Genomic DNA, 72,089 nt, shown 5'->3' on the forward strand with positions numbered 1-72,089 from the left:
CCTTTTGGAATATATAACCGCTCTTCAAAGTATAAAAGATCTCCCTCCACCTTGAACTTGTCGTCATTGGCACGCTGCTTAATATCAATGGCTACTGAATCTTCAATGGTTACGGCATGTACCTAATTCAGGAAGTCAGCATCAATTGGCATAATAGTAGCGCAAAGCTGAAATTACTCTGGCTTCAACAATGTCGTACATTGTTGATCAAACGTTGCTTCTCCAGCCTTTGGTACAAGATATGATCTTTTCGATAAGGCATCAGATAGTCCTTGCTGCTTTCCAGGTCGATAAGTGATAATAAAATCAAACCTAGATAGTAACATACTCCATCGAGCTTGACGTCGATTTAGAACTCGAGCCGACATGAAATACTCCAAATTCTTGTGATCTGTGTATACGATCACTGGATGTGTAGCTCTTTCAAGAAAGTGATGCCATTCTTGGAAAGAATCCACTATAGCAAGAAGTTCCTTATCGTGGATCTCATAATTGATTTTAGTTGCAGAGAACTTTCGAGAATAGAATGCAACTGGATGGAGCTTCTTGTCTTCTCCCATTTGTGAAAGTACAACTCCCAAAGCAAAATCCGAAGCATCAGTTTCTAAATAGAAGGCCTTTGTAAAGTCTGGATGTACCAAGATTGGAGCTGTATTAAATGCGGTCTTCAGGTTTTGAAACGCCTTCTCTGCTAGAGGTCCCCATTCCAGCTTATCCTTGCATATCAACCGAGTGAGAAGAGCAGCAAATTGAGAGTAATTCTTGATAAAGATCCGATAGAAGTTGGCAAAATCAAGAAAGCATTGTATGTCTCTAACCGTCTTCGGAACCTCCCAGGACACGATTGCTTCCACCTTCTTGGGATCCATCTTCAAGCCTTCCGTAGTCGCAACGAACCCCAGAAACTCCATCTCTATTTGGTGAAATAAACACTTCTCCAACTTGGCATATAGTCCTCGCTCGTGTAGTTTCTCCAATACCAAACGAACGTGTTTTTCATGTTCTTCTTCATTTTTGGAGAATATCAAAATATCATCCAAATAGATGACAACAAAATCGTCAAGGTACTCTCCGAAAATGTCATTCATCATATGTTGAAAGACCGCTGGAGCATTGGTAAGACCAAAGGGCATGACATTATATTCAAAATAGCCATACCTTGTACAGAACGCTGTCTTCCACTCATCTCCTTCCTTGATTCGTACGAGGTTGTAAGCTCCCCTTAGATCAATTTTTGTAAAGATCCTTGCACGTCCAAGTTGTTCTAATATACCAGAAATCAAAGGTAACGGGTAACGATTCTTCTTTGTTACCTTGTTGAGGCCTCGATAGTCCACGCATATCCGCAACGAGCCATCTTTCTTCTTCACAAATAAGATGGGTGCTCCAGTTGACGATTTTGAATGACGGATGAAATTCTTAGCTAGATTTTCATCGATGTACTTCCGCAACTCCGCCAACTCCATCTGCGATAGATTGTAGATTGAGCCAAAAGGCGGTTGTGTTTCTTCCTGTAAGTCTATGGCGCAATCATATGATCTGTGTTCCGGTAGCATGTCGGCATTTTTCTTTTGAAACACGTCTTTAAAATCCTTATATTGCTCCAATATACTTGCTGTCGAGATCTTCTCCCCGGTAGTTGGAGCCGCATAAATGACAAACGGTGTGCCTCCCTTGGACAATCTTATAAACGCTCTTGCTCCAATAAATAAGGATTTCTCTATTCGGGGTTTTCTACTAGGCTTGCTCTTAGGTGGTTTTGTGGGAAAGGTCATCTTCAGCAACTTCCAATCTATGGATGGATTATGCTTTTCCAACCAGGAAAGACCAAGAATAACAGGATTTGATAGGGTTCTAATAATATTGAAAATAATATGACTACTATTGTCTTTAAACGTCACTTCTATAGGTTCTGATTCATGGGTGACACTACCAGACAATAAAGGTCGTCCATCTATGACCTCAATGTGAACAAGTTTGAATTTTTGTACTAAAGGGATCTTATGACGCTTTGCAAATTCTTCGTCTAAGAAACAAGCAAATGCTCCTGAATCTAATAATGCTAAGGTTCTCAGTTTCTGAGGGCCAATAAGCAAAGGGATTGTAAAACAAAGGGCAGGTTGAGCGGAAAGCAAGGAACCTGGTTGTTGTTGCGATATTTCACTGTCCAGCCGCACGGTTCCTATTGTGGCTGGGCATCCTCGTTTTCCTGAATAAACGCACCCCTAGTCTTGATAATACGTCAAATTTGCTTCTTGGGGCAGTTTCCAACTTTGTGGTCTTCTTCACCGCAATACAAGCATAGACCTTCCTCCATACGCCGCTTTTTTTCTTCTAGAGTAAGAGATTTGACACGTACCGCTTCAATTTGCATGTCTTCTACCTCTGAATGTGAATTCACACTACTTGCCGACATAGTTGGGGTGTGGCAAATCGTCTGTTGTCTTGAACGTTGGTCTTGGCGACGTTAAAATAGGCGGTTATCGCACTTCACAGCTTGGCTAATAGCTTCGTTGAGCGTTTGCGGATCAGAAAGAGTTAACAGCAAATCCTTCACATCATCCCTTAAACCCCAATAGAATTGACTCATCAACGCTTCTTTGTCCCAATTGATGTCGCATGCTAATTGCCTGAAGTCCGATGCATAGACTGATGTAGAACGCATCCTTTGTCGTAGTGACCGGATCTTTGTTGTAGCCCATCGAACCTTGTCGTGTTCACCAAATGCTTCCGCAAATGCCTCCAAAAAGGTTTCAAAGTTGTTTAGTATGCACGATCGTTTCTCAAACAAAAGAGCAAACCATGATAGAGCTTGTCCTGTAAGTAAGGTTCCAACAAGCCCAACACGTGACTCCTCCGTTGGATAGCGTTCGGGCTGTAAAACTGTTATCAACCTGATTTGGTTGACGAATCCTCGAAACTTGGAACATGTACCATCGAACTTGTCCGGAAGGCTAACTCGGGGTTCTTTATGTTGTAGAACCAGCGATGCTTGTCGAACCTGAGGTAAAGTTGCTTCTCTAAGTATAGAAGTTTGAGGCTGGTGCAACCTAGATTGTGCCATCCCAGATGCTCCATCATTATGAAGCCTTGCCACGACTCCTTCAATCTCTGCAATTCTTTGCGATAACGTAGCGAGGGCATTCATGATAGCATCTAACTTGGACTCTGAACTTTCCATCATACTAATGTCTTGGCCCCCGACCATTCTAAGAGAAGGACAGAAATGACTCTACAAAAAGACAATATTGGTTTAGAGGAAGGTATTCCGCAACCTCTAAAATGCCTTAAGAGCTTCAAGGAAAGGGGTAATCCACTTTCTCCAAGAAGAATAAGACTCCAATATTGTAACAAAAGAAGTATCAGTTTAGAGGAGGGTAATCCGCAACCTCTAAAGTGCTAGTACACTTCCAAGCAAAGGAGTAATCCATACTCTAACAAAGAAGAAACTAGCTCTGATATCTGAGGTGAATGAAGTCTTAACAAACTGTCATGGACATAGAATACAGACTTGATATCTACCAAGAAGTTCAAGAAGAATTGGCAAGAACTAGATTAATCAAATGAATACAAGAACAACACCAGAGAGGTGAGCTAGAGCTCCAAGAGATGTGTTGTCGAGGCTGAAGAACTCTTCAGCCTCGATTCCAATATATACTCCTATTTAGGAAGCTTCTCAAGCAACTTCTACCAACTAGGAAGCTTCTAGAAGGTTCTAGAGACTTGTTTTTAGAAGGTTCTAGAAACTTATCTCTAGAAGGTTCTAAGGACTATGTCTCTAACATCTTCTACCAACTAAGAAGCTTCTAGAAGGTTCTCGAGACTTGCTTCTAGAAGGTTCTAGAAGCTTGTCTCTAGAGGGTTCTAGAAACTTGTTTCTAGAAGGTTCTAAGGACTATGTCCCTAACATGAGTGGCTTTTAAAATAAAAAACAAGAATCCAATTGTCACAATTTACAACAAATTCAATTGATGAACTTAATGCTTGAAGATTATGTAAGTTCACCATCAATTTCTTTACCTTATAATGTAATCTATAGAAAAATTAACTAATAAATGGACCATTATTTCTACTTGATATTAATTGCAAGTTATTAAATATTTTAAGTATATAGTGATACTAAATGATTGCATTAAAAAAAATATAAATCTTATTGATTACAACAAAGATTGTATCATATTTTTTATACATGAATTAAAGCTATGCTATAAAAGCCTCCAAATTATCTAATATTATATCATGTTAATAAAAAGATGAAAATCATGATAAAATTGAGTTTGAAAGTAGTTTTTTAATAAACATAACTTGTAATCCTAGAATTAGTTAATTTTGATGTTGAAACTCAATCAAGAATTGCATTTAATTGATGAATCTTCAAAACTTTGATCTTATACCATCAAACTTTTCAAGCAAGGCAATTCTTGGTTTTTTAATATCTAAGCATTGTTCTACTACAAAAGAATAATATGATTTGATGTAGATGATAAAGCAATTCCAATCATTTCTATATCTTTACTTTCAACTAATCTTATTATTTTTTCTAGTGGTGCATTGATTTGATGTAATAAAAATATTAATTCTTTCATTTTTTTTTGTGCATTTGTGTTATTACATCATTCATTTTAATAAATGTTTTTTATAATAAGAAATTTTTTAAATTTTTTAAATAAAATATCTAATATTACTTGAGACAAGTTCAAAATGAGAGTTAAGAACAAAAAAAAATTTAAGAATAATAACATTTTAGAAGTGGATAATCTATAACTTCTAAAATCTTTATGTCTTATTAAGAAAAACAATAATCTACTCTTAATCAAGAAAAGATAAAGCTCAAATATTGTAAATATACTCTTGTCAAATTATCAAGAATAAGAATTCAAAGAATGTAAATAAATAAGTGAGTTTATTTTTTTTAAAGAAAGATGAAAAAAAAAAAAAAAAAAAAAAAAAAAAACTTAAATAGCTATCACCAAAGACAAAAATATTGTAAATTCTTAAAATTGAACTTAAAGTAAGAAAAGAGTTGACAAGAGTGATGAAGGCTCCATTCTTATATATATATACATATATAAACTAAGAGCTATGTGGTAATATTCTATAGGACCTTTAATACATGTCTAACTTACAAAACACATGTTTAATTTGCAAGATAAGTTTCTAGAATATATATATATATATATATATATATATATATATATATATTTGTATATATATTTGTGTACCATAGGACCAACTTGTATTATAAGTGGCCAACATGTGCAACACATGGCTAACTTTTTAACCTATCAATCACCTATAAATACATATAAAGTCAAATCAATGTCTATGAAGCTTTTTAAAAGTTTCTCCATAAGATATTATATATATTGTTTATTTTTACTTATTTCTATATAACTTCTCTTATTTAAATAAGTACTGCTTTTATTATATTTGTGAAAATTTAATATATAAATATTTTTCTAACAATCTCCATTATAATTTCTCTTACAAATCTATATCATTGAAAATACCAAAAAAAATTGATAAAATAATAAAATTATAAACATACAATTATTATTTAAAATTTTATAATTTTAAAATAAAATATAATATAATTAAATATTATTATTATAAAATTCACTTACATATTAAAAATTATAAAAATAAATATAAAATAATTATATTAAAATTTTTTAAAATATATTTTTAATTTAGTAGGATTTAGTATAAATTATATTAAAAATGATATATTTATTTTCATTATCATTTAAATAAATAATTTTAATATACATTAAAAAATGTATTGATAAAGATATATATAGATATATATATTTATATTTATATTTATATAATTGACCATGGATAAATATTAAAATTCAAAATTCTATATCTATATTTTTATAATTTCTTTAAATATTAATTAATGCCATTTTATTTGTAAGTTTCTTAAGAAATTGTAATTATTGTAACTTAAAAAAAAAATTCTAACATTAGAAACAATTTTTGGAAGAAAGTTTGATTGTCTCTTATGATTTAGAATTATTAGTATTGCTTCAATTACATAACTTGTAAGCCTTGTAACAAATAAGCAAGAACCATTGCAAAGACCTTAACCTAGAGCAATATTTTTTAATAATATAATAAAATAACTAATTTTTAATTCTAATTATGATTGATCTTTTTTATTGATCTTCAATAATATGAGATTTTGGTTTTTGAATTCGGATTCCTGTTATTTGTTTTATCTCTTAATACAATTTTATTTAAAATAAATATAAATTTTATATATTTTTTAAATATTAAAATCACTCCTTTATTAATATCAAGAATATGATTCTTTTTTATTGATAAAATTGACCAATTTGGTTAATATTTATTGATAGATACTTCTTTAACTTTCAACTTAAAATAAATTAATTCAATCAAATATTTTGTACTTAAATCCATAATTATATAACTTTTAAGACAATCATATTATTCTAATGAGCTATTTCTAATTTCTAACCACATAAAAGTTTAAAGTTATTATTATTATATATAAAAAAATAGATATTAGTTTTTGACTAAATAAATTAAGTTTTATATCTTTAAAATATCTATTTCAAATTATTGATGTTTTTTTATTTGAGAATCTAAATGAATATTTTTTTAAAAAATAAACTTTTTAACATATTATAAAAATATTGGTAATTAAATAGAAGTATTGATAACATCTAATTTTCTTTTTTATAAATATAAAGATAATTTTTTTAGTTTCTATACCAAAGATAATTGTAATATCACCAATATATATATATATATATATATATATATATATATATATATATATATATATATATATATATATATATATATATATATATATATATATATATATATGATTTAAATATATAATAAAAAAATTAGATATTTATAATATTTTATTGATATTTTATTTCAAATTATAAGAATAATATTTTTTGAAATATCTTCAAATGCATAGTTTTTTGATATAATATATATATATATTAAATTTATACATATTTTAGAGTTCTAAACTTAAAATATGTTGTATATCTTTTACTAATAAATTATCAAACAACATATGATGAAGAAATATATAATTTATGTAAATAGAACTTAAATGGTGGCATTATTAAAAATATAGTTTTAAGTTATTTAAATACATAAATATTAAAAATATATAATTAAATTAATTATTTAATTATTTATTAGATATTCACTATGTTTATAAGTTATAAGATATTTATTAGCAAACATACCACAAAAATAGAATCTTAATAAGTCTTAAAAGTAATTATTTTAATTTATTCATTATTTTTTCCTTAATTATAAAAATTAGTATTTAGGTATTAAGACAAATGTCTATATTAGCCTTCTATCCACATGTGTTACTTATAAAAAATCTATAAATGTTAATTAGTAGATAGAAGAAGCATCAAAAATAACTTCATATCTTTATAATTATTTATGTAAAAAATAGGATTTCTAGTTGATTTAAATAAATTTTATTGCTATGATAATTCATTAAGGTAGGAAAAAATATTTTTAAATTTATTTTAAAATTATAAAAAAAATATATAAATTATAATAATTTATTTAAAATATTTTTATATTTGTTTTAAGAATTTTTAGAAATATTTTTAAGACTTTTGTAAAAACAATTTTTACCACTATAAGTGGCCATTATGAAGAATTTCAGCAAGATTTGAAGGTCCTACCTATTCTCTAGGCTAATTGGATGTTTTTTAATACTTTGATAAAATCAAAAATGCAAAAAAAAATATTTTTATTGAAAAAAAATATAAAGACTATGAACTAGTGTAGTTGTCAAGGACATTAATCTTGAAGAATTGAAAGATCAAAATACTCTTGTGTCACTCCAAAAGACTAGATAATCACTCATAAAATGATATAATATTAAACTAGAATAGCTATTGCTAGAGAAAAAAAGATTGAAAAGTCTTGAAATAAGACTAAGGACTAAAAAGCTTTGACAATGTAAAAAAGGCTTCATTCTTTCTTTTATATATAATATCTAACTAAAAACTATGTAGCAATATTTTAAAAGACCTCCAATACATGTTGACTTTGTTAAATACACGTCTTAACTTGCAAGGCAAGTTTTCTATATGTGTGCCACATAGTTAGCTTACTCCACAAGCTACCAAAATGTATGAGGTGTGGCTAACTTGTTGACCAAGTTTTTAAACTAAAAGTATGTATAAAGTCAAAGCAATGTCTATAAAGCTTTTAAAAAGCTTTTTAAAAAATATTATGAAGTTAAACTATTTTTATATACTTCTACTTAATTATATAGATAATTATTGGAATAAATATATGTTTGTGATATTACCTCTTCTTCTAGCAACAATTTCTACGAGAAATAATCATCATATGTTGAAGAAATCTAAGATATGAAAAATTATATTTGCTACATATTTTGATCTACATTCACTTTGAAGATGGTTGATAGATCCTCTCAACCATTGATAGTGTCGTACACTACGACAAGAAGACTATCCTATTATTTTATTGTTGTTAAAGCCTTGACAACTCCTTTCAAATAAAACAATTGGAACACCATCAAGAATTTTTCCTATCTCTAATATAATTACCAAATATTGGGAGTCCTTTCCAAAGTTGTAATATCAAATATGTAGTATTTTTTATCTATTTAAAGAAAGATATGTCATTTTTGAAAATCTTTATTTCAATTATGTTGTCTTGAAGATTGTAACAATCGTAATGTCTCATCTATTAAGTGAACAAATGATAGCTCTTGAGTTGAATGTGCTAATTATTGATTTTCTATTTTTTTAGCACCACAAATATATAGAAGGTATAAACAAAGATAAAATATTGAATGTTATCTTTTTTAGATCTTGTTTCTTTTATAGCAAAGATTTGCTATTATTTATCTTGATTTTGATAGATGTCATCCATAAAAAGCCTCAACCTTCTATGTAGCATTTGCAAGATTCTTTGTTGGCTCTCATGTGTATTCAATAATATTATATCTATACCAATGAACAAGATATTTTAACTTATTTTAGTATTGCCTTAAATCTAAGACTTCTTCTACCTCGAATTCTTCATTATTATCTTCTTCTATTAGAGGAAGTAGTATTTGTCTTCTTTTTAAGATATTCACTATCTTATATGACTTAAGAAGAGATTTGTGGTATACAAGTTGGATCTTCATAGACTTTGATAGATGTAAATGATAAGCAATAGGATTCACTTGTTCACAAATAAGAAAAGATCTAAGTCTACAATAATTTAACTTAAAATAAAGACAATTAGTTTTAATATTATGATGAAGTAACCATATTTTATCACCTACATTGAATTATAGTGGTTCTTTACAATAGACATCTACATTGGTCTTTTGTCATTCTTGAGCTTCTTTTAATTGTGCATTCATTGTTGCATACAGTTGTGATAAACAATTTGCTAAATCTTTTGCTACAAGATTATCAATTTTTAAAAATCAAAAATATAAAGTCATAGATGATAATTATAATTAGTAAAGAAAGGTATTTATAAAAATATATATAAAAAAAATTATTATACACAAATTCTGCCAATAGAAAAAGAATTATCCAATCATTTTAATGATACTTGATGGTATACCTCAAACATTACTTTAGAACTTGATTCATTCATTTTTTTTGTCCATTAATTTAAGGATGAAAGCCCAAAGATACTTTTGTATCCACCTTGAATATCTTAAAAAGGATTTTTCAAATGTACAATATCCTTTAGCAATTTATGATAGTAATAGATATTATCAAGAAAAAACTTATTTGTTTCTTCGCCTAAAATAGATTTTGTACAAAGTATAAAATATACCATTTTGATAAAAAAATCTATAATCATGAATGTAGAATCATATAAACTTGAACTTAGAAGATTTGTAATAAAGTCTATAGAAATAAATGACCATAGTTGTTCAAATATAAGTAATGGTTAGAGAAGTCCATAGGATCAATGACAAAGAGTTTTTGATCTTGAACAAATATTACAAGATCATACAAAGTCTTTTACAACCTTTCACATTTATAGCCACCAAAAATCTTTAGATAAAAGTTCCAAAGTCTTTTTGTATCCAAAATTTCATGCCATTGAAAAATCATCACATGCTTGAAGAACACATAAACATTCTTTTTTTTTTGGAATATAATAAATTATTTTTGAACTTGAATTTGGAAGTATCATAAAATCTAGAAGAAATATTCTTGATATCATAAATAAGAAGATCAAAGGACATATTTTATTGAATTTTTTTGACAAAGGTTGAATCAACAATCAATGTTGATTTTATTGTTCAAAGGTGAAATTGCTTAGACTTCAAGATAACCATTCTTTGTTGATCAAAAGTTGCATCTCCTCCTTTGGTATAAGATAAGAACGTCTAGAAAATACTTCTAACAAATCTTTTTGTTTTCAAGGTTGATATGTGATCTTAAAATTAAATCTTAATAATGACATGTTCCAACAAATTGAGCAACAATTCAACATCCATGTTGGCATATGGTACTTGAGATTCTTGTGATTTGTATATATGGTGTTATATTAAAAAAATAGAATCACATGTAAAAATAATATGAAATATTATGAAAATTTGGATTGTAATTAAAAATAAAATAAATATAAATATTTATCTAATTTATTTAAGTTTTTAGTTTAAATTTTGTAATTAAAAATAAATGTTTTAAGATTTATTAATAAGGAGTTTTAAAGGGCTTTCGTCTCAAAAATATAATATTTTGACTCTTAAGCCATTCCATATAGGTGGATAAGATGAATAATAAAGAACTTCATTTCCATTATTTGAAGGTCGTATCCAATGAGCTTTGAGATGTTGTCTAGGACCACACTAGAATTTGAAGCTACTTTAAGGTAGTTCATTCGAGGCAAAGTAGACCATTTAAGGCAAAAAAATGTATTTTAAGTTAAGAAGTTGGATTCAAAAAGCTTGTATTTTGGGCTAGAAATAGAATATAAGAAATGTACAATTTAGATTTTGGATAGGAGAGATATGGTTGTTTGAAGTTAAGATATGAATTTGGTACTTACCATTATTCTTTTAAGCATATAGAGAGTTATAAGAAGGTATTCAATAATCAAAAGATGGTTTTAGAAAGCTGACTTAAAGAACTACATTTTATATAAAGAAATTTTTAAATTCCGATTTAGAACAAAGGAAAAAATACTATTGAAGTTTGTACTTCAAAACTAGAATTTATAAGTGAGTTTTTTTTATAGAGGTTTTAGTTTGGACCATATCTTGAGTTTTTAGGCAAAATTTTGTCTCTAAATTTTCATAAGTATAGATAACTATGTTAAAAAATTATATATAAAAAATTCATGGTATTTGAGTATTGGATTTTTGAGATATGATGGATTTAGTGCATAGGTGCCTAAAAATTGATATATTTAAGACTTGTTAGAAATCAAGAAATATCCAAAGATTTGTAATGGATTTATGGTTGAATTTTTCTATAGAAATATTTAAAGATATAAAATAATTTATAGACAAGTTTGAATCCAATTGGATAGATAGATTGGAAGTTTTAAAATAATACATATTTAGAAAGAATTTCCATAACAATAGAAGTGGTTTTAGGATATCTAGTCACATTTTGGAAACTCTTGTGCATCTTAGACTTAAGAATTTGATGTAAATATCTTCACAAGAACAAGCTATAAATAAGATTTGTGTTTTATAAACTTGAAACTTATTTGAGCAATTAATAGTAGTGAGAGGCCTAATACTTCCTTGAAGCAAATTCTCTCTATTATAGCAATAATGACTAGATTGGAAGTGCCTTCTAGATAATGATATCATTCTTGAAAGTAATCTATAATTACAAGAAATTCTATTTTTATTACTAATAATTAATAATAAATTAATAAAAAATAATCATAAATAATCATAATAATAGAATTTTACTTTTTTGTACTAAAGACACTCTATAATGCACGTCAAAGATTTATCAAGACATTCTTCAATGGAAGTACATGGCTTTAAGCCTTACTTAATGACTTTATTTACTAAGATTGTTGAGTAGCACATAGAACAATAAATGGTGGAATAGTGTCTTATATTATCTTTACTCATCTTATTTTAATTAACCTTCTTTGTATGAATGAAAATAAGGTATTTATTAATACTACCTATAAGAGTAACAAGTGTTGGATGTTACTCTTACATATTGTTGAACACATGGCTTTCAACAGTTCTTTTAAAGAGGCATTTGTCTTTATGGCGTTGAAAGAAGTTGGATCTTTCTAGATTGTGCTTGAATGGATCAAATAATTATTTGTTAAGGTATCTTTACCTACAGCTTTTGCCATGGATTGCAAATTGATTCTAATCAATGCAATCAAGAAAATCATTCTATATATTACCATTCTTTTATGCCTCTAATATATTGTCTAAAAAATTGTAAAAAATTAGGAGTAAAACTTTACAAATGAGCAATGGCAGCAGTTTTTGTAAGACTAGTGCTTAGTGGTATATATACTATGCAAAGAAAGATTTGAAGTGTAATAGAGCATTTTTGTAGAAACATGGACTAACAATTTTTCTAAGGCAATTATATCCATCAACAACACATAGATTGATGTACATAAGAAGATATTTCTTGTTGCTTGGACAAACAAGATTTGTCACTTTGGCAACTTTCTAACCTCAATAACAACAAAGCACATGTATTACATTATCAAGCAATATCTTAGATCAAGCAAGTTTGATTTGTTTGGTGTATGCCAATGTGCAAAGCTTTGCATTAAGAACATGCAAAAGGAATTCTTATGAACTTGTAGGTGGTCCAAAGTATATTTTTATGAAATTTTTAATGTAATGTATAAGCATTTTCTTAAATACTTCTAAGATTGTAGATAGGCATTACTTTGGACCTCTGCAATTTTTACAAATTGATCTAAATTTGTTGCACTTGTCATTTGTGGTATTCTCATAAGAAGTTTTTTTTTTAAAATCTTAGTATTATAATTCAACTAGAAAATTATTGACTTCAATTTAGAAGGATGCATTTAAACTATATAAATACTTATGTAAGTTAATGAATTACAAATAAGTTTGTTTAAAGAAGAATAGCAAGCTTGTAAGAAAGTTGCTAGGATCTCATACCATAAAGCACCTTATAATGCACAATTGCATCACCATTTTAGGCATGGCAACAAAGAATTCATTGATTGAATTAAGTTCCTCAGTTTTTTCCCTTGGCCGTTGGATTTAAGTCATAGAAAATTATTAGGACATAAATTCTTCTCTTGTGGTGATCCTTTAGAGCATTAATGAATAAGCTAAAGTCAGTGAAGAAGAATCATTTGTCAACGCAAAAGAAGGAATGTTGACACTAAGAGATAAGTGATGACATCAAAGAATGCATCATTTCTTATCAAAAAAAGAAGGATGTTGCAAGCTTAGCATGCAAATGCATTCAATGCTCTTGAGTCCAGCACCATGAAAGTTCAATAGAAACAAAGCAAAGCATTGATTCTAAATATGGTGTATGAAATGATGTTGGAAATTGGCAAACAACAATGAGTTGGACAGAGTTTAGATTCAAATTTTTCTTTGCAAGCTATGTCCTTGGAAATCCCTGCAAGGAGAATTGCTCCTTCACCTTACTTATAGATCATACAAGGCTTTGCACATTTCTTTATCTCCCCCCCCCCCTCTTTGCACTTGCGGCAAGTGTTAAAGTCCATATAACAACAATCAACCAATTAGAGACTTCTATTTTTTTTTTTTAGGTATACATACAGCAATATGGGGTGTGTATGTAACTTAGAATGTGCTTGTAGCCTAAGTCAGATTCATCATGTAAAGCTTTTAAGTATTTATCTAATCTTTGACGCTTTTATACACTTTCATTGAGCAAAAGAATGAAAATAAAAGAATCAAATAAATATTAATATGAATAAATATCATCTATTTTATAAAAATAATTTTGTGACTTAATTAAAGTTTTCTTCATTCTGTTCACACGTATCAAAACTAGCCACAATACATGTTCTCTCTATCAATCAAAAAATACAGCACATTTATGGTTCATGAGTATATAACTAAAACCAAATTTAGAATAGAGTTCTACATGATAATGAAAACAACTTCAGGAACCTCGTTGTCATGTTTGCACTATACCAGACACTTTATTGAATGGTGGAAAATATCTCTAAAGCACGGCATCTAGACCAACAAAAATTTGGAATTAGCCATTTCAGATTAATCAAGTTTTCACTACCCTCCCATTTGCAACATGGTTACCTATCATTCTTCACGGGTACTTAAGAACAATCCTTGAACTAACCTCATCTCTTCTTCTCTACTCCAATTATTGCATGAACCTGAAACCTGTTCCCGCAGCTAAATCAAACCTGATGCAACTACCTGGTTCCAATAGTCAACAAAAGAGAGCAATAACTAGACCCCGTGTTTGGATTGACGTTGTCGTGGTTTAATACCCCAACACTCGAGTGAAAATTCACAAGAGAGGAAAACATTAGTGATTTGTGAGCGAGTGCATGAATGTACGTGCCACACAAGCTACCCAAAAAGGTAATTTACAAAGGAGTAGCCAGTAGGCAAGTACTGCACTTTTCTCTCTCTGCCTACGATTGGAGTAGAAGGGGAGTCGACGCTTGGGACTTGGGCAAAATGCTGTCTGCCAGCTCTGTATTAAGCTTCACTGGCAATGGCGGCATTTGACTCATTATACCTGGCATGTTCGTCATCCTGTATCATTCCGGCCCCACCGTTCAGCACAGGTTTCCACTACATAAACACCTTGAGTGAATAAAAGAAACGAATTGCTAGTTTAATTGACAGAATTAGCTAAACAGAGCAAACATACCCGTTCAAAATTGCAAAAATGTTGTCCCTGAACCGAACCAGTAGATCCGTGTTTTCCTGCATCTGCCACACAATAACAGTAATATTCTCACTGTCAGTTTGCGAAACCAGGAAAACATTACGAGCAATCTGCACGGCTGTTATCTGTCAGGAGATTGAAAGCAACAAAAAGAAGAAAAAAAGGGACAATCACGTCTTCGAAGTCACTGACTTCAAACCATCCACATGTGCAAAGTTTCAGATACATGGAAGGGAAAGATTCCATACAGCAAAACGGGGAGTTTCAAAAAAAGAAAAAAAGAAAAAATGGGTACTGGTAAAGGTGTCTAAGTCACAAACAATGTACAATGTGATGAGAACGAATGGCAAGGTATGTATGATTTACCTTCATGGATGCAAGATTAGAGCGGATCTGAGCAATGACTTGAGCATTCTGCTCAAGAAGGACCCCTGTCTCTCCTCCAATAGCTGTAGAACATACACGCACAATGAGAACGTAGACAAAAAACTACACATTCTGAAGTGCACGACCTCCAAGTTAAACAACGACTTGAAATCGACCTACGAATACCCACATTTATCAGATCAGGACCATAGAAGATTTATGCACTGCTACTACACCCAGGTCTTAGTGAAAACAACAGGTGGAACACCCACCATGATTAGAGATCCCGTCGTCGTTGTCGATGGGAGGGGAATACATCGGCATTGGCGACCTCGAAAGAACGTTGCTGGCAGGCATTGCCTTCGATGTAGCCTCTGCTTTATCCTACCATCATGAGGGAGAAAAGAGAAACTTACTTCATTGAAGACACCTGGAAATTTGTCTCCTATAGGTGCATAATGACTACTATTCTACACCCGCCACTTGACAAATTTTCTACAGAAATAAAGAGCACGCTCAAGTTGATAAAAGAATCACTAATACATAACCTTCTCGATTACAAAACGACAGGGAAAATTACCTTTTTGTCCTTGGTCTTCTTAGTCGCGGTTTGCACCTCATCTTTTCGTCTCTTCCCATTCTCCTTCTTCTGATCATCGCAAAATGGATTCTGTAAGCTTTAATGTAGCGAGTTTTCTTAGCAAATAAATCTAATAGGACCAAAACAAAAAAACAATTCCAAATTTCAGCAGCTGAACACGTAGAGTGTGAAAGAAAGCATGCACATATCAAGTGCATATGGAAACACTTACGGTCATCCATCGCACACGGAGAGCAACGTCCCGCACAGTTTTTTCGTTGAGAAGAGCGGCTATTTTAATATACTTGACAAGATTATTCATCTGGGAGGAATGACTGCAAAATGAAGAAAAACGCTCAATTCGTTAAATGCTGTTTCCAAGAGATACACTATCAGTCTGCGTCCCCGAGAGTAAAGCTTTAATTATTACAATTGAGTTTGTCAAATGCGCAACTCATGCGTGTTCCTTCTCACCTCAACAATGCATGATGACTAAGAGATTTGGATCTTCAAGAGTAGCTGTTGATTAACCTGATATCCTACCACGGAGGCATTCGAGAGACTAAACTCAAGGCACGAACAGTTTTATATGCATCTTCAACCAATGGCTAGCCTGAGTTAAACTGACATTCAAAAATGAATTCTGAAAACGGTTAACAACCTCATCCCACCATTTGCATGAGCACGTGCTCAGACATAGACACTTGTAAATTAGACAGACACACAGAGGGACGAGGCCCGGAGAGAGGAAAGAGGGAGAGAGAGAGAATCACGCGGTTAATAAAACCAATAATATTGAAACAGACACTAGAAGACTTACACCACGTGAGGTGATCTACAAATGCACAATTACAAGAGCCTTGTCCTGAACACCGACTAGAAATAACCCTAAAGGTGGGGCCGAATGTCTGTACCGCGTCCCAATTTGCGGGAAAACCACAAACCAGCATGACCAACTTGCCACTACTAAATGTTTGAACTAGAATCCTAGAAGTTTAGCACCCAGAACCACTTGCAAAACTCTTGCAGGGCAGGAAGGCAGAAGTGGAGAACAGAGGGGCTGTCGCTTCTAGAAGAGACTGCAAGGAGAGAGTGGGTTACTTGATAAGAGCTTCTTCCAGAATTGATTGTTCTTCTGCACTCCATTCCAGGGCCAATCCTGAGTCATGTTTCAAACTCGAGTTGTCACTTCCATTCAGAGCAGCGCTTCCGTTTCCATTCGAGACTGTTCCATCCGTAGCACCTTCGGAAGAAGGAGGAGCCACAGAAGCCATGTCCATTGGAGCAGAGGATGAGTACCTTGGGTTGATAGTCGCGTTGCCAGCTGCATTCTGGTTGTTACTTTGCAACTGATCCTTGACCGCGGAATTATTGTTGGCTTTGGCTTTGGCTTGCACTTGAGCATTTGGACCGGATCCTGCCATAGATGTTTGTGCCATCAAATCTCACTACAGTGCGTTTTTTTTTGTAGAGTAAAAGAGAATATAAAGAAAGAGCGATTCCAAGAATGATGTCTCTCAGAAGTGGCGGTTGTGCGGAACCCCTGGTATTCGAGGTAACAAAACCTCTGATCCCAACAGCATGAGCAGCATTTTCACAAGCCACAACTGTGCCCTCGGGTTAATATAGATTGAAACATTCTAAAGCTCGGCAACCCCTAGTTGCATGTTCATGCTTTGCTTCTAGGAATCTCCCTCCCTCCGGTGTCACTGTCGATCTCTACCAACCAATGTTACCCTCTCCTTATCTAGTGGTCCCAAGTCTCTGTTTTTCTTTCGTTTTTTTTTTTTTTTTTTTTTTTTCCAATATTTTTCTCTCTTTTTTTCAATTTTTTTCGAGTATCGTCAAAAGTCTCTCTCTGTGCTCTTGGTGGTAATTGCTCGAAACTCCAGAAATTCACCACGTGCTTCTTGGATGCACCACTGCAAAGAGTCTCAAAACTCTTCAATCAAGTCAATCCACCGGAATTTAACAAAAACAGCCGGAAAGAGACCCTACTGAAGATAATCTAACAAGGGTGCTCTCTAGCCAAAACGGTACAACCAAACCTCTCAACCTCTCACGTCCACAACTGCAACTCGTCGAACGAGAAAATCAATGAAGAGAAACTCTAGCCACCGGCCTAACCAAGCACAGAGATCTTCACCCTCCACTATTGCCTGCAACTCTCCCCCCTTCTATCCCCGACTCTAGCCAATTCTACACGTGATTCCTGCCCGATATCTACCACAACACATCAACACCTCCACTATCCTTCACCCTAAGGACCTCACACCGTAATCCAACTATCAAACCTGCAAACCTTGTCTACCTGGCGTCTTTCCAATCTGAAGAGCCTCGTATCACTCACCCCTCCCTTGCGACGAAACGCAGAATCGAGACCTACGGAATTTCAAGGAGATGACGTGAAAACGCTGCGCTAGAGGGAGGAGGATGGAGGAAAGGCCGAAATGAATCGCCAGACTCCCGCCTGTGTAGTCTATCACGAAGAAGACGGAGGAAGAAGAAGAGGAAGAAGAAGAAGACGAAGGCTACGAAGAAGGAGAAGAAGAACACCAACGACAACAATGACATTAACAACTCCAACTCCAACAACAACAACGACGACGACGAGGCGCAGCAACAGTGAAAAGTTCGCGATGGAGGAGGCAAGAGTGCACTCTCTGCTGCTGCGTCGTCGAGGAGCCTCGTCCTCGTCAAAACCGGACGCGACGAACGAGACCCGTCGTCGACAAACGCTGACGGACGACATAGACGAATTACGGCGGATTCCGGCGAGATTCGCCTCCCACGGGCGACGAGGCGGGCCGTGCGGGAGGGGGACTGGTATGGCACGGCTACCGTAGATCTAAGCCAGATCGGACAGCTATTAGCTTCGAAAATCTCGCTGTCATTGTGGCCGTCCGATCTTTCGGGCTGCCCGACCAGCGCCCAGAACCCCCCCCCTTCTATTAATATTATTATTGTTATTCTTATTATTATTCTTTGTGTTTTCTTTACTTTGTTATATTTTTAACTAGGTTAAAGCTGACCCTTGACCTTTGTTGAGAGTCCAGTGGAAATATATATATATATATATATATATACATGTGTGTGTGTGTAGCATGTCTTTCAGGATGTTTACATTTGCATGAATGTATGTATGTGCACACCCCCTCCTCTAGACTGGTCCATGAAATTTATTAGTGTGGACAATTATAAACTAGTATAGAAATTATTCATTCCTGTGTGCAAGTATTTATTTCTCTTTTGCAGCATTTTCATGGATGAAAAAGATTTGAAGAAGCGAACTTGTAGGAAGAAATGAAGCTGTTTGCACCAATGAACTCAGAAGCTTTGTTGAATGCATTACATTAAACATTAACTTTTATTATGGTATATGGTATTGTGTATTGTAAATAAATAAATATTGAAAGTAACCATGTTCATTTTTTTATTGATAAATGTATATATATATATATATATATATATATATGTGTGTGTGTGTGTGTGTGTGTATGTAGAGACATACTAGAATTTATGAAATGTTGCAAATCATCCACCAACAAAGTACTTCTATCAACTTATTTTAGATGCTTTAATGTTTATAGATGAAAAATTGAAAGAAAGAAGAAGTGACTTTGAAATGTTTCAAAATTCCTCATTTGTAAACAATCGCAAAACATTTATGAATCACTGAGCAAGAATTGTCAATATGAACACTTAGTTATTTTCAAATTCTACACATTTATAAGAGACTATTTTCTTTAATTTTTTTCATTTATAATAGAAAGATAAGTTTTATTCTTTTTTAAAATAATCACACAAAAGACACAGATTCCTTAATAAAATCTCACAAAAATTTAGACCCACAATACATTCGAATTCTTAATTGTATTATAATTTTTTTATTACAGAAAATTTTTGAATAATACTAATAAATACTAATAATCTTTGTATACGTAAAATGACAGTCGTATATTTTTGACAAGCCTTCGAATAATGTTCATAGGACTAGCTCATTTGTAATATAGTTTGTCCAGAGTAAAGTTGCATAAGAGAATTTACAAATGATGGAAAGGAATGTTCGACAAATAAATGTAGTAATTATATTTAAGCATTAAATTTCATGTTATATTTAAAATTTAAAGATAAGTTTATTACAAATAACGTTGTGAGTATTAGTGAAAACGTCTGAAATCGATAGTGGTCCAGAGAAGGTAAATGAACCAATATAAGAGATCCTTCTTTAATATTTGATTCTTCATAAGACTGATATTCAATGACATTGTTGTTTCAATTCAAAAAGAAAACACAAATTTGATTTGTTTCTCCCAGCTGCTATTTATTGGACAAGTATAGAATAAGAAATGACAAACTTTGTAACATTTTGAAAACCACAATATTCTTTGAATTAATTTCCATGATCTTAATTATCACATTTTATTATTATCAGTATTGTTATTTTGATGCCTTTAAAACCATTGCATATCATCCCATAGAAATGTTCTTTCCAAATCTTTGAGACACAATGCAATTTTAGTGGTGTTTGATTACTTAAGAAAGATAGAATATCTGGTACCGTTCTAAAAACGTACTGCAAATTATTCATTTGCAAACTTGTTTTTCGATATTTATTAGCTTCAAAATTCGATAAACATTACAACTTTTTACCACAATCAGTTTGGTAATGTTTTATTTAAATCAAGGCATTTATCTTCTATTAGATTGTGTCTAGCTCTTCACTTTCTCTTTTTCTATTTTCTTTTCTATCATTTTAATGTGTTTTAAATCCTTCATTTTCATCTAAAACATTTAAAAGAAGAAATCCAACTTTTGAATCTTTTCATTGAAAATACTTCTTGTAGTAAAAAACTTTACATGAGAAACAATTTCAAACATTTAAAAACATAAACGCCACAATTCACAATGATACAGCTTAACTTTGTTTTTGCCTCTAATTTTAATCACGCATTTGAAAAACACTACAATTATTATTTACTGATGTTATTTAATCAATAAATAAATCATACACATCTTTTATAGAGAGAACAAAAAGAAGTTACTTTTCTTAGTACACAGTACTGAACTGATAACTAAATATATATTCATATCACGTTCCAGACATTTATAATATAAAAAAATGAAGTGCTTACAAGGTAATAATACTTATTTCTCAACTATATTATCAAATACACATTTCAATATGAAAGATGCAAATAAACAAATAAGCAAAACTACTTATGATTGATGTAGGATACAATATACCATGGCTACTTATAGTATAGGTTATTGAATAATATAGCTATTGAGTTCTAAGATTAAACAAATTAAACCATTTGTTTGATTAGGACTGTATTAGAATAAATAAGAAGAAATCAATGGGAAAGATAACTAGGAGTAATTTCAAGACTTTAAAAATTGACAAAGATGTATATATATATATATATATATATATAGAGAGAGAGAGAGAGAGAGAGAGAGAGAGGTTTATTTAATTAATTAGGCATAAAAAAAATTCATGTGTCAAATTATATTGAACTTATGCTTATACTTCACATCAAGACCTTGTCAACTTACCTTACAATAAATCATGTTTCTACAAAAACATAAGTGATTATGTCAACTTTTAGTCTAGGCAACAATGTATACCATTGAATTTTGATTGGTACTAATAATATACAACTTTCACTTATTTATTTGATACCTTTTTCTCTTTCCTTTTTTTATTTTATATTTTTATTTTTAATACCATGGTTACATTACAAGTGTATTCAATCCAATTTTATATAACTAGATATTCTTAAACATTAGTGAGTAACTGTTTTTGCTATATTAAAATTTCATTTTAATTCTCTAAAACTGCATTTGTTGAAGTATGTTTGAACTACATTATGTATTAAAGCTGTTTTTCTTTCTAATTACTACTTTTTAGTATTCTCATGGATAACAGTTTAAATAATTTTTATTTTAGTTAAACTGAAAATTTTACAATATGTACTACAAAAACACAGATTAGTATTGAATAGAATTTGAATTGTTTGTGTGTGTTTATATTTATATATATATATATATATATATATACAAAAAAAAATTGGAAATATTTTCTTTTGATCTTTGTGTGTTTATATGTATATATATATATATATATATATATATTATTATTTATAGTGTATTTATGTGTGTTGAGAACCAGATAATGTATACACTAGACAAATCATAATCTACAAGGTTGGCATTAATAATTGTCTCATTAAAGAAAAACATAAGTCATTATCATAATAATGTGAAACAAGTATCTAAATATATATGTGTATCCTAAATTCATTATTTTCTTTCTGACATTTGAATTAAAAAAAATCTGATTGAAAAACTCTTAATGGCTGATACAAGTTAAGGTATCTTTATTTTTTTTGAAATAATGTAAACTAAAAAGACTTCAAAACAGAAGATAAGCAATAATATTTTGAAATTTATTGGTATTTTTGACAAATTTACATTTCATTAATAAATTCGAAAAAGTTTGTTTCTTAATAAATTGTCAAAATTTCACTTTTATGGTCTCTAATTCATGATGTTAATAAAATTTTGTTCCACCCACTAGCCACACTCCATATCAAGCAAGAAATTTATAAATTTATTTTTGGAAATTAAAATTATTATTATTAGAATATATATATATATATATATATATATTGGATATTACTAATGCTATCACAATTTTTGTTATAGTGACCATAGTTTATTCACATTAATTTTTATTTAAATTATTATATAATTAATAAATAAGAAAATTAATTAGAAATATGTAATAATATATTATAATTATATATAAATAAATAGATAAAAACATATTGAATAGGTGGTGGATTGTAGTAGAAGTGTGAAAAATTGTAGTGATATTAGCAATATCCTATCTAATTTAAAAAACAATTTGAGTATACCACCGATAAGCCTTGTGATTAGCCATGAAGAAGGGAATAGGAGGAACTTGGGAAAAGTCGGAACAAACATGGGAATATAGGAACATGGAAACATTGAATGGATGGATATGCAAGGAATTGCAGTGCCTACTGGCAAGAGTTTTTGCTAGTATGAATAAATATGATTCATTATTGAAACAATTATAATTTTTTTAATTTATAAAAACTAATATATTTCTAAAATTAAATTCATTATTAAAATATTTTAAGTTATATATCAAAAATCACATAGACACACATACATATATACATACACATTTATTTATTCTATTTTCAAAAGAAGATATGTAAATAACTACAACAAAAATTATAACAAAAATATAAAAATAGATAGATTTGTTTTCTCAAAATATATAATTTTTTATTTTTTAAAATTTACATGATAAATATTGTAGTATTATAATATAGCTATTGGAGGAAAAAGAGAAGAAAGCATTATATTATAGAAGAGCTTAATTAAAAATATAGATTTTTTATTTTATTTTTTAAGAATCATATATAATAATTAATAATGTAATAAAACCAATAAGTAATAATAATGTCTATTTGTAAAAATCACTTTTACTTCCTTTTTAGTGCAATAAATAAGGCAAAATATAATAGCAAAAGTAACAAAAATAATATTATAGGCATCTTTAGATAAAAGTAAAGAGTTAAAATTAACAAAATTTAGTGGATAAATCTTATATTCATATATATATATATATATATATATATAGATACGGCCTTCTATAAACCAAAGCCAAATCTAAATTTTAAAATAAAAAATTACACCTCAACAAAAATTATATATATATATATATATATATTATTTTATTAATTGGAATGTGAATTTAAAGAAGATTTGATAGGATTTCTATGAACATTGGTTTTGAGGGATTAGAGTGCATATTGACTTTGTGAGAGCTTTGCAATTTTAGAAATAATATATATATATATATATATATATATATATATTGATAAATAGAGTGAGGATTAAAATAATAAAAATTATAGTATCGATTCTTTGAAGAGCAAGACACCAAATTAATATAAGAGACTTGTCTTGACACTAAAATTGCAATAAATGTTACATTTTGTACTACATAATTTTGATCTATTTTTTTCAAAACTCTCAACCTATATTTTCTAATTTTTTTATTAGTATGTGTATGTTGTATTTAATAGGATTAGAACTTGCAATAATTAACATATACATATATATATATATATATACATGATTCAAAACTTGTATTGATTAAAAAAAAATTCAGGCTTTTGAACTAAGCCGAAGGTTAACACTTCAAAATCTTGTGAGATATTGTTATATATATATATATTCTTAGAATTAATATCTATTTTAGTTTTTAAATTTCTCCTTAAGTACCTTGTATTGATTTCCTTGCTATTTAACACTGCAATCATGTGATACTATAATCAATTAAAAAGAATTTAAAAATTATGAAAAATGGAATTTCAATTATAACTGTTTTGTGTGTAAAGGTACAAAGAAACTCATTCAATAACAGCAACACTTTAAAAAGTATTTTTTTATGTTATTGTGATACAGTGGACAGAGTTTAAAGTAAGTGTATTTGTATATTGGATTTTGAGAACTGAAAAATGCATTTAATTATTTTTGTATGATTTTTAGAAAATTGTAATGGAAATTAATAATAAAATTATAAGAATTTAAGGACCTAACTTAACTTGTAAGTAACTTAAAATTTTACCTGCATTATTATAATTTTTTTGATTTTTCAAGAAATTTTATAGTAATTCAATTGCTCTTGAATTTCTTTTATAAAAAACTTTCAATCAAAGAGCAGTTTTATGTGCACAAGTAAGAAATTAGAGTGAATGGTGTATTCACATTGCACATGCAATTTTAGGATCAAACTCAAAAGTCACAGAGCTCTTGATCACAATGGAACACTATTGAGCTTCAAACAGTGACAAAGTTATTTTGAAACCCACAAATCCAACAGAAACCTGATTATTTGAATATGTTTATCAACTGTAACTAAAATCATAGAAACTTGTTTATGTAGCTGTACCTGACATCATGTATGATTTTGTGTATTTCAGGAATCAAAACTTTATACATGTAAAGAAGAAATGAGAAAAACAGCAACAAATTTGGCTTTGCAAATGATAGTTTGGGTGGTTTGAAAGAATGTCCATAATCAGTCACTATTTTTATATTAATTTAGTTGGCTCTTCATGCATCATGTAATTGCATCAAGAATAAAGCATTTACTTTTAATTTCAATTTTTTTCTATTCTCCGTGTCTAAGCACAAAGTATCTCTCCTTTAGCAACAACACATAAACATATTTCATATTGTGAATGGGTAAATCCATGCATAAAAACAAACAATACAATTTTAGGGTATAAAACTATCCTTTGATAATGAGCCAACTCCTCCCACAAGGCTTAGACACAAAGTGTCACTTGGTCAATGGGCCGTGCACATCAAAGAATCCTTCCTTAGAAGATGGGATTTGCTTTGTAGAATTTTCAACATTATTTGATGATGCTTGAAATGGAGGTTGGAGTATTGCAAGGCTCACTCACAAAGTAGGAGCCACCCTAAAATAAATAAAATAAATAAATGAAAACTCTAGTTCCATGGTCTAAATCTTAAAAATGGAATAAAATAATAATAAATCATGTAATATACAAAACTCGTACAGCTCTCCTTCCCAGAATCACTGAATACATATCACCTATATATGCAATGAAAATCAGTTTGGTGGTTTTGCTTTAAAGTTTGAAGTGAAAGCATAGATTGGAGCTCGTTCGAAACATACATTTCCACAACGGCAACACGTGAGGGTGAAGGGAGCGCATAGGAACGGGGTTGTTCCCGAGGGAGGGAACGGGGAGGGAGCATCCCAGAACCAGAAGCCCACCCAGAGGGGCTGAGAGACTGGAAGTGAGTGAGCGAGTGAGAGTGAGTGAGTGAGACTGGAGTGAGTGAGACTGAGACCCAGTAAGTAAGTAAGTGAGTGTGCGAGTGCGTGAGTGAGTGCAACAGCACTCACTTACTTACTTATTTTACTTGGATTTCTCATTCATCCACATACTCATCCATCCATATATCTATCCATCCATATATCTATCCATCCATTCTTTCATTCAGTCATAGTTGGACGCAGAGAAATGAACAGAACGACGGTGTTCTTTTCGCCCTTCTCCAGGAATTGGGATTGACTACTCGTGGGGGTCAAAGAGAGGGGGCAACATTTATGCACATAATTAAATGCTCGGTCATTCATCAATCTATCCTTCCTACCTTCATTCCTAGTCTATTAGTAGGTGTAGCTGTGTGTGTGTGAGTGTGAGGGAGTGAGCGTGCTATATTTGCCTTGAGAGAATCTTATTCAATCATTTGGTTGTAGCCAAGAAGCCTTCCTGCACAGGCACTGTAGCCAACTTGGAGAGGGGTCTGGCCCCTCCCCACACCCCACACCCAAGGCTGGCTGGCTTGGGAACCGTTCCCATGTTCTCCACTCAGTAGTCTGATGGTTGCCCCTGGCCCCCTTGCTTGGGTGCGTGTGGTGGTGGTGTGCCCCTTGGACGTTCCCCTGCACAGGAACGAATCAATGACCTGGTTCCCCTACAAGGTGCTAGCCTGGGAACAACATGCGGGAGAACAACTTCTCATAATGCTTCTGATTCCAACCCCAGGCGTGCTTGAAACAGTGATACTCATTCCCATGGATTCTGCCCAGAATCGTCTTATGAAGCAGCCTGGCTTATAAGCCTGACAAGCTTGCTTTGCTTTGCTTGCCTCACGAGTGATGCCCAAAGGAATGTGGTTCAATCACCCCTCCCACCCCACGTCACCATCGTTGCTTTTCCTTTCTCTTCTTAAATGGGTTTCCTTTATTTTTGGCTTCCTGGTTTCTTTCTGGTGTACTAATGTTATGTTTCTTAAATTGCATCGTCTTGGATCAAATCTTACATTAAAGGCGTTATTCCGATCTGGGTCGAGGAAGTGAATAATTCAGCTCAAGATGGATAACTCTAAACCAGACAAAATGGGGGGAGGAAAGAAGAGAAAAGAAAGAAAAAGGGCTCTTGAGAGAAAAGTGAACTTTATTGCGAAAGATGAAGGAGAGAAGGAAGAGCCTGTGTTGTTGTTGTTGTTGTTGTTGTTGTTTTTACAATAATAGAAACCCACATTGAAGAAGGGAGGAGGTTATTGCTAGGAATAAACCCAATGTCTAGTTCTATCAATATCGTGTTCCGATGGAAGATGTCCAAGTGTAATCACCTACAAAGAGCCATGCCACAACCAACATGGGGTAGTGGGGAGCTCTTTGTGGTAGTCCAGGGCCATAGAAGGTGCTAATTCTTTACTTTTATTTTATTTATTTGTTTATTATTGTTTTGTGCTTACTCTTCTTCTCATGTGGGTAAAATTAATTTTGTATCATTGGATTTGATGTTGTTGGATACCCACCATCCTTTCACTTCTCGAAAATGGAAAGTTCATCGCTAAACCTAAAAGAACACACGTGTCAAAAGCCGCCACGGCCACGTCGGAAATCGAATTTTTGAACCCCGTTTTAGGGTTTCGTCCCAGGAAGGTGGTTGTGTTGTTGTCTTCTTCGTGATCTGAATTTTAGGGTTTTAAATGCGGTGACTGCCGTTGTCCTTCCGTGTGCCTTTGACTGGCAGAATCAGCAGCGGGTTGGCGCTGGGCTCGTGGCGTGGATCTCTGTTTCTCTGTCGCTGCGGACGTGACAGAAACTCACAGCCTTTTCACAGCCTTTTTGTGAGTTTACAGTGGGAGGGCAGTGGACAAAGACTGAGGTGAGAGCAAGCGAACTGCAGTACAGGGCTTAGGATCTCTAATCCGGTCTGGCAGTGCGCGATTGTTCGTTTCTCGATCGGGCGCTGCAATGGCTGACAACATGATTGCTTCTGCGTGTTCACTGAGTCTGTATCACCCTTGCTGCAAAATTGCAATGCTATGGCAGCATATTTCATGTTTTTTTACACGTTGGTTGTTCAGTTCCGGTGGATTGCATGAGAGTAGAATCTATGGGATCTCACGTGTGAAAATCCACGTCGGGGGTCCTGGCTCAGAGGCTGGGCGAAAAGACTTCCAGTGATGCAAGAGAGTTGATTTTTTTGGACCGGTGCGGTGTATTTTTGAGCAACTGACTGGCCACGTATGTTGTGAATCGGATTTCTTCCTACCTCTTCATTTTCCCTGCCTCCAGGAATGGGTTCATCCAAAGTGGGTTTTGATCCGGATTGTAATTTGTACTTGTGAAGGAAATCAAACGGCAGATGATACGCAAACCAATTATGTTGAAGGTGATGCGTTTTAGAAAGTTTGCCTGGCAATGTTGTCATTGTGGGAGCAGGCTGGTTGGACTAGGACAGCTTTGACACTGTGCAGCCTTACAAGCTTACCATGTCAGATCACATTAACCCAACAGCATCAGAGCCATATCATAGCAGCAGATTCTTCAAGTCTGCTGCAAAGCTGGTGTTTCCTAACTCACTTATTGAGAGGGTTCATTTCATGATTTTAGCCACTGAATGACAACGTATGTGTGTGTGTGTGTGCATGAGTTTTGTCTGCAAGGTTGGCAGAGCATGATGTTTGGAAGCAAACTAAAAATTTGCTCTAGTGACGTAGTTAAATATCTTCTTCAGGTGTTTTACGTCAGGTCAACCGAGGAGGGTATCAGTCGGTTTTTCTTTTTGAAGAGGATCATGAAAAAAAGAAAAAAAAGAAAAAAAAATGCTGACAGTGCCGACTTCAAGATAAATGATAAAAGCAAATAAGAAAAAAAAAAGAAAAAAAAGAAAAAAATCTGTCTCATGACTTTTCGCATTCGCAACTTTCAGAAAGACCTCGAGTAGAGACGGACTCTGGTGATGATGGCGGATGCCGAAATGCTGATTTGACACACTCGTACACGCTCAGTCGAAGTCGCAGGCAAAAACCCATAAAACAGCTTGAAAGGCCAAGTTCCGCCTCTGTCAGTGCCATCTCTGTCAAATCCGTAAGAGCTCCTTGACGCCCCTCGTGAGAACTTCGTTACTTTCTCGAAGAGCTGCCCAAGCTTCCTTTGTACATCAGGAAACATCGCTTTGCATCCTTTGCATTCACCTACTTCACCTGCGACCATCCACATCAGTGAAGACCTGCTGTTTCTATTTCAAAATCGCACTTCGCCATTGCTGCACAGACATTTGGATTTGGCTTCCACAGGACCCAAGGGCAGATGGAAAGAAGCAAAACCGGGTTCCTACATTAACTTCAATTTTGGATCCATCACCTGCAGACCTCACTGTTGCACACAACATAAGGACTAAATTCGTCTCGATGGGAAAGAACCGAAGTACGCTACAAGCAGAAGTAATCAAGAAGCATTCTGATATTTGCTTCCGAGCAGGTCGCCAGTAAGTTCTAGGAGGTGCATGTGTGAAGTGTAGAGAAAGATGTGGATACGTTGTTCAGAGTTCGGCAGTGACGCTGGCTTTTAAGAACAAACAACATCGAATGGTCTCGGGGATCACAACACATTGCCAAGCGTGTTTTAATTTTAATTAATTTTATTTTATCAAGAGGCTCCCGATCGGCAATCAATCGGCCGATATTTCATCGGTAAAATTTCAATTCATTTATCATCTCCACTAAATGAACAAGATGTTTCGCAGAATGATGAATTCTCACAGTGAACAAACGCATTCCAGTACCACGGACTGTAAGAAAATCTCGATTCACCCATTCTTAGGAACACGACAATAATTTCGTTTCGACCAACACAATGCTCTCGCGAAAAAAAGGCTTACAAACTCACTCCACTCACGCTTTCAGGTGATCTACATCTCTTTGTTCCCTCCTGTGTCTGCATTGTTCTGCTTCCGTTGACGCAAAACGGCAAGTTACTCTTCCTCAATCACAAACATGACGCAGAGAATTCCGTCATCAGAGTATTGATTAGAAGAGCTCACGAAGTCTTCATGACATCCCCGCTACAAAGATATCTAAGCAGCCGCAGACCGGCCTTTGCACCACCCTCAAACTAAAAAATTGCAACCACAAAGAAAAGAAGAAAGGCAAACAACACCGAGCGGGAAACAGCAAACCCCACTTTCTTGCACCAGAACTTTTTCCCCCTTGCATCCAGGCTCTATTTCGATGTGGCCCCTGGAAGAGTGGCCCTTGTTTCGATACATTTCCTTGACAGTTCCTCCGGAGTCTATAAATGTGCAGGCATGTGAAGGTGGAATCAAAGTGTGTGATCTAACACACATTTTTTAATACCGGTAGCAGCAAGTTGCTGATGGGTACTGCTGGAATCATCCACATCTCGTTGCAATCATGTTCCGATGTCCCTCTCTTTTAAGGCAGCTTGTTGTTATCATCGATACCCATAAGCGGTGATTGTAGAAGAGTGGCCGACTTTGTAACATGTGGTAAATTTTTCTCTCAACTGCCTTTACAGCTCGATGGGTTAACTGTCTAGAGCTGCGATTTCATCTGAAGTGAAGGATACTTCCAATGGCTGAAGTAGTGTGTGTGATGATGGGGATTCTGAAAGAAGGAAGAGCACACTGTATTAGGTCTGCATTGTGCCTTTCAGCACGCAGTTTTCTGTGCAAGCCGGGCGATGAGTGATGCCGAGGTATGCGGCACTGATCCTCTTTCTCTCTCGTCTTTTCAGATTGATGCAATGGATCGGTGGTTCTCGCTTTGCGTTTTGCAGCGAGGGCCGAGCACGCCACAAATCTTATTGATCAAGAAACAAATGCTTGTATAACCATTCAGTTCTGTTACTTCATGATTCCCTGGTACTTTATCCATTTTATGCACATCGCCGTAATTACGAAATAACTCGGTGAGATTATACCCATCATTCGGGGAATAAATCGAATGATTCGGGGAGGGCCTACTTTAGGCATGTCAAGGAAGTTGAATCTTTTCACCGACTTTGTCCAAGGAAGGACTGCATGTTTGGCCAGTTCTCTGTCCCTCATCCTGCTTTTCTTAACTCAGTTTGCTTGTGTACATGCACGAGAGCAGAAAAATTGAACGCTATCGAGTTTTATGTGTAGGCACAAAACAGTTGAGCGCTGATATTCCAAACCGTCTTGATGACGTGAGTTGTATACTGCTTGTGAGATGTTCATCGGGCATTTTTGCGGAGCCCGCAACTCGAAGGATGGAGCGCGCCTGCTTCTGGAAAAGGACATCTTATATTTGACCGTAACCTGACACTAATTCGTTTTTTGATCTCTTCTTGTTATGCGTTATGCATAGCCAAATGTAGCAGGGACGACCGCTTTATTTCTATGGAAAAGCTACTGTACTCTATTTTGAATTCGTCAAAGTTCTGTTTACTTGTCAGAGTGAAGGGTTGCCATCCTTAGTCAAAAGAAACGGAATCGTTCGATGTGGAATTTTCTTATGAGCCTGTCTTTTTGCCGCCGTGGTTGCAAAAGTTTCCTGAGATGGTCTTGTTCCTGGTGACGCTTTAATTGCGCTTACGTTGTTTGCTTCAAGTTCGAGTACCTTCGAAAATATGTCGGAATTGCAGGCAGTTCTTTGCATCTCGTCGGTTTGAAGAATTCTGCTGTTCGAAATTGTCTTCTTTGATTCAATTCCCGCTTCATAGAACTTTCGCAATATGGAAGAAAAGAGAGAGTAAGGAACAAATTCAATTATCTACAACTCTGACAAGCATGCAAGCTAGCTTCGCTGATAAGAACGCGGGGCAAATCTTCATGCTGCCGGCCATTCATCCTGAAGGATGCAACGTGTGCCAAACGAACACAGAGACCGTGGGCGGAACAGGACGCCATATAAGCAGATGCAACGAGAGCCAAATCTCGCTCAGCACCGTGTGACGACAGACCTTTTTCTGCGCATTGACTTGGAGCAGGGGAGGAAAACCTGGACCCAGCTCCAAGTCAAAGAGAATTTCTCGCTATCAACATTTCGCAACGTGTTTCGAGTGTGATTGCGTTGTCGCAGCCATTCAATACGGAATAGGTGTCTACGATGTGCCCTAATTCGTGGTTTAGCTCTCTTTGACCATTGTTTAGCAGGCTGCCATGTACCTCACTCGCGAATCCTTTTTTTTTTTTTTTCTTTTTGTTGACTATCCCCCAAGTGCAAGTCCTGTTTCTACCGAACTATGACTGACCTTCTTATGTGCAAGACATCTCGAGGTTTTGACTTTCTGAACAGGTTTCACCCTTTCTTTCAAAAATCCGAGGCGCGTAAAACACAACGCTACGCAATGTGGTCATTCGCTGAAGTTCGTGAGCTGCCAATTTCGCTTGTCACTGGTAGGTTCTGATAGTTCCTGTGCTGTACACACTGTCCCTCGTTTTGGTAGTTTTACCAGTTTTTGACCTAGGAGTAGAGTTCAGATGGCTTTGTATTGGTCTAGAAGAGACCCAATTGTGCATACCAAGCTCATGATGCTGGGTTTGTTTAGCAGCAAGAGCGTATTCAGACCGCCTGCACACACTTCTTGAAAACTTTGGGGTCAATGGTTTCACTCTTCTGCCAGTACTCATTCCTCACCATTTCGCAAACCAGAAGAAGATGTCAAGTCAGTCCGTCGGGTATGAATCACGAACTCGCGATCATCTACAGATCTGCAAATCTTTCACTGACCGGCATCTGAGAGCCATGTCACATCGCTGTGCGCTGTTCCCAAAGTCGTTTTTTGCAACAAAGTCGCCTCCACCGTTTTACTCCGCTGTGGGACCAGCGGTCACGCAAGCTGGGGCCCATGCTTTTCCCCATCCACAGCGATCATCCGCCGATGTGCTCTACTTTGGTCCAATTCGGGAACCCATTCGATAGGTTCAATCAAGAGGATCTTACCACCGAGCACCGAATCGTATCAGACCACAGTCTCGTGGTGCTGTAATGATTCTGTTGACACTGTAGATGCTGGATACGCATTTGTCAACTGTATTTGTGATGTATTTCGTAACCGTCAATATGTACAGGACGGATGGGTTAAACTTAGCGCATAAAGGAGGAGCAAAGTCTGCATCACAATTTGGAGTCTTGGATTTCGCAAATGGAGTCTGATCCGTCCTGGTCGCTGTTCCAGGTTTTCATGATATGTGCACAAGGCAGAAGTGGAAGCTGAAAACGTATCTAATATTCTACACTCTTGTTTGAGGACGTTGGGTGTTCGGGGAGGGGAGGGGTGAGGGGAGTCCAACTTTCGCCACAAGGGGAGTGCCAGCTGCTGATCAGAGGTTGCTGCTGATTACAGACATGCACATCTGCAAGGCTTAAAAAAAAAACACAGCATTCATCACCGAGGTAGTACTCTTAATGGAAGTCATGGAAGTCCCTCGCTACGGCTGATCGAAGTGTGCTTGTGGGGGTTCATGCGAAGGTGGTGAAGGTGGAGCCTGCCGAGAGGTTGATGGAACATGTTGCGACGAAGCTTGCAAAACCTGAAGGTGCCATCGAGGACCAGACTTGTCGGGTATTCGTTCACTCGTCCATTCACATGTGTGTTTTGAATCTCTCTTTCAAGCTCATCGCTGCCCATCTGGTTGCTAGAGCCGCGAGTGAGCCCAAATCGTTTAGAATGTATATGCTGGCAGAAACCCCAAAAGAGAATTAGAATGCAAAAGCATACGTCATCTGGCTACTGTGGCTTGTGCCCAAGCTGTAACAATGGTTGTCATAGAAGCTGGCTGCACGGGGGATCACAAGGAGGATGAAGAGGATCGGACCGTGGTTTCCACCAGCGCCTCCAGAAATAGGAGACGGCGGGTCGAGAATTGGACCTACATTCCTCGCCTTCCCGATGACATCGCGATGGAAGTATTGTGTCGTCTGCCCCCTCGCTCCCACGCCCTTCTGCAGGGTGTTTGCCGGAAGTGGAAGGACGTCGTGAACAGTACGTTGCTCTATGAGCAGCGCAAGGAGAGAGGCACAACTGTCCACTTTCTGTGCTTGCTGCAAGCTGCTTCTCAGGTAGATTTGAAGCAACACCCCGTGTACAATGTCAGCTTGCTCCAACTGGGACAGCGCAGCGATTGGGAGAGGCTCCCTCCAATCCCTGAGTATCGTGATTTAGGGCTTCCTCTCTTCTGTAAGTTCGCAGCCGTGAAAGGGAGGCTCGTCGTAGTTGGAGGGTGGAACCCTGCCACTTGGGAGACGCTTCGGTCGGTCTGTGTGTTTAATTTCAGCACCTGGACATGGCGGCGAGCGTCCGACATGCTCAGCACGAGATCCTTCTTCGCCTGTGCATCAGTCGATGATTTCGTTTTCGTGGCCGGAGGTCACGACAACACGAAACGTGTACTTCCTTCCGCCGAGAGATACAACATCCAGAGTGATTCCTGGGAGGTTCTACCGCGGATGCACGAATATCGAGACGAATGCATGGAAGCTGTGATGGGCGGGAAGTTTTACGCTATCAGTGGATACCCCAGATTGATGCACTGCCAGCACGTCACGAGTGCTGAGGTTTACGACCCTCTCAAGCGGTCGTGGTCGCGGATCGAGAACCTGTTGAATGTCGGCCCATGTGTTGTTGTAAGCGCCGCCGAACGCCTCTACGCAGTGCGCGATCAGGAGCTCCTCTCGTATCGTTCCAATGACAATACTTGGAGGTTATTAGACAAGTTGCCTGAGGGCGATGAGGGCATCTCCGCAGCATTGTGCATGACATCTTTCGGCTCGAGCCTTGTGTTGACAGGAGCCACGCATGACGACGAAGAGAAGTGCAAAACGTTCCTGTACCGATTACCCATTGAGACGGTGTCGAAGGGCGGTTCCGTGTGCAACAAGGGCATCTGGGAAGCACTTACCGTCAACGCTCGATTCCTCGGAATCACCCAGGCGTCTTGCGTCGTCGAAGTTTAGTCCGAAAACGTCACGACCCGCTCGGCGCACTCGATAGCGATCCAAAGCTAGGTTGACGAATTTTGGAATCCTTACGCCACCCAGTCTGGGTCATCCCTGGGGAGATAATTTCCTCCCGAAGCTTGATAACTTCACCAACCACCGACGCAAACGAAGAACACACAGCCACTGATAAGCGAAGCATCCGTAACTGACTGTGCACACAAAGACGACGAGAAACCCACAGCACTGTCCCTCAGAGCTTCGTACCCTCAAAACACGCACATCACTCTCTCGATTCACAACCGGTGCATCAAAGTGTGTCGTCGCGATAAAATCGAAAACGCCGACAGCACGCGGTCAATTCATCGTCGTGGACTGGTGGCGTGCGATGAGGGCCCCCCAACTGGTGCCGCTCCTCCTGGCCTCAAAATTTCTTCCTTCCTTCCTTTCTTTCTTAATATTAATTCGAATCCTTCGTAGGGTTTACCTCTTTTGCGTTGCTAGTAATTTTAGAAATAAAACAAGGTGTTGCATGATGATTTTAAGGCTTTGATTTAGGATAAGAAATGCAAATCTTCCTGTGCCAAGATTTTTTCCAACGGTAATTTTTTTTTAAATATGTTTATTTATTTACTTTCCTTCTTTCTAACTTTTGAAAATTTTAGAAAATACAGGAGGTCTATTAGAGGATTTTTTAAAATGTGTTTTTTGCAGAGCATTGTGCGAATAAATATAAAAATAAATATATATATTTTTTTCTCACAAAATGCAAATGAATTCTAAATGTTATATTCTACAGTGTCTATGTTTCCTATTTGGAGGTCTTGGAATTCAATCAGTTATATATTGTTTTGAAGTATGCACTAACTACAAGGGATTATAGTACTTCAATATCACATGTTTGGGATATATTATCACTAAATATTACTTGTTGTATGTAGAAAAAAAAGACCAAGACTCTTATTGTAGCCAATTTATTACTTAATTGATATCAAAGGTTTATATCCTACTTTGTACTCTTTGAGCTAATTGGAATTATTTTAGAAGAATTAAAAATAGTTTAGTTTTTTTAATACATTACAAAGTAAACTTTTTAATGATCACACTCTTTCATTGCTCTGTTTTTTCTTATACAAAATTAGGAAAAAAAGAATTGATTTGTTTTTGGCTTTGATTTTATCTCATGACATTTTATATTTTATTTATAATTTAGAAAAAAAGACTTTATATTGCCAAGTAATTTAATCTAATATATGATTTTCAAATAAAGTTACACCGTTTTTGGCATTTTATTCCTCTATATTACATAAACTATACCAGTAGAAGTCCAAATTTAACATTTGAATTTAAAATAAATAAATAGAGATATAGTAGTAGTTTAAGAGCTTTGCAATTTAATGACTTTACACATAAGAAGAAATACATGGTAATGTGTATTCCTATTTATTAGATATTGGACATAATTTAAGGCTTTTGTTTGTAAGTTTGCTCTTAATATACATGTTTATTTGGTTAATATACTAATTATTTAGGAATTTTTACTATATGTATTAAAAATTCAACTTTTAATTCTTTTGTAGAATCTTACTACAATTTGAAGTGAATTAGAAAAAAAAACTATGCAATATGATAATGATTAAAGATTGAAACCTATTCCATAGCCTTGTAAGGACAATGACAATTTTTTAATAGGTTTAGTCTATCAAAGAAGGATTTTTAAAACAAAATTATTCTACAAGATTCGTATGTGGGATCTAAGTATGTCTCTTTAGCCACAATCCATATTAAATTTGATTAGATATAACATGTAGTTAAGTTCCACAAAATGACTAGTTAAAAATTTGTATATAAAGTATGCAATAATATTTTTTCAAATTTTGTAAGTTCATTTTTACATTTTAAATCCTGTAAAAAATTTGGATTATAATATTGTCATCCAAATAATATTTAGGCTTTATTTTCATATATTCTAAATGATTAGTTTATTTGAATCTTATATTTGATAAAAATAATTAGATTTAATTATCTAAGTATTATAGTTTTTAGTATCTATCTAGTTGATAGTATAGTAAAGAAGTTTTTCACGTCTATTAGATTGAAATCCTTATTAGTGATTTGTTAATTAGCTATTTTGTTAAATCTTTGGTTTTGTATTAGCATTCCTTTGTCTGTAAAGAATTACATCTATGTCTTTAAATGGTGTATATTTTATTTAAAGGCCCTTTCTACATCATAATAAAATGTAAAATGGTAGCTATAATTTTATTAAAAATCAATAAAAAATATTCTATTAAAGTTAATGTGTGTTGAATACTAATAATTTATTTAATATTAAATTCTCTCATTAAAAAAAAGGTTTCAATCACAATAAATTTGATTTTAATGCCAAATAAGAAACTAGGAGAATTAGTAATTCTTTTAGAATTATGCTACTGATATATGCATATATATATATGCATATATATATATATATATATATAGATAGATAGATATAAAAGTCTACATATATAAAAGTCTATATATTTAAATAATAAAATACTACATGATATTTTTAAAAAATTAATATTAAAATAAAAATAAAATAATTATATAAATGAAAAGACCAATGTAGACATATTTATATTTATATATATATATATATATATATATATGCATATATATACATACACACACACACACACACACATATATATATATATATATATATATATAAACATAAGAATATTAAATTGAACCATTATCAATAAAAAATTATTAGTCATTTAACATCCTTACAAACTTCTCTTCTTAGCATACATCTTCTACCAATCTTTCTTCATAGTTCACTTCCAACTTCCCTCCAATGTAAAACAATCTTCTAGTTATTTGTATCTATCTTTCCAACTAACATTTCAAATTTAAATCTCTTGTTCTTCATTTGAGTAGCTTCATTATAATTGTTACCAAGGATTCTATTTTCTACCACTTTCACCCCCTTGTTGAATAACTATATCACTAAGTACAAAATTAACAAATTGGTGAGAGAGTAGAAAGTCCTAGGGAAATAAGTATCTATAGAGATAAGTAAGTTGATTTAAGTTTTAAGTAGATTGATCTAATATATATGAAACTGAATATTTTTAAACTACTTAAGATTAAATTAAATATTAATTAAAATATTTAAAAAAAGAATCCAATATACAAGAGGATTATATTAATTTCTTTAGAAAAATAAAATAAAATAAAATAAAAGTGAAGGAGATAGAGACATAAAGAAAAAAGAGCAAAAAATTAAAAAAATTAATTTTGTGGTAGGAAAGAGTCCTTAATAAATATGTAAGTTTTACCTTAAAATCACATAAGTATAATATTGAAACAATGCTTATTATTAGATTAAATAATAAAAATAGTTTAAAAATAAAGAAAATAGTGAAAAATAATAGATGTTTAATCTTGTTGAAATATACATATCAGATTAGTTATTTTGTAACATATTTCTAGTATTAATTATAATTTTATTTAGATTCATTATATATATATATATATATATATATATATATATAATATTATGATATCAATATTTATTTTTAATATTTTGATTTTATTACATTATATATTTTATCTTATATATTTATTTTTATATTTCAATTGATATTAAGATCTAATATATAGTATTATTAGTAAATCTAATTAATTAGATATTAGACCTGATTGGATAGATACTAAACATTAAATGAATCTAAATTAATAAGATCCAAATTGTGGATAAATTTCAACCATTAAGATTTAGATAATAGACAATATTAGACTAGTAGAATCTAAAAATATAAAAAACTTGGTATTTTGTTATGTGAAATTTAGTTTTACTATAACTTCATGTGAAAGTAATTTTAATTTACCTTAAATTTTTTCTTGTAATTAAAAAGAATATATAATGTATTTGAAAACACTTGTTTCTACAATCATAACCTTCTTAAAGTCTTCAAGAAAATCAAATTTTATTAATCAATCACTTAATTAATCAATCAATTAATATCCATGGATGACCTTACTTTGATAACTTTCAAGGTTGTTTATATGTCCTTTACTCATCTCTAAGATATTTGAGTGTATTTCTAGCTCTTGGATATGGATCTTACTAATATTCTTTAAGCCACTACCAATATTAATCAAACATCAAATGATATTCACAAAAATCCTAAAAACTCCTAAAATTTCTTATAATAATTCGAAAAAAATCTATCAATCTTTAATAGAATTCTAATCAAATCCAAAAATTTATAGCCAAAGCCTAATTAATCTTTAGAAAAATCCTATCTTAATCCTAACTAAAATCTATAAAAAGTAAATATAAATTCTAATAAATTTCTAATTAGATACTTACCAAATCTTAACCAAATCCTAAAGAAACCTTTTTTGAACTCTAATCAAATCTTTATCAACTATAAAAATCTATTAAAAAATTAAAATCTAATTACTTATTAATTAATTATTGAACTTATCTTAAACTTTATAAAAAAATTAATTCTAAGCTAAAAATATGTGAATTGTTTTTGAAAAGAATCACACTAAAAAATAGTAAGAAAAGTCAAAATTATGCTAATGGATTAGATAGTCTTTGATTTCCAACCTTAATGTTAAGATCTTGGTTCTAATATTACCTTCTTATGAAAAAATAGAGCAAGTTTTTGAAGGTCATATGCACTTCTTAGGCTATTTGGATATTTTTAAACACTATAGTAAACTCAAAAATCCAAAATAATAGTAGTACTAGTAGACAATAGAAAGACTAGCAATTATTCTAGTCCTTATTTGAAGGAAGGTGTACAAGTTTTATATGGGTTATAGCACCTTGGCTATAGGTAGGAGAATAAGACTAAGACCTTGAAGCCTCTCTAGGAGACCCATATACACTACTTGTGAGTCTTGATAAGGCTCAAATTCTTGATTTCTTAAGCAACTTATTCTTGAGGTAAAAATTATTCATTTAATTTTTAAAATATTTTTATTATATTTTAAAATTATGATAATTTATTCATATTAATTTGAATTTATATATTTTTTATGTCATTGGATAGATAAAAAAAATTACCTAATTAAATATATATATTTTTATTTTTTATATTTATATTTTTATTGGATAAAAATCTATTAAATAAATTATAATTAATTTTATTGTATGTAATATCTTAATTGCAATTATTTCACATTTTGTTTTTGCTCTTCTTTTCTTCTTGTTTATTACTACTTCCAATTTATATCACCAAATACAAGCAACTTTTAATTGAAGCTATCTTATAATTTGGATTAAAAGTAATTATTACTCTCATACTTAATTTACTTAAATTCTATTAATTTTTAATCCAGTAGATCAATAAAATTTGAATTTATAATATAAATCTAACAATAATATTCTTACAATGCTAAAATTTTTTATTTTAGATGTACAACAATTAATTTTTTTAGAAAAAAATTACAAAGTATATTTTATTTTTTAAGAATGGAAATTAGCCAAATCCAATCTTTATTTTACATAACTTTTACAAAGTCATTACAAACTAAATTTCCTCTAATTAAAAAATTATAAAAATATTATTTATTTCTCTCTCTAATCTTGCAAATAAATCAAACAAATAACCATCTAATTATTGTAGGTATGTAGACTTGTGCCTTTGGATTTGGTTTTGACCTTGGTTTTCAATCAATTTTCTCAAAGTATCAATCTTAGATTTTCTTAAGCATTTTTTTCTTCACCTTTGCTTAAAGATTTTTATATGATTGTTTTTACTAATCTATCTTATTTTATATTTTTTATAATCCTATAAATTAAATACAAGTCTTTTAAGTAAATAAAGTGTAATATAAACTAAAATATTTTATATGTTATCTATGATTTTTATTAAAAATTTTACCTTAATTTTTAATAAAGTCTTTCTAGATAATTAGTTTTTATGTATTTTTTTATTTAATAGTTGTTTTGCAACATAATAATTTATTAATAAGATTTAGATAAGAATCCATTATAGATTGAATTTATTTGATTTATTTAAGAATTTAATGCTTGAAATAAAATAAATAAGATGAAAATAAAATAAAAATAACCTTAATAGAAAAGAAAAACTAATCATGATTATTAATTATAAATTTACAACAAAACTAAGTAAAAACAACTATTTTTTATATTTTATTTTATCAATTTTTTTAGAATCTTGTATCCTATTTAAATTCTATAATTTAGAATTGACTTAATATCTTTTATCTTAATCTTAATTATAATAGTAATTAGTATGGAATTTTTTAAAGTGATATATTTTAATATTTTTATTTAATAGAAATTAATAATTTTGAAATTGTTTAATATTATTATCAATTCAAATTCAAATATTATCATCTTCTTAAATCTAATAATTATTTTAAGAAAAATATCTTTTTTATAAAATAAAAATAATATTATAAGTAAAAAAATATTATATATAATATAATACAGTTTTAAAAACAAATTTACTATGTATATTATTGAAATTGTTAAAACTTAAATGATATTATTTTTTAGACCATCAAAATAATTATATTGTTAAAAATAATTCTACATGGAATGTTAGATGTCAAAGCTAAAAAACTATTAGAATATTTATACTTATAAGCCTTGCATTATTTGAATTAATGATGTATTAAGTGGCATTACAAAAATATATATAAGAATCTTAATTCTTTTTAAATTAATAATTTCTAGTCAATTTATTTAATTTTATATAGCAAGATTTTATTTCAAAAAAACATTTGATTCTATGCTTTGTTTTTAAAAAAATCGATTTTAAATAATTAATTGATAAAATACATATAAAACAGAAAGATTCTTGGAAAAAATTAAAAATTAATTTTAGACTTTTTTTCTTGTTAGAATTTTTTGGAACACTATTACTTATAGGATTAGTTTTAAATGCAAAGAATGTGTCTATAACGGCAATTGAAAGAAGGAAAAATGACCTATAGTTATTCAATAGAAAAAAAAATGAATATTGATTGATAAAATCATTGAAATAATTAAAAAAAAAGCATACATAGGTATTATAAGAAATAAAAAATAAGAAAAGAAAATATTATAAATAAAATAGATAGATGCATTGATTTATTATATAAAATAATTTAGATTTTTATAAAGAAAGATTGATTTAAATGATGATTAAAGTTGAAAATTAGTATATATATATATATATATAAAACAAAAAATTAAAATTATACATTTACATAGATATAAGTGCTATTACAAATATATTAAAGATCTAGTTACTATAATGCTATTGGTTATAAAAATATATATTAATAGATCTATTATAAAAACTTAATTAAATTAAGATACAAAATATTAATCTAAAGAATTAAAAGTTTAATAACAACCAGATTTTTTGGATTTAAAAAAGAAGAAAAGATAAATAAGATAATTTTAAAAAAAGATTATGTTTTGATTTATTTTTTAAAAATAAAGTACATATAATATGTATAAGATGATCTTTTAATATATATAAGTGATCCTAAGAGATTTTATTTTACCTATGTTTTATTTTAAATAATAATAATATTAACAATAATAATAATAATAATAATATTAATAAAAAAAATTATTAAATAAATTTTGTATTCTAGATTGAAACTTTTAAAAAAAATAATAGATTAGAAGATAAAAAATAAAATTTAAAAGTTTAAAAAATTATCATTTTTTATTTTATTTTTAGATATTCTACAATCTTTGACATAATAACTTTTATTATTATAATATTTATAAATTATAAATAATATAAATCAACAAAGATTATGTGTTTTATTTACATATCAAAGTTGATATCTATATGTTAAGGATAAGAACTTAAAGAATGTAAGCAAATATGTGAGATGTATTTCAAAGAAAGATAACATAAATAAAATGAAAAAATATGTATATTGAAGAATAAACTAGAATGGCTATTGACAAAGATAAAAATACTACATACTCTTGAAACTAGACTAGAAATAAGAAAGGAATTGATAAGAGTAAGTAAAGCCTTATTTTTTCCTCTATATATACTATCTAACAAAGAAATTACGTGACAATATTCTATAGGTCATCCAATACATACTTTAAGGACACATCTTTAACTTGCAATCCAAGATTCCAATATATATGCCACATGGTCAATTTTTACAAGAAATTGACAACTTATAAGGTAAGTGGTCAACATGTGCAATATGGTGTCAACTTGTTAGCCAAGTTTTCAACCTATCAATCACCTACACACACTTTGGAAGTCAAATCTGCATATATAAAGCTTCTAAGAAGCTTTTCCTCATAATATTATTAAATTTATGTACTTCTACTTAACTCTTCTTATTTAAGTAAATATTAGTATTAATATATATGTGTGTGATGCTTTGTAGTAATAAAATTGTGTTTATCTATTTATATGGAAATAGTTTTTTGGTATATATAGTATCTTTGTAAAAATATTATATTATGTAAAAACTAACCTAAAAATACATAAGGCATCTGATTGTGGAAGGCAAATTGTATTTGCGACAAACAAAGATTATAATAATACTAATAAGATTTAAAAAAACCTTAATTGAACTTCAAAAATCATAATTAAATCTTAATTAAATCTTAAAGAATCTTAAAAATATTCAAAAGATTTATTAGATAATTAAAAAAATATAAAAAATAATAAAAAATATTAAAATAAATTCTAAAAAACCTTGAAGTTTTTATTAAAAAATCTTAATTTTTTTAAAGAAATAATAAATAATTCTTAAGTAAATTCTAATCAAATTTATAATAACTTCTAATAAATTTAATAAAATTTTAAATAAATCTTAAAAAATTCTAAATAAACTTTGATCAAATCTTAATAAAATCTTAGATAAATTTTAAAAAATATTAATGAAGTTTTAAAAACTTTATAATTTTTTTAATGAAATCTTAAAGATACTCTAAAAATTCTAATAAAATAATGATCCAATTCTAAGCAATGTTAAGTTATCTTGAGTCAATCTTAAAAATTTAATAATTATGAATTAAGTTATTAATCTTGCTTAAAATTTTGTATACATTATAATCTTATAATGAATAAAAATAATATTTTAAAATAAAAACCAACTTACTAATTGAAAAAAAATCTCTTTAATTACTTGAGTGTTCATTGTCTTTGTTTTCTAATCTTGATGTTGATCTTCTAACAACAATAATTCCTCATTAAACTGTTTATATGTAGTCAAATTTTTAAAAAATAATTAAAAATTAAATTTGAAATCCATTTATAAAAACTTGCTTCGATCTAATCAAAAAATTAATCAAGATTAAAGAAATTTTTATTGATCTTTGAAATCTAAATTGAACAAAATTAGTATTTTTTAATTTTATCACCTCCTTAACTATTATTTATATTGATAAGATAATTTGCTATTATATTTTGAAATGAGATCTTTTATAATATAATATTTTTTTTAATCCATTAATTATATTATAACACAACAATAGCATTTTCAATGGATAGAATTAGTCTTTTATATTTGTTTAATTTGAAGATCCACATACAAATAATGTCAATGTGGTCCTAATTTCTTGCTCTTTATAAAAGTAATTATAATTTTTAATTTTATTTTGAAATTATATATATATATATATATATATATATATATAGAAACATATTGAAGCCACATCCCAACTTTGTTAAAACCATACTTTCTTCTTACTTCATGATTTATTTTTATACAAGTCCCATGTCTCCCACCCCATTCTCACTCCACATCTTCCATTCCCATATCCTAACCTTGCTACTCCGTATCCACTCTTTCTATCTCTATCATCCATAGCATGTCATGTTAAATACATATATAAAGAATGAAAATCTCATGCTAGTACTTTTGAGTGACTTTAAATACACATAATAATCTATATAATCTATTTAAATAGCATACAACTTTAGTTTTTTTATTTTATCATTAATTGAATATAATATTTTATAAAACAAATTTTTTTTATATTACATTTATATTTAATTGAAAACTTGCAGATTTAATATGCATTTTCATTCAAATATTATATATGTTGCCATTCATAATTAAAACACATTTTAAACCTAAAGTTTTTGAATATAATGGAGATAGAGAGAATAAAGATGAAGTGGTGGGATTGAAAATAGAATAGAAAATAAGTGGTAAGATTGAGATTGGAAGGAAAAGAATTAAAAATAGTATAGCAAGGTTGGAGTATGGGAATGGGGGATAAAAAATGGAAATGGAGTAAGAGACATAAAACTTATACAAAAATGATTTGTGAAGTAGGAAAAGGAATGTGGCTTTAATAAATTGATACAAAAATAAATATTTACTTTAATAATTATTTAGATAATATGAATAGATAAAAATAAGTAAAAATATACTAATTTCATAATAACTTCTAGAAAAGCTTTCTAGAAGCTTCTTAGAAACGATTTCACCTTTATACATATTTATAGGTGATTTGTAGGTTAAAAACTTAGCCAACAAATTAGCCATGTGTTGCATATATTGATAGCTTGTGGTATAAGCTAACAATGTAGCATACATACAAAAAACTTGTCTTGCAAGTCAAGACATATGTAGGAGGTCTTATAGAATGTCATTATGTAGCTCTTAGATAGGTAGTATATATAGAGGCAAAAATAAAGCCTTCTTCACTCTTATCAATTCTATTCTTACTTCTAATTTAATTTCAAAGAACTTTAGTTTTTTTTTATCTTTTGAAAATAGTGATTTTAGTTTCTTTTTAATATATGTATTTTTTTTTTTTTTTTTTTTTTTTTTTTTTTTTTATATCTTTCTTTGAAAAAGTCTCACTTGTTTATTTACCTTCATGAAGTTTTTATCCTTGATAAATTGACAAAGAATATACTTACAATATCAAAGTCTTGTCTCTTTTTGATTAAGAGTGGATTATTCTTTTTTTTGATAAGATATAAGCATATTAGAAGTTGCAAGTTTATCTACTTTTAAACTAATATTATTCTTAGATTTTTTTTATTTATTTTTATTTTTATTTTTTATTTTCCAATCTTCTCTTTTATTTATCTTAAGATATATGTATGTATATATATATATATATATATATATATATATATATATATATATATATATTTTATTATATAATTATAAAGGAACTTAAAGAATGCAACGGAATAAATATAAGAGCAATTGAGAGACTTAATACTTGCTATGCATCAACTCAATTTACTACTACAATGAGCAAAAAGATTGGCAAGTAGTGAAAACCATGCTATGAAGTATAACAATCAACTTTTTGAATTTCAATTTGAAAAACATATAAATATACTCTAACATTATTTCAATTCAATGGCAATACCAATATCTTTTTAATACATAGATTTGAAAGTAGAAGATATCCAAATTGATGTGGTATATTTCAAATCTATCATTGAGCAAAAAAAATCATCACTAAGAAAGATTATGCTTATATTATGGAAAATCTAAGTACATTGCTTAACATTATCTAAAGAAGTGATGCAACCACAAAATAAGGAGTATAGCTATCAAAAAGATAATACATTGAAAAACAAATTTATCTAGTTAGAATAGGGACCATGTAGCTAGAATCTTATACAATACCTAGTAAAGGTCATATTCTCTCTTTAGAATCCTTTCTTTGTTTTATAGTAGATGTTAATTTAGGACCTAAATATCTCAAAGCTTTTATCTTATTAAATTTAAGAGCCTCAGTTTATTTTTTAGATAAAGAATTTTTTAAAAGATATAATATATTTTTAGTGAAGAAAACTAAATATGTTCATGTAAAAGTCATAGATGGTTATCTATTGTCTTTTAGAGATGATACTCATGAAATCTTTTCAATAAAAGTAACAATTAATAGTTATAGTAGCTTTGTAATATTTAATATTATTAAATATTTTCTTAATTTAGTAATTTTAGATTTATCATGGCTAAAAAAATATAATCTTTAAATAAATTGTATTTTTTAGATTCTTGATTTTTCAAAGAATATTTTTAATTAAGTAAAAAGCCATAAATCTAGTGCAACCAAACTTATATTTATAGATATAAGAGCTCTCTTTTATGCTACAAAAGAAAGATCACCTTATATTATTTATGCTACATCTATTTCTAATGGTTGAAAGATTTTAAGTGTCATTTTAAGCTAATATTAAGATTTTAAAGATATTTTTTTTTAAAAAATACAAATATTCTTTTAAAACATCATCCCTATCACTGCTCAAATAATTCTTAAGAAGAAGCTCAACTACCATTTGGACCAATCTATAGTTTATCAGAATATGGATTGGCTGAATTTAAGGAATATATTAAAAAATAATTGACTAAAAATTTCATATGCTATTTCAAATCCCCAACAAGAATTTCAATTTTGTTTATGAAGAAAAAAGATGGATCATTATAGATGTGTATCAATTATTGAAGACTGAACAAATTCACCACAAAGAATAGATAATTTTTATTTTTCATATTTAAACTTTTTAATCAATTAAATCAAGCTAAGATCTATAAAAACATAGATCTACAAAGAATATATAATCTAGTATGCATTACAAAAGGAAATAAATAGAAGACTGGGTTCTAAACTAGATTTAGACATCTTAAATACAATGTCTTATCTTTTGGACTTACAAATGCACTAGCAACTTTTTAACATGTAATAAATGATGTCTTTTGAAATTTTTTGAATGATTTTTTTCTCATTCATATAGATAATATTATTATCTACTCTAAAAATATAAAAATATAAACTTCATGTTTGTTATATGTTACAAAAACTAAGGGATGCAAGATTCTATGTTGTATATATTTTATACTACTTAAGTCGATTTCATAAGATATTAATATAGATATACATATGCACTCTAATAAATACCTATATAATTAGATAGAAGTAGGTAAAAATGAATTAATTTCATAATATCTTTCAGAAAAGCTTCTTAAAAGCTTCATAGATGCTGCTTTGACTTTACATGTGTTTATATTTGATTGATAGATTAGAAACTTGATCAACAAGTTAATCGCATGTTAGTAGCTTATAGAACAAGCTAACTATGTGGCACATATATAGAAAAATTACCTTACAAGTTAAGATACATGTCTTGTAAATTCATCATGTTTTAGAGGTCTTATAGGACATCGCCACATAGCTCCTAGTTAAGAGTATATATAGAAGCAAGAGTGAAGCCTTCTTTAGTTTTGTCAATGCCTTTTTAGTCTTTAGTCTTATTTCAAGATTTTTTAGCCTTCTTGTTTTTAGCAATAGCCATTCTAGTTTAATACCATATCATTTTAAAGTGACGTTGTCGTGTTGTAACACGAGTATACCGTGAAAATATAAAGAAAGGGGACTTTTATTAATATTCAGTTACCTCGAATATTGAGAGCAACGACCAACTCTAGTACAAATATTGAGTGGTCAGGTTCAATCACCCCGTTACAGTCAGCCGGGGCATACTGAAATGCTCCGTTCGATTCCAATAACGGGAGTCAGCAGGAAGGGAAAGGACCAATTTACGCGACGGGTGAGCCTGGTTCGAAGAGCCAATTGGATCCAATTTCGAGAATCCAATTCGGGTCCTCTTATCCAATATGAAACTTGAATTAGTCGGGCAACCCAATGTAGTCTGATTACGGAAAAATCCAGGTCTTACTACGGGTCCTCTTACCCAATATGAGACCTGTATTGGTCGGGCAATCCAATGCAGAGTAATTACGGGAACATCCAGGTTACTACGGACATCTTACCTAATATGAGACCTGCATTGGTTAGGCAACCCAATGCAGTCTAATTACGGGAAAATCCAAGTCTTACTACGGGCCTCAGCGAGTCTGATTCGAAGAGCCAATTGGATCCAATTTCAAGACATCCAATCTGGGTCCTCTTACCCAATATGAGACCTGTATTGGTCGGGCAACCCAATGCAGTCTAACTATTGGAACATCCAGGTTACTACGGACATCTTACCTAATATGAGACCTGAATTGGTCGGGCGACTCAATGTGGACCCAAGTACGGGGTTTCGATTCTGTTTTAGGCTGTCCTATTCTTTGTGCCGTTTCAAGGAAGGTTGTTTTTGGTAAATGGATCTCTTAAAGGTAAAAACGGAGGAGAAAGCTTTGACGGCGGGAGCCAATTTCGGATCTAAGCTCTGACGATGGGAGCCAATTTTGGATCCAAGACGGAAGATTGAAGAAATTCAGAGGATAAGGTTAGGGAAAGAATGAGATCAGGGGGGGGGGGGTTTTTTTGAAGAGAGGGGAGAGCTAGCTTCAAGCTTTTTTTTTGCAAGGTTACTAGTTCGGTTTCATTGGAGGTTTTTTGAAGATCAAGGGGATTGGAGAGGAGCTTCATGCTTCAGGTTGGGGAAGAAAAGACGGAGAATTGGATTTTTCTTCTTCATAGAGTTTTGGGAAGACTGAGGCAATCGTTGCTGAAGTCAATGTTGTAATGGTGAATCGGGATTTTTTAATGAAGTGGGTTTGATTACTCTTGACTGTTTTATGAAATCGAGTTACGTCTGTGATTGAAGAATTAAAAGGGTGTCTATAGGATTGAGTATGCGGAGTGAATGAAATTTATTGGGTTAATCTAACAAGACAATCAGTGGATACAAGTTCGTAAGTACAAAGCGGTATCAGAGATTAAAAGATTGAGTTGTTCGGGGTTCTCTGTAACGTCTAGAGACCAATCGGCTGGGACAAAAAGGACTTCGACAAGCAGTCGAAGGGCATTCCTATAGATTTACGGTGTATTCTTGCAGTCGTTTATATTCCAGCAGTCAAAAACTGATAGACTGCTTGACTATCGGCGAATCTCCATACTACCTTCTACAGGCAGACGCCCGGCGCGTTCTCGAGCAGGAAAGCACGTAATACGACAAAAGTGGTGAACCCGACGTGAAAGCTTGAGGTGGAAGGTATTGGATTTCGGTTGATTTTATCTTTATTTTATGGAAAACGAAAATAAAAAATTTGAAGCATTTTTGGGAGGAGTTTCTGGTGGGGAGTCTTCTAAAGGACAAAGTATGCACATGGATCCGTCTATTGCTAGTATGTTTCAAGCCTTCTCATTGTCAATGCAGCAACAGCAAAGCAATGGTCGAAAGGAAGCTTTGGCAACCAAAGCATTGCAAGCAGTGGTCAATAAAATTGATCAATTTGATGGGAGGAATATTTCAAGGTATTTAAGATGTTATGTTCGTGAAATGGAATTAAATCGGGTTTCTGAGAAGAAAATGGTTGCACTATTTAGACTTGCCACGATACCGGAGATAAGGGACCACATTACATCGATTACGGATCGTTATGGGAATTCATGGGAGGTTTTTTCACATGCATTGAAAGACGAATATTTCTTGGAAGATGCTGATCGCGTTACTAAGAAGCTATTTCTGGAATGGATTGAACGGCCCAATAAGAATTTGCAAGCAACAGAGCTACTAAGGGAATTTGAGAGGCAGTACTCTCAATTATCGAAGGTAGAAAAATTGACATTGGAGCCGAACAAAGTTGATCTATTTCTTCAAGCTGCTGATGGAGAATTACAAGGGAAATTAGAATTCCTTCTTGAAGACAAAGAAGAAGATGAAGGATTGACAACGAAGTGGAAGAACGTTGAAGATGCGGTGGAGTTGCTTACAAAAAGAGAAAGGAGGAAGGATAGGAGCAATATTCCGAAAATAGTACAAGCACCCAAAGCTCGAGTACGTACAACACCACCAACAATGCCTACAGTTCAACCTTCGACATCCTTTTCAAAGAAAGCAGATATGGGGATGGAAGAAATTATACGAGGAATGCGAGATCTTCAAATCAAATTGGCAAGACTTGAAGAGAATATTTCTATAAACAATTCGAAGAATATTTCAAAACAAGGATACGTACAAAGATGCATTTGGTGTGATGATGCTTCACACACTAGAAAAGATTGCAATGAATTGAATAATATGATACGGTAGGAAATTATTTGCTGGAAAGATGGGAAGATAGCATTGAAAGGTAGGGAGGATCTTCTTCAAACCAATTTTGGCAAGGGAGGAATGAGAGCATTGGTTCAAGATTACTTAAAAAGGCATGAAACAGTAGCACGAGAAAGTGCAAGTTATGGTGCTAGAGTAGAGGATGAAATTGGTGGGAGTACGGAAACTAGTGAGTTTTGTGCTTCTGCCGTTTCTACAATGCAAGAAGGGAAATTACCTCGAGAAGCATTATTGAGAACTGCAGCTACAATACGAGGAAGAACAGGTTGGGAGGATCCTGTTGAGTCTCTTTCAATTCATGCATATATTGCTAAAAGCCAACATGAAGCTTTGATGGAAGAAAAAAGACGAGGAAATTTTGATGATACTAGAGAAGGAAATTCTTTTAAGAGGCAAACTCGAGGAGACAAGGCTCGGGAGGCAGCTTCACAAGAATTGCTTGTAAAGGATACCTCAGCATCGTTGGGAGAAAAAACAACGGAGACAAAAGATAAGGGCAAATCAATTGCTTATAAGCTACTTTCTGACATTGAAGCGGCAACAAATTTGAAAGGGGTGTTGGAAGAACGTATATTAAACGCTAAGGTGGAATTCACATTGAAAGAAGTCTTGGAAATTGCAAAGAAGGAGTTTCATGATGTCATCATTGACAGCATTAAGCGAAAGAGGCAATTAATGGATGAAACTAGAATGAGTCATGCTATTGATGCAAGAATATATAGAGATGAAGAAGAGGTTGATATTAGTTACAAGCAACCAACAAATGAAAAGAATGGGTATAATCAACGAGTATGTTTCGAAGATTCTAGTGAGAAGGAAATGGAAACTTTGAGCCATTATACTCGGAAACATTGGGCAAGGGTAACTACTGAGGTATTGGTGAAAGTAGGAGATATAGAAGAACCAATAGTTGCTTTAGTCGACCATGGTTCTGAAATAAATCTCATGTCTAAAGATCTTTATAAGAAGCAAAAATGGCCAATTGATATGGAACATGGATGGGCAATTCGAGCGGCTAATAACACATGGAGTAAATTATATGGAGCTTGTCCAGATGTCAAAATTCGGATTGGGGATGTTGCGACGGAGCAACATTTCTTCGTTCAAGATACAACGTCTTATCCGTTGATTTCAGGACAATCTTATATCACGGCAACACGGATGGAAACAAAAGTACTTGACGATGGTTCTGCTTATGCAAGGGTACGGAGCGAAGATGGGAGGAAAGTTGTACAATTTCTAACAGTACCTCCTAACCATGAACGGAATCGAGATAGGTTGAGGGAAAAACCATTGCCAAAGATTGTTGAAGGATTTAAGGATTTTGGGGAGGTACCACTGTAAAGCGAGATTATGGAGGTACAAAAGAGGAGGTAATCTTGCGAGATGAAGGTGCCTTTGATGTGAGTTTTATTGGTATATTAGATAATGGAAATATTATGTATAAGAAAGTTGATGATTTTAAAAGAAAAGAAAGAAAAAGATTATATGATATTGAAGGACAATTATGCAAGTTAGGTACATTGCAAGATGATGAGAGGATTTTAGGTGTTTATGAAGAAAATGGACTGGAAGATTCATTGGAATTGATTAAATCTATTGGGTTAGGGAATAATGATAAGATTTTTGAGATTCATTCAAGAGAGGTTTATACCATGCTTGAATCTTTTCAAGCACCAGAAGTCACTGTAGAGACGAGATATAAAACGACAGATAAGAAGGAAAAGCCTGTTGCCGGACCATTACTAGAAGATTCTAAAAAACAAATGGGAGAAGCATCAAAAGAAACAAGTTTAAGAGATCCAATGAGTATTGGACATCAGTTTACTAAAGAGACTTTTGAAGAATTGAAGATTGGTTCTGATGGTTCTTTATTGCCAAAGGAAATTACTTGCCTCCAAAAGATGTTGGCTAAACAAGGTAGATCGTTTGCCTTCGAATCTCATGAAATTGGGTGTGTGGATCCAAATATTGTAACACCTATGGTTATCTTCACTGTACCACATGTACCTTGGAATCTAAGACCGATTTCAGTACCGAGGGCACATTTACCTAAATTGGTTGAACTATTAAAAGAAAAGATAAAGATGAAAATATTGGAACCTTCATTTGCACAATATTCTAGTCGATGGTTTGCGGTACCTAAGAAGAATGGGTCACTATGGTTTATTCAAGATATGCAACCGGTGAATGAAGTAACTGTCAGGAATGCAGGAATTGGGCCTATTGTGGATGAATTTGCTGAGGCGTTTGCTGGAAGGGCGATCTATTCAATGGGTGACTTGTATTCAGGTTATGATCAATTTCAACTTGCCGAAGGAAGTAGAGATATGACAACAATGAGGACACCACTTGGATTGGTTAGAATGTGCACTCTTCCTCAAGGCGCGACTAACTCAGTTGCGCATATGATGAATGGGATGAATAAGATATTGAGAGATTTTATTCCGGAAAAGACTATGCCTTTTCTGGATGATGTTCCTATAAAAGGGTGCAGAGAAGGACATAAGGATGAAACTTTACATACGAGGGGGTGTCGCAAATATGTTGTTGATCATATACAAGATTGTGAAAAGATTTTAACTCGGCTTGGAGAAGTTCATCTTACATTATCGGGTATGAAGTCCGTATTTGGAGTACAAGAGGTTGTAATTGTTGGACATTTATGTGGATCTTACGGAAGAAAACCAGATCCGACTAAAGTTGATGCAATTTGAAGGATGAAAGAGGATTGTGATTCTTTAACAGAGGTTCGCAGGTTTTTGGGTGCATGTGTATTTTATCAAATCTGGATCCCTCATTTTACTCATATAGTGGATCCATTATATGAACTGTTATGCAAGGGTTACCGATTTAAATGGGAAGAAAGGCATATTCAGGCAATGCAAAGATTGAAGAATTTATTGATGTCACCTCTAATATTGAAGAAGGTTGATTATAAGTGCAATAGACCAGTGATTCTTACTGTGGACGCTAGTCCAATTGCCATTGGATGGGCTGTGGGTCAAGATGATTCAAGTGGGGGTAGATGTGCAGTTCGATTTGGGGCTAAAGTTTTAAGTATTCGTCAGCGTGCATATTTGCAAGTCAAAAGAGAACTTTGGGGAGTTGTTTCGGCTATGAAAGCTGAAAAAGACTATTTGATTGGGGCAGTAGTAGTAATTAAAATAGATTGCTTGCCATTGCTTGGAATGATTACTAATTGTTCAACACCAGATATTGCAATGTTGAGATGGATTGCTTATATTAAGTCACTTAATCCAGAATTTAAGCATATTACTGGGAAAGACAATTTCGTAGCAGACATGCTATCTCGAGCAAGATACGAGAGGGAGGACGAAATGGTTGAAGACATTGATGACGTCAGATTGAAATTCTATTCAATATCAAATCTCAACAGAGAAGACAAGCTATTTCTTGAAGAATCTTATGAAGGAGAATTATTGGATATTGGTCATTACTTGAATACCTTGACTAAGCAGGGGAATTGGTCTTTAGAAAAATTCAAACAAATAAGAAAAAAAGCATATGGATTTTTACTTTGAGATGGATTCTTATGGAAGAGATTGAAAAAAGAAATTGGGATGCCACAACGAGTGATAGGCAAAAAAGAAGAAAGACTAAAATTATTAAAGGAGTTTCATGATAGTTTATGGGCAGGGCATAGAGGAATATGGGCTACTTTTGCTAAATTCAAGGAACGATATTGGTGGAAAAATATGTATTGAGATGTGCTCTCATTTGTAGAGTCATGTAAAATCTGTCAATCGTATTCTAATATCCGACTTCGAGATGGTCTTCATCCTACGTATCCTCTGGCTATTCATTTTAAATGGGTTGTTGATTTGGTTATTATGTCGGTTGGATTATGGCAGATGAGATATTTGGTTTTAGCTCGTGAAGATTTATCAAATCAAGTAGAAGGAAGAGCATTGAGGACAAAATCTACAGAGGGGATTTGTAGGTTTTTGCTTGAAGATGTCATTTGCCGCTACGGATGCGTAGGAAAAATCACTACAGATCGTGGAGAATTAAATGCACAAGAAGCTCGTAAGTTCTTTGAAAGATGTGGAGTTAAACTATCACTGACTGCTGCTTATAATCCGGAAGGGAATGCAAAAAGCGAACGCGGTCACCCACCGATTGTGAAAGCATTAGTTAAAGCTTGTAATGGGAAAGTTAAAGAGTCGCCATGGCTTTTGTCATTTGCATTATGGGCTGATCGAACAACACATAGTTCGGTGACAGGATATATGCCAGTAGAACTTATGACAGGTCAAAAACCAATTATGCCGATTGAAGAAAAGGTACTTACTTGGAGTATGCTACCATGGGAAGATGGATTGACAAGAGAAGAACTTCTGGCTATTAGGATTCGACAATTGGAGCAAAGAACGGAAGTTGTCTAGATAGCATTGGGAAGGTTAAAAAGAGCAAGGTTACAAAACAAGGTGCGATTCGATAAGCAACATCGATTGAGACCAAAAGCAATCGAGGAAGGTAACTGGGTACTTGTTTATGACAATAGTCTGGATAATCAACATAGTACTTTGCGGAAATTTTCAAAATATTGGTTTGGACCATATGTGGTAACAACTGTTCATGATAATGCGACTTACTCGTTACGGGAGTTAGATGGTACAAAATTGAAAATACCAATTGCAGGGAAGCGAGTAAAAATATTTAAACAAAGACACATAGAGATAAATATGGAAGACCTTAATGAAGGTATAGAGACTCCGCAGCAAGAAGATGAAAGTGATTTGGATAATGAAGGTGACGAAGACGAACAAAACAAAGACGTAGAGGATATATTCTGAATCAAACAGCAATTGGATAAATTGGTGCATACCGAAGGATGTACAGGTCCAGAAGGGGTGGATGTCGTGTTGTAACACGAGTATACCGTGAAAATATAAAGAAAGGGGACTTTTATTAATATTCAGTTACCTCGAATATTGGGAGCAACGACCAACTCCAGTGCAAATACTGAGTGGTCAGGTTCAATCATCCCGTTACAGTCAGCCGGGGCATATTGAAACGCTCCATTCGATTCCAATAACGGGAGTCAGCAGGATGGGAAAGGACCAATTCACACGACGGGTGAGCCTAGTTCGAAGAGCCAATTGGATCCAATTTCGAGAATCCAATCGGGGTCCTCTTATCCAATATGAGACCTGAATTGGTCGGGCAACCCAATGCAGTCTGATTACGGGAAAATCCAGGTCTTACTACGGGTCCTCTTACCCAATATGAGACCGGTATTGGTCGGGCAACCCAATGCAGAGTAATTACGGGAACATGCAGGTTACTACGGGCATCTTATCTAATATGAGACCTGCATTGGTCGGGCAACCTAATGCAGTCTAATTACGGGAAAATCCAGGTCTTACTACGGGCCTCAGTGAGTCTGGTTCAAAGAGCCAATTGGATCCAATTTCAAGACATCCAATCCGGATCGTCTTACCCAATATGAGACCTGTATTGGTTGGACAACCCAATGGAGTCTAATTATTGGAACATCTAGGTTACTACGGGCATCTTACCTAATATGAGACTTGAATTGGTCGGGCGACTCAATGTGGATCCAAGTACGGGGTTTCGATTCTGTTTCAGGCTGTCCTATTCTCTGTGCCATTTCAAGGAAGGTTATTTTTGGTAAATGGATCTCTTAAAGGTAAAAACGGAGGAGAAAGCTCTGACGGCGGGAGCCAATTTCGGATCTAAGCTCTGACGATGGGAGCCAATTCCGGATCCAAGACGGAAGATTGAAGAAATTCAGAGGATAAGGTTAGGGAAAGAATGAGATCAGGGGGGGGGGGGGGTTTTTTTTGAAGAGAGGGGAGAGCTAGCTTCAAGCTTTTTTTTTGCAAGGTTACTAGTTCGGTTTCATTGGAGGTTTTTTGAAGATCAAGGGGATTGGAGAGGAGCTTCATGCTTCAGGTTGGGGAAGAAAAGACGGAGAATTGGATTTTTCTTCTTCATAGAGTTTTGGGAAGACTGAGGCAATCGTTGCTGAAGTCAATGTTGTAATGGTGAATCGGGATTTTTTAATGAAGTGGGTTTGATTACTCTTGACTGTTTTATGAAATCGAGTTACGTCTGTGATTGAAGAATTAAAAGGGTGTCTATAGGATTGAGTATGCGGAGTGAATGAAATTTATTGGGTTAATCTAACAAGACAATCAGTGGATACAAGTTTGTAAGTACAAAGCGGTATCAGAGATTAAAAGATTGAGTTGTTCGGGGTTCTCTGTAACGTCTAGAGACCAATCGGCTGGGACAAAAAGGACTTCGACAAGCAGTCGAAGGGCATCCCTATAGATTTACGGTGTATTCTTGCAGTCGTTTATATTCCAGCAGTCAAAAACTGATAGACTGCTTGACTATCGGCGAATCTCCATACTACCTTCTACAGGCAGACGCCCGGCGCGTTCTCGAGCAGGAAAGCACGTAATACGACAATGTTTTAATTTTATTGAGTGATATAAGAGTGTATTTAAGATTTCTCTCTTTAAGATTATTGTCTTTGACAATTTGACAAGAATTCTTGTGATTGTCTTTTTACTTATCCTTCAATTTTTTTAGAATAAACCTGTATAGGGGAATTCGAATACAAAGAAAGACTAAGTACATGAATTTTACTTATTAAGGTCATACAATTAATCATATTCCGAACCACTAAAACACCAAGAAATACTACAATACTTTTTTCCAATAACAATACTCTTTCATTAATTGATAACAACAGTGTGTAACCTTGCACTCTCAAAAGACTGCTCAAAATACATAATTTCCATCCAATACCAAAATTAATAGACTTCACTTTAACCAGTCTGAATTCACATAATTTTTGTAATCACCAACTTCCTTTGTCGAAATACATACAGCTCTCAATAAACAATAATCATAATCTTTCAATAACTTGTCATATAATTCAATCACTTAGTGCTCTAATTACATAATCAATAATTCATAAATCAATCTTTGATTTATTCCACAGACTCACTTTTCAGTATTCAAAAATTATCCATTATTCCTCAACAACAAAAAAAATTAAAGAGACAAAGAGGTAGTACCAAGCTTAACCCTGGCTCATGACTATCACAATCTGGCACTCAGACTAACTTCTACAACTCCTATATATTTATTCCCTATTCCCAGATTCTAACAGTAATCCTGTAATTAACTGCTTTTAATAACTAAGTAAACCATTTATCCTCCTGAACTAACTATTCTATGGACTATTAGTCTATTTTATCAATATCTTATAGAAACGAATTAATATCTATTCTACATAGCTCCACTCCTATTTGTGTAGCGTCCTTACAAATACACAATTGTTATCTATTTAAAAATTACTTAACAAAACTCTGCAAAGTTATTATTTCCTCTGGCCCACCCAATTGATCATTTGCTGCATTATCTAATGTGGATTCCACCGATTCTGGTTCTAAATTCAAATCTTCTTCCTCCTCCAATCCATCCATTGACTCCTTCCTCAATTGGTTTGAGAGATCTTCATTATACTCTCCCAATTGACGAACTTGAGCCTCCAGTTTTAAGATTTGGGCATCACGGAGTTCCAATTGAAGTTCGTGCTGACTCATCCATTCTGGAACATCTTCAATTGACGCTTGTGATCGGCTCCTCTTTATTAACTCTTAACTCAAATTACTACTCTTAAATATACAAGAAACACAAGAAATGGTAATTTCAAAAAAAAAAAACAATCCAAAACAACACCACAGAATGACCTCTAATTGGTACCCCACTCCTATTCTCTTACTACTTGGTGATAATGACAACATGTTATCCATACTTTCCGTTCCTCACCTCCGTCCCATCTGACACATTAATAATTACTAACTATTCTTTCAGCCGCCTCTACACCCTAACGCACTTATACCATTCTTAGGCCTATCTTGAGTCCATTCGAAGTCACTTTCTTCAAAAAAATAAAAATCCATCCCGGATTTTATGTATTAAATAACCGTAATCGGTTATCGTTAATGCGGGTACTGAATCGATGGCCCATGAAATCCTCCAATTGAACAGACCTATTGGAAAAACCTTCAATCACCTGATATGGCCCATGCGAACAAACTTGAAATTTGCCCAAAAAATGATTAAACCGGCTATCATACAATAATACCAAATCATTGGACATAAAATTCTTTGGACCCAGTTTACTATTATAATAACTCTTCCTCTGTTTTTGAATTGCTTCTATGTTGAAAAGAGGTGTAGCTTGTATTTTATCCAATTCTTCCAATTTTTTCAACCGAGAGTGTAATGACTCGTTGTTACTGAGACGTTCATCTAAGGCAATCCGTAAATTTTGAACCTCCAATTCGATAGGTAAAATTGCCTCTTATCCGTAAACTAGTTGAAACATAGTGTTGGTAGTTACTTTATATGTGGTATGATACGTCCACAAAGCCGCAAAGAATTTGGTCTCCCAATCGGTACCCACCCCCAAAATTGTCTTAGTCAAGATCTTGCACAAAATTTTGTTGGTCTTTTTTATTTGCCCATTTATGCGAGGATGATATAGAATATTTTTCCGATGCTTAATCTCATATGTGTTTTTCAAGGCAGCTATGGTAGCATTTATGAAATGAGTGCTGCAATTACTAACCAATTCTTTTGGACATCCAAATCGAATTATAGTATTTTTATAAAGAAAAGTGGCCACCGTACTAGCATTATCATGGCGGATAGCAATAGCCTCTGCTCATTTGGTTACATAGCTTGTGGCGACTAAAATATACTGCTTCTGGCCAAATTTTGACACTGATGCGATAGGACCGATAAAATCAATATCCCATTTTTCAAATGATGCCTGTGCCAAGATTGGACTAACGGCATGGTTAAAGTGCCTGTGGGTTGATGCATTCGTTGATAAGGATTACAACGACAAACAAATTGGTGTGCATCAGAAAACATTGTGGGCCACCAATATCCTGCCATTAAAGCCTTGTGAGCATTGCTGTCTCTCGCAAAATGACCACCACAACTATCCAAATGACAACCTTCTAGTATCGACTGTACTTCACTTTGAAAGATACAACATCTTAAAATTCCATCTTTGCCTTATTTATACAAAGCATCACAAATCATCGTATACGGGGTACTCTTCAAAATGAGTCGCTTCTTAAGCTTCTCGGTGAAAGTCGATAGAAAAGTGTGGAAGATCAAAACTGAATGATTTCACTATACTCGAGAAAAATCACATCTACCACAAATAATTTGCCATCGAGAAGAGCATCAGGGATGGGCTCATTGCCGAGAATATTAGACAACCAGGATAAATGATCAACATTTGCATGTTCTTTTTTAGGTCATACAACAATCGTTAAATTAAACTCTTATAGAAGTAATATCCATCAGGCAATGCATCCTTTTCAATTGAGGCTTCTTAATCATGTATTTGAGGGCATCATGATCTACATAAAATACAAACAGATATCTAAGCAAATAGTACCAAAACTTTTGAACCGAGTATATCATACCCAACGCTTCACGTTTAGTAGTAGCATAATTACGTTTGGCAACCACCAATTGTTAACTTGCATAATAGATAGGATGATTGAGACCTTAGTCATCCTTTTGACTTAGCACCGATCCAATAGCCACATTGGATGCATCAACGTATACATGGAAGTACTTCGTCCAACGAGGTGCCACCAATATTGAAATAGAGACCAATTTTGACTTTAATGCCTCAAAGGCCACAGTACATTCCATGGTCTAGAGGGGATTAGTCCCATCTGATGGAGGTTTCTTTAGTAAGTTTGTTAAAGGTTGACAAATAATTGTAAACGAACAAATAAAGCGATGATAATAACTGACATGGCCGACAAACCCTCTAACATCGAAGACCGTTGTCATATTATAATAAGACTATATGGTGAAAGATGATAATATGGATCTTATTATAGAAGAGCTAAGTTAAAAAAAGTAGAAAAATATGGATAAAAGATAGAGAGGTAGTAAAACTTTTAGTAGTAATGCTGCCTTTTTAGAAAAGTGACTTCTATTTACTTTGTAGGACCATAAATAAGGCAAAATAAAGTAGATTAGAAAAATAAATAATATAAGAATCTTTAGAAAGAAGTTAAGAGTAAATTCTAATAAAATTTACTTAGAAAAACTAGATATTGATACCTGGAGAGGGTTGGTTATGAATTGGAATTGAAATCAAATCCTGATGCACAAAACCAAATCTCGACAACAACTTTAGGACTCTTTGGCAAATCAGAGAGTGGAGTTTGATAGATGATTGAATAAGATTTCTATAAGTATTGGTTTTGAGTGATTTGAATCTGTATTGACTTTGTAAAAGCTTTGCAAAGTCAAGGTTTGTTTCAGATGACTTGAGTTTTGTGAAATAAAATAGGGTTTACAATTTGGGTGATTTTAAGAGTTTTGTTATAGATCTACAGGTGAAATTTTGTAGATAAATGGTTATAGTTGTGTTGAATATATTTTGTGAGTTTGTGCTCGATCTAACAGTTGAATTGAGGATTATTGAGGTTTAAGTGAGTTAAGGTCTTAAGAATTAGAATTTTAGGTCTAGTGAGGGTTTTCAAGATTTCTTACAATCTACTAGTTGGATTGGAGTGAAATTTATGTTAAAGGATATTAAACTTGTTTTTCTATATGTATGAGAATTTTGAAATCAATCGAATGGTAAAAAGAAGAGATATTGGCTCTAAGAGATTGGCATCAAGGTTAGAAAAGGAGGCCAACCAATATCCAAGCACGTTTTTGAGGTTATCGTCTATTTGGTATTTTTGATCTTTTTCAAAATTTTTATGATTGTTTTCAACTTAGTTTTTAAAAAGTGTGCAAAATTTGAATTAAGATCAACGGTTCATTCATTAGTTATTGAGATTTAATTCTATTATAAAAATTACTAAGATTTTTTTAGGATTTGGTTAGGATTTGATTTAGTGTTTAGAATTTGGTTAGGGTTTGATTTAGGATTTAGGATTTGATTAGGATTTTGTTTAGGATTTGATTGGGATTTGGTTTAAGGTTTGTTTAAGATTTGGTTTAAGATTTAGGATTTGGTTAAGATTTGGTTTAGGGTTTAGAATTTGGTTAGGGTTTCATTTAGGGTTTAGGATTTGGTTAGGGTATGGTTTAGGATTTAGGGTTTGTTTTAGGATTTGATTGGGATTTGGTTTAAGGTTTTTTTAGGATTTGATTTGGAGTTTGGATAGAATTTGGTTTAGAATTTAGGGTTTGATTTAGGGTTTAGGATTTTACTAGGGTTTGTTTAGGATTTAAAATTTAATTAGTTTTTGCCTAAAGTTTGAATGAAGTACAATAGGATTTTAACTAGGATTAAATTAAGATTGAATTGAGATGTATTTGAGATATATTTTTAATCATTCTAATATTTTTTTAAGATTTCTTATTATTTCTTTGAATTTGATTAAAACTTGTTTAGCATTATTATGGTCTAATTAGAGTTTAGTTAGTATTATATTAGAGTTAGGATTTTGTTGTTGCAATTTCCATTCTACCTTCTACAGCCAAGTGCCTGGAGCATTCTCAAGCAAGACTTCACGTATTACGACATATTTGATAAACTGACGTGAAACGTTTGAGGTGAAAGGAATTTAGTTTTCTTGGATTATTTGAATTTTGGAGAAGAAAGACAAGAAAGTTGGAAGAAAAGCTTTGGGTGATATGTGAATTGGAGCTTTTGAATTCTTGGAGCTTTGGAGACTATCTTAAAATACAATGATAATATTTGGATTATCATGGAGTATTATAAGGCTTTATAGATATGTTGGAGCATTTTGAAGTATTATAAGGTATTTATTGGAGCATTTCAAGGAATATTTTTGATCATTGTAGAATAAAATAGAAGATGTATCATCAAGGTTTTTGGATAGGTCGAATATTATGGATGGGTCAAATATTAGTGAGCTTTTTAAGGCTTTTTATATATTCATGGAGGAGCAATAAAGAATGCAAGCAATTGAAAAAGATATCACAAGGGCATTGTAAGGAATCATCAATAAATTTGGGAAGTTTGAAAGATGCAACATCATTAAGTTTTTGCAAGTTTATACATATGAAATGGAGACATGCCAAATCCTTGAGGCAAAGATGATCTCAAGCTTACATTTGGCTATTTGTAGAATAGATATTAATTTGTTTTTGAAAGATATTGATAAAATATATTAATAGTCCATATAATAAGAAATTCAAGAGGACAGATGAGTGATTTAGTTATTAAAAGTGGATAATTACAGAATTACGATTAGAATCTAAAAAATCAGGGAAAAGTATATAGAAATTTTAGAAGTTAATTAAGGTGCCATCGCTGTGATAGTTGTGAGCCGAGATAAGCTTGGTGCTATCTCTTTTCTTTTGTTTGTTATTTTCTTTGAATAAGAGGATTGAGAGTTTCTGAATATTGTGAAGTGAATTATTGAATAAAAATGTGATTGGTATTATTTGAAAAGAAGAAAGATTGAATGCTGAAATCTGATTGTAGTTCAGCAGAGAGAATGAGTCTATGTTTGTGTGAAGCACCGTAATGTGAATGGCAGTTCTGTGTGAAGAATTCCATTGATTGAAATGAGAGTAATTGTGTGCTAAAAGCTGTGAGGGCGAAGTATTACAATTGGAGATTATGAAGATAAATATATTGGTGGAAATAGCAGTTATTAGTATGACTGAATTGCTGTAAAGAAGAGACCGATAAGGTGAAGGAGGAGATTATACTTTCCTTATGTATTCAGATATTGGAAATAGAGACGATACATTTAGGAGATAATTGATTGTGTGACCCTAACGTGAACGCTTAAGCAACTAGTCATTCCTCGTGTTCGAATCTCCTTATATGGATTTATTTCCATTAGATTAATTTGGAATAAGTAAAACGAGTAATCACACTATTGAACCTAGATTTCATAAATAAGTGAAGAAATTGCTTGAAAGGGGTGTAAAAACATGGTCAAAATTTCAAGAACTTTTGAAGGAAGAATTCATTGATGGAAATGAGAATAAGATTATCAAGCGAAATTTTTTGGATTGGATAGAGTTACAATCAAGCAAGCATATGAATCTTTATGAATTCTTAGAAGAATTTGATAGGAGATTTTATCAACTGTCATCCTTGGAGAGACAATCATTGGATACTTTAAAGGTAGATTTGTTTTTACATGGTCTTAATGATGCTTTGGGAGACGAGCTTTTCATGCTTCTTATAGATGAATCTACGGAGAGTGATTATACTAATAATTGAGAGAAGTTGAAGAAAGTAGTAGTTGTTTTAGCAAGGCAACAAGAAGCAGAAGTTAAAGGAGTTGCAATATAGCATAAGAAATCTTCTACTTTGGCTTCTATGTCATCTTTATCAATTCAAGGAACTAATCTTAAAAAAAGAAAAATGGAAGAATAAGTAGGGAATTTTAATAGAGAAGCCAATTCTTTGTAGATGAAAGAAATTGGATCTTATACCAAGGATGATGAAGGAGATAAGAAAGATTCTTTTCAAACTATTACAATATAAGATCAAGGTATTCAAAAATTTGAAGGTATTGTGAAGATTAAGGATTTAGAAACTAATGACAGTGCGATTGGAAGCTATGGCTATTTTATATTGAATAAATTAGTGCAAGTTGGTGATGGCAATTTGCATGAAAAATCTCTTGGTGATAAAAAGATATTTTCTACATTTGAAGGAAGTGAGGATGTTCTACATAACACTTTGAATTATGTTGAAGAATTTAAGGTTGAACCTTTACAAAAAATAGATTATGGATCTATTGAAGGTTATAATCATGAAGATTGTATGAATTCAGAACATTATAATGTGAGAAGTGGTGGGATTATGCATGGATATGATGATGAAAGTCAAATTGCATATGGCTATGAGACCACATATGAGTTGGGTGAAAGAAGTTATGAATTTTCATGTGATTATTATAAAGAGGGTTATGAGATTGCACAAGGTTATGATACTAAATGTGGTTGTGAAACCACAAAGGATTATTGTAAAAGTTATGAAATTTTTCAAGAGCATGAGATTTCAAAAGGGCATGAGAATTTTCAATATTATGAGGTTATATAATGCTTTGAGACAACAAAAGATTATGATGTTTCACAAGGATGCATTCAAGAAGATATGAAGGATGTTATACAAGATTATATAGCAAATAAAGATTATGGAACAAAAGATAAGGGCGCTAAGTCATTGGCTATGATTAAGTTAATTGTGAGCACTTTTCTTTTGGACCAAGGTCAAGGTTACATAAGTAATGCACATATAATGGAAACACAAATGGATTTTGACAAAGATAAGAATCATCATCAAATACCTTTTGTACAGAAACCTAAACCAGTACATGTAGAAGTCATAGATGGTCGTCCCTTGTCTTCTGGAGATGTTACTCATGAAACTCATCCTATAAAAGTAACAATAGACGGTCATGATAGCTACATAGCTTTTAACATAATTAAATCCCCGTCCAATCCAGTTATTTTAGGTTTATCCTGGCTAGAAAAATATAACCCTCAAATAGATTAGAATTCACGTAAACTTGACTTTTTCCAGAGCATTATTAATAGTTCTACCAACCAAGTAAAAAATTATAAGTCTAGTATAGTAAAACTCGTACTGATAGGTGCAAAAGCATTTATACACGCAGCAAAAGAAGGATCAACTTTTGCTATTTATGCTCACCTATTTTTGAAAAAGTAAAGACTTCAAGTGGCATTCCAAGTCAATATCAAGAGTATCAAGACGTTTTTGAGAAAAAGAATGCAGATATTCTTCCTGAGCATCGCCCATATGATTGTTCAATCGACCTCAAGGAAGGAACTCAGCCACCATTTGGACCAATTTACAGTTTATCGCAAGATGAGATGGCTGAACTCAAGACATATATTGACGAGAATTTAGCGAAGAATTTCATACGCCATTCAAAATCTCTAGCAGGAGCTCCAATTCTATTCGTAAAGAAAAAAGATGGATCTTTACGAATGTGTATTGATTATCGAGGACTCAACAAGATCACAATCAAGAACATGTATCCATTACCTTTGATATTAGGACTCCTTGACCAGTTGAATCAAGCTAAGATCTATACAAAAATAGATCTAAGAGGAGCATATAATCTAGTACGGATCAAAGAAGGAGATGAATGGAAGACTGCGTTTCGAACCAGGTATGGACATTTCGAATATAATGTCATGCCGTTTGGACTCACGAATGCACTAGCTACTTTTCAACATCTCATGAATGATGTATTTCGTGAATTCTTAGACAATTTTGTCATCTACTATCTAGACGATATCCTGATCTATTCTAAGAACGTCGAAGAACATGAAATACATGTTCGTCAAGTATTACAAAAACTTAGAGATGCAGGATTGTATGCTAAGATGGAAAAGTGTGTATTTCACACTACTCAAGTTGATTTTTTAGGATACATCATTTCAAATGATGGTCTCATGATGGATTCTAAGAAAGTCCAAACAATCATGGATTGGAAGATTCCAAGGACAGTAAGAGATGTTCAATGTTTCTTGGGATTTACCAATTACTATCGGATCTTCATCAAAGATTTCTCACGAGTTGCAGCTCCACTTACACGCTTGACTAGTAAAGATAAATTCCAATGGAATCAAGAAGCGGAAGCAGCATTTGAAGCCTTGAAGACATCGTTTGTCTCTGCACCAGTCTTATATCGTGTTGACTTTTCCAAGGCATTTTTTATGGAAACAGATGCATCAGATTTTGCCTTGGGTGCAGTTTTATCACAAATGGGAACAGATGACAAACTTCATCCGATAGCTTTTCATTCAAGAAAATTCTCAGCAGCCGAGATTAATTATGAGATCAACAAAATAAAGAACTTCTTGCGATGGTGGATTCCTTTTAAGAATGGCGTCATTATCTAGAAGGCGCTTCTAGTCCAGTCACTGTGTATACAGATCACAAGAACCTCGAGTATTTCATGTCAGCACGCGTGTTGAATCGTTGTCAAGCTCATTGGAATATGTCTTTGTTAAGATTCGAGTTCATTATCACTTATCGGCCAGAAAAACAACAAGGTTTATCCGATGCCCTATCTAGACGTTCTTATTTTGCACCAAAAGAAAGAGATGCAGCTTTTGAGCAACAAAGAACGGTCCTCTTGAAACCGGAGCAATTTCATCTCCGAGTAATGAAGTCAACATTGACTGTTGATTCAACTTTTCTCAAGCAAATCCAGTCTAGTATGTCCTCAGACCCTCTTGTTCATGATATCGAGAATAATTCTTCCAAGTCTCATGATCCTTTTAAGTTTGAGTTCAAGAATAATCTATTATATTTTGAAGGATGCCTATATGTTCCAGAAGGAGAAGCACGTTTACGTGTTCTTCAAGCACGTCATGACTTTCCAGCAGCAGGGCACTTTGGATATAATAAGACTTTGGAACTCATATCAAGAGATTTTTGGTGGCCACAAATGTGGAAGTCAGTCAAAGACTTTGTACAATCATGTGATATTTGTTCAAGATCAAAAATTCCTCGTCATCGACCTTACGGACTTCTTCAGCCATTACCTATACCAGAACAACCATGGTCTTTTGTTTCTATGGATTTCATCACAGATCTTCCAAGCTCAAGATCTTATGATTCTATATTTGTGATAGTAGATCGTTTCACCAAGATGACACACTTTGTGCCATGTACAAAATCTATCACAGGTGAAGAAACAGCTAAGCTTTTCATTGATAATATCTATCGCTATCATGGATTACCTAAAGATATCATATTGGATAGGGGAACTCAATTTGTGTCAAGATTTTGGAGGGCTCTTTTCAAGATTTTAAAACTGGACATAAAGCTATCTTCAGCTTTCCATCCTCAAACTGATGGACAAACAGAGCACGTAAACCAAGTCTTGGAGCAGTATTTAAGGTGTAGTATCAACTACCAACAAGATGATTGGATAACCCTTCTACCATTGGCAGAGTTTGCTTATAATAATACGGTACATTCTTCCACGCAACAAACACCTTTCTTTGCCAATTATGGCTATCATCCACGACTTGATACTTTTGATTTTTCAAAAGTTGATAATCCTGCAGCAGAAGATATGGCAAATCGGTTGTCAGAGTTACATGCAATAATGAAGACACAATTGAAGGAAGCTCAAGAATGACAAAAGATAAACGCAGATCTATATCGTAAGGAGCAACTACAACGTAACGTGGGTGATAAGGTATGGCTACTTCGTTGCAATATCAAGACTAGTCGATCTTGTGACAAGTTGGACTATCGTAGGCTTGGCCCCTTTTCTGTTTCTGAACAGATCAAGCCAGTTGCATATCGGTTACATCTACCGGAGTCAATGAAGATCCATCCTGTATTCCACGTGTCTCTTCTTGAACCATATAAGACAATGGATATACAAAGAAGAAGACAAATGCCACCGCCTCCTATAGAAGTAGATAATAATGAAGAATTTGAGGTGGAAGAGATATTAGACTCAAGGCGGCGCCGAAATAAGCTGGAATATCTTGTTCATTGGCACGGATATGATATTAGTGAATGCACATGGGAGCCATCCAAGAATCTAACAAATGCATCAGCTAAAGTCAAAGTTTTTCATCAACGACATCCATCAAAACCAAGATGAAAATCTCTCTTATAAAAGAGACAAGATTGAGGCAAGATAACATTCAATTTCCTATCTATGTTTGTAACTTCCTTGCATTTGTGATGCTAATTAGATGGAGAGCCAACAACCAGCAGATTCAACTCAAGAACCTTCGTTTGCTGACTTATCGGATGAGACATTGCGATTGTCACAACCTTCAAGACGACGCAACCGAGATGAAGATCCTCAAGAATGACATATTCTTCCTCAAATAGATGGTGAGATACAACGTGTTTGGTATCACGACCTTGGAAGAGATTCTCGATGTTTGGTGATATTACTGGAGATAAGAACGACTGCTGATGGTGTTTCAAATGTATTATTTGAAGGAAGTTATGAAGGCCTCAATAATGATCAAATAATAGGGTGGTCTTCTTGCCCTGGAATGGGACACTATCGATGGCTAAGAGGACCCATCAACTACCTTCGAAGAGAACAGAGATCATAGTATGTAGCAAATACAATTCGCCACATATTAGACTTTCTCAACATATGATGACCGCTCCTCGTGGAACTCGTCTCTAGAAGGGGGGATAATGTCACGGATATACATATAATTACCTACAAGAGTCGATAAAAGTATGTAAAAGTAGATAAAAGTAGGTTAATTGTGTAATATCTTCTAGAGAAGCTTCCTAGAAGCTTCATATTTGTTACTTTGACCTTATAGGAGTCCATAGTTGACTTTAAGGTTAGAAACTTGGTCAACAAGTTAGCCATGTGCCACACATGTTGGTAGCTTGAAGGACAAGCTAACTAAGTAGTCCACTTATAGAAAACTTGCCTTGCAAGCAAAGACATGTGGCCTAGAAAGTCAACACATATTAGAGATCTTATAGAATATCGCCACGTGGCTTCTAGTTAGATAGTATATATAGAAGTAAGAGTGAAGCTCTCTTCACTCTTGTCAACTCCTTTCTTGCTTCTAGTCTAGTTCCAAGGGTCTCTAGTTTTCTTGTCTTTTGGCAATAGCCATTCCAATTTCTCTTACAATATATATACTTGTTTATATATATTTTGTTACCTCTCTTTGAGTGAAGGCTCACTTGTCTGAATTATTTTTCATCGAGTTCTTGTCCTTGACACCAGGGCACTCACATGATATACATCATACATGGTCATTCAATCAATACTAACTTTAGCAAAGATTTCCGAATTTGGTAGGTATATCAAGTACTCCCCCAGACCTCGACATTGATACACCACTCCAGGGTGTTGGGTTGCTTCCATGGGCGCCTCCGTAATTGGTGCTACTGCATCATCATTGGAGCTAAACTCATCGTTCGACGTCAATTCAAAAGCTGGTAATTGAGACTCCTCGTGATAATATACTGGATTCATTTGTAACACCATTTTATCTCCGCCCTCGCTAATTATCAAAGTATCCCGACCTCAATCATTCTTGGCCTTTGCTTGATAAAGCCAACGTTGTCCAAATTAAATTGGATACAATAAAGTCAAATGTTGTAACCAAAAGATGATTTAGTCGATTTCATATACAATACTGACAATTATAGTTTGAACACTCCGTAAAATATCCATTGGTTTAACCCGACTATGATCTACCATCCTTAACACCAATGTTGTAGATACTAAGTGTTCTAAATCTAAAGCATCTATTATATCAACATTCATTAAATTGATGTTGGAACCACCATCCACCTAAACATCCAAGATCATAACACCATCAATCAAAACATCGATGGTTGGTGCACCTGAGTCAAGGTTCAAACTGACTTTACAAACTTCTTTATTATTTTGCCTATGCGGTGTTAACAATGAATTCAATATAGAACAGTATTCTGGTACGACCGTTAGAAGTTGCTTCATAGAAATAGAAGGTCGAATAGCGTCCAGATCCTTCAAAATATCATAGGGTTCCATATTTAAGTTAATTCCCAATGCCTTCTTTCTTTTCATTGGGTTGTGTTTAACTCTGAGAGATAAGATATTCTTTCATCCTAGATTTAGAATCAAAACAATAGCTGGAACTTCTTTGGAATTTGTGCCCCCGTGAGGATCTTTCAATGGATAGGACGTTTCTCAAAACTATATAGAGAACGGAACCTCTTAGAATGGAACTGAAGCCTCCATAATTGGGACCCCATTGGGTTGTCCAACCGAGTCATATCTCATACTAGGTAAGAGGCCCATAACAGGACCTAGATTGGATGTCCTTATAATTGGGTCAAATTGACCCTTTGTATCATGCTCATCCAAATGTTGAATTGGTCCTTGCCCCTTTTGCTGACTCTTGGTAAGAACGGCTTGGACACATTCTACTTGATTTATCAAAGAATCTTGAGGACCTTGATTTATCTCAATTTTTTCTTAGCTTTCGATTTACTGATCTCGATTATTAAAATTGAACAGAGCATTATATTGCTGATAAGTATGCTCCAACTGCTTACTAGCGCATAATCTTCATTAGCTCATAATTCCTACATACTAGTACATAATCTTCATTAACTCTGGGATTGGAACATTCACTGGCATAATGACCAATCTGTCTATAATGAAAATAACAAAGTGTTCTTTTTGTACCTCCATCACGTATATTGGGTGTTTCCATCAGTATATACCTACTAAGCTTGTTCCATGTAGGATTAGAAAATGATCCTGATTGTACTGTTGCTACAGAGGATATTTGGTTCAATGACATCGGTAGAATATATTGTTGATACCTCTGTTGCTCCTTACCGTAGTTCTGAGGGTTTGATGTAGCTCCTTAATTAAAGTTGAAACTTTGAAAGTTATTAAATGCTCAATTTTATCCATTAGATTGATTTCCATTCCATCCATACATATTTTCCATTTGAACTTGATTGACGTTCCACTGAGTCAGTAGAATCATGGTCTGTTTACTCAATTGTTGTTACCTTTGCAAATTCCAACAATTAGCTATTAAGTGCTTTCCTCCGCAAAATATACATTGATCCATCATTTGTGAGGGTGAAGGGCATTCTATTACCAAATAATCGTGGCCCTTACAATTACTGCACCATACATTGGTCCTAGTATTGGTAGGCTTGTACTTCTTCTCTTTATCCTTCACCATATTAACAGCCATTCCTTCCATTTTCTTTGTCAGGTTCAATAACAAAGCTTCATTGAAATCTTTTGGAACTAGTATTAATGATAACTCTACTGTAGTTAATGCTTGTTGTTGATATGAAAAATATAGAGCATATACTATTGTCACGTTTGATGGTATAGTTTGCAATGGGGTAACATTAACTGGCCCCTGAATATTGGCACTAGAATTGGCCACTATTTCTAACATCTGTGGATAATTATCCACTAATCTGTTCCAAGTCAAATTTTGATAGTTGCCTTGAACTGGAATCATCATGGCATCCGTAGTTAAAAACTGATCATAATGGCATTCCTTCCAAACCTTAGTTCTATTAAGAGATATAGTTATCATATTTGGTTGAGTCTCTTTTACAAACATTTTTAATTTGAGTGGGTGTAATCCGTTGATTAATATGGACAATACAAAAGCCTTTGGTATTTGGTGATTTGGCCACTTGTGGAGTATATATGCTATACAACCATAGTATGATTCCATTACCTCTTTTGGATCTATTTTGCTAGTCATTAATCTATTTCAGCATTCAATCTTTCTTCTTTTCAAATAATACCAATCACATTTCCATTCCATAATTCACTTCACAATATTCAAAAACTTTTAATCTTCTTATTCAAAGAAAATAACAAACAAAAGAAAAGAGGTAGCATCAAGCTTACCCTGGCTCATGACTATCACAGC

At 32.9% G+C, this 72,089-nt stretch overlaps 2 protein-coding genes and 1 non-coding gene across 3 annotated transcripts; 2 read left to right on the forward strand and 1 right to left on the reverse strand.

The window, feature by feature from the left end:
- Positions 1-14,138: 14,138 nt before the first annotated feature.
- LOC112291784 (uncharacterized) lies at positions 14,139-18,456 on the reverse strand. Its single transcript, XM_024539668.3, has 7 exons — positions 16,933-18,456; positions 16,064-16,166; positions 15,832-15,900; positions 15,524-15,635; positions 15,252-15,334; positions 14,868-14,929; positions 14,139-14,749 (listed from the first exon to the last, which is right to left on the reverse strand). The coding sequence occupies exons 1-7, from the start codon at positions 17,268-17,270 to the stop codon at positions 14,626-14,628; spliced, it is 891 nt and encodes a 296-aa protein (XP_024395436.1). The 5' UTR covers positions 17,271-18,456; the 3' UTR covers positions 14,139-14,625.
- Positions 18,457-26,699: 8,243 nt separating this feature from the next.
- On the forward strand, positions 26,700-31,129 carry LOC112291146 (uncharacterized). The gene is made up of 2 exons (XR_016506191.1): positions 26,700-30,433; positions 30,864-31,129. It is a non-coding gene; the product is annotated as an uncharacterized LOC112291146 (transcript).
- A 563-nt stretch (positions 31,130-31,692) lies between these two features.
- LOC149987787 (F-box/kelch-repeat protein At1g15670-like) lies at positions 31,693-35,331 on the forward strand. The gene has a single exon (XM_090255541.1). The coding sequence runs from the start codon at positions 33,463-33,465 to the stop codon at positions 34,657-34,659; it is 1,197 nt and encodes a 398-aa protein (XP_090111667.1). The 5' UTR covers positions 31,693-33,462; the 3' UTR covers positions 34,660-35,331.
- The last annotated feature ends 36,758 nt before the right edge of the window (positions 35,332-72,089 follow it).

Source organism: Physcomitrium patens, chromosome 14 (genome assembly GCF_059467195.1).
Source record: "Physcomitrium patens ecotype Gransden chromosome 14, ASM5946719v1, whole genome shotgun sequence".
Classification (NCBI taxonomy): domain Eukaryota; kingdom Viridiplantae; phylum Streptophyta; class Bryopsida; order Funariales; family Funariaceae; genus Physcomitrium; species Physcomitrium patens.

Bases quoted from the DNA above. Each gene is read 5' to 3' on its own strand.
- LOC149987787 (XM_090255541.1), top strand. From the start codon at position 33,463: ATGGTTGTCATAGAAGCTGGCTGCACGGGGGATCACAAGGAGGATGAA.
- LOC112291784 (XM_024539668.3), bottom strand. From the start codon at position 17,270: ATGGCACAAACATCTATGGCAGGATCCGGTCCAAATGCTCAAGTGCAA. The intron at 15,901-16,063 runs GTAAGTGTTTCC...TGCGATGATCAG, and splicing joins TCCGTGTGCGATGGATGACC to AAGAAGGAGAATGGGAAGAG. The intron at 14,750-14,867 runs GTATGTTTGCTC...GGAATGATACAG, and splicing joins ATTTTTGCAATTTTGAACGG to GATGACGAACATGCCAGGTA.